The 72,089-nt window shown below is 42.2% G+C and overlaps 2 protein-coding genes across 8 annotated transcripts in view; one reads left to right on the forward strand and one right to left on the reverse strand.

Annotated features, from left to right (window-relative positions):
* The first annotated feature begins 13,500 nt into the window (after nt 1–13,500).
* On the forward strand, nt 13,501–29,976 carry KCNS2 (potassium voltage-gated channel modifier subfamily S member 2). The gene is made up of 2 exons (XM_025450919.3): nt 13,501–13,615; nt 14,218–29,976. The coding sequence occupies exon 2, from the start codon at nt 14,260–14,262 to the stop codon at nt 15,691–15,693; it is 1,434 nt and encodes a 477-aa protein (XP_025306704.1). The 5' UTR covers nt 13,501–13,615; nt 14,218–14,259; the 3' UTR covers nt 15,694–29,976.
* Nucleotides 29,977–38,205: 8,229 nt separating this feature from the next.
* The window catches only part of STK3 (serine/threonine kinase 3), a 375,334-nt gene continuing 341,450 nt past the window's right edge, over nt 38,206–72,089 (reverse strand). For all 7 annotated transcript variants that reach the window (XM_049093097.1, XM_035714551.2, XM_035714552.2 and 4 more), the window contains one exon: nt 38,206–39,576. In XM_049093097.1, coding sequence (XP_048949054.1) covers nt 39,418–39,576 — 159 coding nt within the window. In that variant the 3' untranslated portion in view covers nt 38,206–39,417. The remainder of the gene's footprint in view (nt 39,577–72,089) is intronic.

Below are 72,089 nucleotides of genomic sequence, written 5' to 3' on the forward strand. Positions count from 1 at the left end.
CTTGTACTGGCGGCCTGAAGTCCCTTCTGACTCATCTGCAGCTGTCTTCAAGTTCAGAACAGTGCCCCACACCTTCTCTGCCAAATGCCTTCTAGGCCAGGCTTGGTTATGGAGGGTAAGTCTGTGTCTCTCAAACCCCTTCATCAGTCCCTTCCTAAGCCAAAGAGGGCCACACATCCAGAAGGAAAGAACTGACCCAAGTCAGAGGCCCAGCAATCAGATTTTGTTGGGACAGAAGGCCTTTGAATCAGTCCCATTTTCTCTGCACTTGAGTTTCCTAAGTATTTCCACATTATTTCTAATCTGGGCTGTTAGAAAAGGGGAAAAATTAAAAACCACTGATCTGGAGAATAATGGAATATATCTTGGTGGTTATTGCTGGCTAAGAGGGCTTTGGAAGGTCTTAGAAGGCTGTCTCTGACTCAAGCTCTGTACAAGTCATAGCTAGGAGTGTGCACAGGCCAAGGAATGGCTGAAATGCTGAGGATCTGCCTCCTTCTTGTGAAAACACATGTGGAGACATGTGAGCCCTGTTCTCTCATCTCCACATTGCTCTACACATAATGAGTAGAGAAATAAGGATTACCTTTTGGATCGGGGATCCTCCAGGCATCTCTAGCATGTGGACCTCATTTACTATGTGGCCTTATTGCTCTTTACCCCTTTACTCGTCTATATTGTTCAGAAGCCTTACTTAATAAGTATTTGTCAAATAAATGAAGGAGAGATCAGAGATACGACACATTTAGGCTATCTCAAATGCTTTTCTTTCTTTCTTTTTCTTTCTTTCTTTCTTTCTTTCTTTCTTTCTTTCTTTCTTTCTTTCTTTCTTTCTCTTTCTTTCTTTCTAGAATTAGATGTACAGGTGTGAATGAGTGGATGCATAGACAAATAAATAAATAAGCAATCAAATTGTTGCTCATTCAATGATATGATTGATAAAAAAACACCTGTACCATTTATATTAACTTCTCTCTTTGCTGACAATGTATAATTTAAACAGTAATATTAAATGTGTCCATGATATGAATCCTACTGTGTTCTTTTCTACCATAATCTCACATCTTACCTTACTTTCAGTTCCTTCTCCATGGACACACACATATTCATGTGTTCACTAAGACAAAGCCATTTGCAAATGGTACAGGCAGTAGGAGGAAGAAAAAAGATGGGGAACAGATTTGACATGCTTCTCCTACAATGGAGAACATAATTTTCAGCAGTATAGTCTTTACGATGGCATTTCATTATTACAATGAATCACATACTAACAAAGTATCCATCACCACCTTCTCCGAAAGCTTGGCCAATTGGTTTTAATACTTAGATGAGGCTTATTTTCAATCAGCTTCATCCATTTTTCTGTGTCCTTTTAAGTGTAACCCACACAAATCTGAGTGCCCTCATGGCCCTATCTGGTCATTTACCGTCAAAAGAAATAAGCATTCAACTCTTAAATCTTTGAAAGGAATAATGTAGACTCGGACAGATTTTCTTTTTTTTTTTTTTTTTTTTTCGGACAGATTTTCTAAATGAGGTGGCACAAGGATTTTGCATGATTCTAGCAGCAATACTTATGAGAAGCAACCAACCAATGCTCTACTCTGTCTGAAAGCAGTGCAATAAAATCTTTAAATGTTTCCAGAGCCAACAAATCAACTGCATAACTCCCTTTCAGAAGTACACAGTCAAAATGTCATATGACCTTGTGACCAATGAATCCTCTCTCCACTTTCAACTTATCCTCTTGCTCACCCTAGATTCTCCCTTCTATTTCCTGACAGTTTGGAGACATGGGATTTAAGATGTTGGGCATGCTACCTTTGCAATATGCTTCCACCACTACTTATTGCATCATTGACATCTGAGACCACCCACCCCGCCTCATTCACCAGAGTCTCTGCCCCTTGGCAATCCCCACAGACCATACATCTTCAGTTACAATTTGAGATGTTTCTTGCCACAAATAAAACACACATGTCACTTAATCCAATGACCATGATAGCCTCAGGGTGACACTGTCTCACTCATGGTAAAGCCTGAGAAATGGCTTCTATGTGACCAACAATACCCTTCTGGGAGCAAATTCAGGGGTACTGTCTTCAACCTAAGTCCTGGGCTGGAATCTGGGTATTTCTTGAATAGGACTAGGGAAGCTGCTCTCCCATCCATCTTGCCTCTCAAGATGAGGCACACTGGTCTCCCAAATTATTCTGACTGTCCTGGTTTGCATTCCATTATCCCCTCTGGCTTCCAGAAAGTGCCATATTGCCTTTCTTTGTTCCTTCAGGTTCAATTAGGCATATTAACAGAAGGAATTCAGGAAGTCTCACCAAGTTTAAGATCAGATCTCGAATTGCTCAGCCACTTTTTGCTAAAAGTCGCTGATCTTTCTCCCACAAGGATTGATCCAAGTGCCTCTCATTATCCAAGCCAGCTTCTATGGCTCCCTTGGGGATGACTTGCTATAGCAGTTCCTCCTACTGCAGCATTGGAAAACATTTGTGCTGGTGGTAGAGTCCTAATTATGAACCCAGTATATCAATCCTGGCTTCTCTCCACTCTACCCTTTACTTGCGTGAGGGCAGTGAAGTGGCTGGCCACTAAGTCAGATGCCTGGTGGCTTGAGAGCTGCACACAATCTCTGTGGTACTTCATCTAACAAGGTCTTTGCCTTCAGGGCTTGCCATCCTTGAATCCAAGAACCACTAACACGTCTCAAAGTCCTTTTCTCTGGTTCCTTGCATAGAACTTCTTAAGTTTCTAGTACCAGTCAGCTTGTATAAATAATTCAAAGCCAACTTGATTGCAAGCCTCACAGTAGCAGCCGAGCTGCAGGGGAGCTGGCCCCAGCTGGAGCAGGGCAACTCTGAACTAGTCCAACTGTGTTTACCATTAACTTCCTCACTCCTTGCGTAAGAGTCTCTTATGTCTTACAACGGTTGGGTGTCTACGAGGATTAGATTAAATGCTAACATCCAGTTTGCAATCTCAAAAGAGAGTTCTTGAAGGCATCCTCCATTTAACCAACTAACAGGGCCTTGCATTTATTTAATTCTCTGTGGGGCGCAACCTCTTCTCTAAAATTGTGATTTTAATGTCAGAGTGGGTTCCACCGTGTGTCTCAGACTTTCCTGTGCTATCAGTATTTGTAACTGATTCATCTACACTTGCTTGTACTATAATTCCAACAATTTGGGGATCCCAGAAGGTATATCTGTGACTCAGGTCTATGATTATCATTTTAATCTAAAAAGCAGAAAACCATGCCTTATGGGCCACTCAGGCTTTCCAAGTGTAACCTGCACAGAGTTTGGTCCACTTATGGCTCTTTCTACACTCTTTCTACATGGAGTTACAATCTAAAAGCATACTCAAATCTGACTTTGAAAGAAGGAAGTCCTTTTGTGACATAAACTGGTCAGGTCCTCACAGGCCCAATTCCTCTGCCACCTGGTGGCACAGCTAGTTAACATTCCCCAGCCTCCCTTGTAATTGGGAGTGCACATGACTGTGTTCTGCCAATGAAATGCCACCCCTAGGTCCAAGCTTTAGGAACATTTCAGATCCATCTTCACACCCCCCTTCCCCCCACTGCTTTACCTTCACCTGGCTGAATGAAGGTAACCCTACAACATAGGAAGGTTGTGTTGACTATGGGAAGGAGGCCAATTCCCCGAATCACCACTTGGAGGAGAACTGCCCACCAATAGAATGAATATTTTGACATTTATGGATAAGAAGTAAACTTCTACTATATTTGAGACATAATACATATATATATTATACTGGTTGGCATTACCTTAACTTATACATTTTAACAGGGGTTTTCTTGGTGGGGCAGCATATCACACAGAAAAATCTTCTTAAATTCTTCCTTTTTTTTTTTTTAAAGATTTATTCATTTATTCATGAGACACACACACACACACACAGGCAGAGACATAGGCAGAGGGAGAAACAGGCTCTCTGCAGGGAGCCCAATGCAGAACTCGATCCCGGACTCCGGGATCACAACGTGAGCCGAAGGCAGGTGCCCAATCCCTGAGCCACCCAGGCATCCCTTAAAATTCTTCAGACATCTTCTCACCTCAGTATTTCCCAAGCACTCACTTACTGTCTTCTTTGGTAAGTCAATGTTTTCATTATGGACCTGCCCACACCCATAATTCTCTGAGAAATGAGTCTACTTCTCATTCTGACTACTTTTATTTTGAGGAGTTGCTTTCAACCTTACCCTGGAATTTCAGTAAACTTAGAAGCCTCCTTTTGACACGAAACTTTTGCTTAAATAAGCTAAATATGTTCACCAGCAATCTTATTCCAATCCAACAAAAGTAAACTTCAGCCTGTTCTGGACTAAACAAGACTGATGATTTTGAAGTTCCAAAATAATCTAACATAAATTAAAATAATGTGGTGCTATTGTACAATGATTATTAGAAAAACATTATTTGTTGTATTAATCAGGATAGAAGAGACTTCACTGTGGGAGACAACCAGCTCTCCTTAAAGCTCAGTGATATAGTCCAACTAAAATGTACCTCTTAAGCACACAAAGTCTGCTTCAGATTCAGGAGCATCCAGGGCAGCTGTGCTCCACTAGGTTGCTCAAGGATCCAGGCTGTTTTGATCTTGTGGGACCATCATTGCAATATGTACTCTCCTAGCAAGGGAAGAAATCGCTGCAGCCTCTCACACTGGCCATGAAATGCTCTGGCCCACATATGACATATTACCTCCAAACACAGCTCATTGGCCAGAACAAGTCACATGATTCCCTCATACTTGGAGAGGTTGGGGAAATGTCATCCTTCCTTATACCCAGTGTGGGTGTGGGTGAGCACTATGTACTAGAAGACTGTACCTTTGAAACTTTTGATCTTTGGTTTCTTAATATTTATGCTATGAATTTTGAAAAAGTCCAAATTTTTTCTCAGAAATAATTCTGTAATTTAAACCTTTTTTTTTCTTGCTAAGTCACTTGGATTCTTCAACGCCAGTTAGTTAGAAAGAGTGCAGTGTAAGGAAACTAGCTTCCGTTAATAAAAACAAGAGCAAAGAAAACTAGAATCCCAAGAAGACTGCATCTTTCCTCAGATGTGCTTAATGGGGCAGGCCTGGGAGGTCAGTCCCAGATAGGAAATGGGCAAAGGAGGAGGCATTTCTAGCATTGTGTTCCCCACCTATTCCCAATCACATTGCTTCCTACCATGATAAAAATATCCAGACCCTCTGTCATCTTAGCAAGATTTAATTAAAACTGCCCTAAATTAAGAAAAATCTAGTCATTGTTTGCATTCTTAGATGCCTATGTTTAGTTGAGTTGCACGTAAGCAGAGAAGTGAAAAATTAGCTTAATTTTTTGGCTGCAGGACAGAGTGTGAATTGGTTTTTTGTCACTCGTGGGGAACATCTTGTGTCTTCCCTCAGCTCGGTTTCTCTGATGGGATTGCTTCTTCCCACCCTCCTGAAGGCCTCTGAGGACAAGCTGCAGCTTGGCTATGACCTGAGAAAACCCCTAGAGCCCACAGACAGACCAGTTCAGGGTGATAAGGGTCAGAGAACTCCCTCTGAGAACAGCTGTGGCCCACCCAGGTTTCTGAGCAACTGAGAGCTGCTGTCAAGTGGGTCTAGAGTGGAAAGGGGGGTTTGCACATACAGCCATTTGTCACCTCCAGCGCAGAGCTGAATGCCGGGGAGGTGTTCAGAAACCTACTTCCTATCTTGAAAAAAATGAATTAGGGAAGCTTCCAGAATCCCTGAGTGGGAAGGAATGGCTGTTGAGAGGTCTTGAATACAGTGTGTAAGAACAAATCTCTACAGTCAGACTGTTTTTCTGTAAATCCCAGCTCTGTTGCTGCTTAGCTCTGTAACCTTGAACATGTTACTCAATATTTCTGTGTCTGTTCCCTCTCAGATAATCATAAAATGTACCCCCAGTGGGTTGTCTTAAGGATTAACCTAGTTCATGGACATGAAATCCTTAGGACAATGCCTGGCTTATAGCCGGTGCTCAGTAAATGTTAGCTTTTATTATTATTAAAAATTATTATTATTTTTTATTCCACTTGGCTTCCTGTGACAGCCTCCTAGACATTGTACTTCTAGAACACCTCTCTGTTCAAATACTAGAAAGCTTTTATTTTAAATCCAGGAAGCTGATCACTTTGATGGACCAATGTGAGAACAGTGTGTGATCTGCAGGTAGGGAGACCATTAAGAAGTGTGGGACCCCACAAGCCATCCAGGATTTGAGTCCAGCAGTAACGCTGTTTTGGGAACAGCCTAGAATGGAGATTCTTTCAGTAAACCAAAGCAAACTCAGGCCCTGGAGTAACCATAGTAACAGGAGCCCACAGAGGCATCCAGGGTGTGGGATGGGTAAGTGGGTGGATGGATGGATCAATCGATAGATGGGTAGTTGGGTGGGTGTCACTTTCACAGAAGGAAAGCCTGGTAGCAGCAGCTGTGGGCACCTCTGAGATGAGGGAAGTTTGGGGAGCAGGGAATGTTCCCAGGGTAGGTAGTTGGGCATGATAAAGGGCAAGCAGGCCAGGGCAGAAAGGAAATCTTTCCCTGAGAAATTTCTCCCAAGTTCCCAGCCTAGGGAAGGAGTGAGATCAAAGGAAGAGAAAGGGAGTGGGGCTTTTAGCCCCTGCAGCTTCCACATCTGGTTTCTTGCCTGCAGAGTTTGTGACCTACCTAGTATCCTTTATTACACACTTCTGCTTAGTTGTCTGCTGCTTCTAACCAAGAACCAAGACCCACATCTTTCTTCAAATGTAGGGTGTGGAAAAATTCCAGAAAAAAAGGGAAAAAAAGTCTTTTCTGAGGCAAAAACTATTTCTCAGTGCCAGCTCAGGACTCCTAGGGAGACACAGGATGTCTACCAGCTTCTAAACACTAATTGGCAACAGAGAATGTTGGTGCCCCCAATTTCTCTTCTTCGTGCAACCATCTCTGCTTCTCCAGTTTCATAGGGCCATGTGATTAAGTTCTAGCAAAGGAATACGGGCAGAAATGAAGTCTGCCCCTTCCAGACCTGGCCCTGAAAACACCTCATGCCATCCTCCACATTCTCTTTCTTCATTTGCCATCTTGATGCAAGGGATCCCAATGAAGGGTTCCAAAGCCCTGGAAGCTGGCAAAGCTCTAGGTAGAAGGAGCCTGGGTTCTGGAATCACAATGTGGAAGGCTGCTCCCAAATACCCAATTGGACTTCATAGTAGGAGAAATGATCCTTTTATCATATTAAGGATTTGGGAATTATTCCTTATAGCAATTAGGCTACCCTAATTAATTCTGCACCTTCTTGAGATGGTTAAAAGGTGAGATTTGGGAACCAAAGAGCCATGTTTGAGTTGAAACACCCCACTGACTGGGCACTAGTAAAATGAGGTTAATAAGAGTACCCAAGTGAGGGCAGGAGACAAGCAGAGAGCCTAGCCCGGAGTGGATCACATCATAAGCACTCAGTCATTGGTACTAGTCATGGTTAACATTTGAAGCACTTGCTATGTGCCAGCCCTTGCTACAGCTCTTTAATGCTTCTTTTATTCTCACAATAATCTTGTGATTAGGGTCTCTCATGGCCATGGACTCAGCCATTGGATTTCCTTCTGCTACTGCCCTCACTGTCAGCACACTCTGCCTCATTTTCTCCACCACCTTCATCTTCATCAGCCACCTGCTGGGTTGAAACACCAGCCACTCCCCGAACACAAGTGAGGGCCTCAAGGTGAATTGTCCTGATCCTGTGTCTCCATAAGCCCAGAGATTAGGGCCAGGGCAAGAAGTGGGGGCTTCAGTTCACCCAGGGAAGGGTCAGGAAAGGAGGGACAACAGAAATGACATGTCTGAAGCAGAAGAAGAGGAGCTCCTGGGTCTCTGGGGCTCAAATTCCACACTGTGGGCTTTCAGGAGGGCCTAGGGTAGAGGAGAGCCCACCAGAGCCCAAGGGGCAGGTGAAGATGAGACTGGAAGGGCCCCTATCTGGGTGCCATGTTGTCTTCAAAGTGATTTTCCTTGTGGGGACCTTAAGTCTAAATTTAAGTCAAGTTTATCTTAATTATTCCAGCCTCTTCCCAGGATATTCTGGGAAATCAGGTAAGGGCCCCCATGATGGGGAACCCAGGAGGGCTCCCAAGGAGAAGGCACTCAGAGCAGAGATGCAAGAGGCAAGACGTCCAGGCCCCAACAACTGTACCTGCAGCCATGGGACATCTGGGCATCTCTTTTTACTAAGGGACTCAGAGAGGAGACCTTCAGAAACTTCCCTCCCTTGTTGACTTCCAGGGGGCAAGGGTTAGGGAGCTGCAGGAAGAGAGGAGGGTGGCTTCTGGGGATATAAAGCCAAAGGGCTTAGGCAAAGACTCACATATAATATATTCAGTCCTGCAACCAGAAACAATGCAAAAGCAATATAAATACTTACCATTGCCTCTTGAGAAAATACTTAATGAGGAATTGCATTCGTAATGCAGCAAAACTTAAAACCCTTTGTTCCTCAATTTTTCTCTTAATCTCCCACATCAGTCTCAGTCCTCCTCTCCCCCATGCCCTTCTTACTGAAGCTCCACTTGAGGCTCAAGCCAACTGCCCAGCTCAGGACAGGCCCCCCTCCCGCTCCCCTCTTCTATTCAGTCGGCCTCTGCCTCTAGCTGGTGTCTGGCTTCTCCAGCGTTTTCCACTGTAAATCCACTCAGACAGGCCTGCTGGCTCCTGCATTCCCAGTCCTCATGACCGCAGTTAGCATAATAAAGGCTCAGGAATGGAGGTCCTTCCAAGGTGCAGAAGAAATCTTGACTATTTCCTACTCACAGATTATCTTTAAGTGATTCAGAGAGGCACACATATACCAGCATTTATGGTGCCCCACTCTGGGTAGGCACTAACTTTACAGTTGGGGTAGGTGTGGGTGTTTACAAAGCTGAGTAAGACACAGACCCTTGCCTTTGATGCTGACCCTTGAGCTGCACTTATGCACAGAGTTGTGCGCGCATGCCCCCAATGACATGCTGCTCAAGCTCTCAACCTTGGCTCCACATTGTGATTGCTTAAGGGGCTTTAAGAAAACATTGATTCCCTGGCCCTACACCAGGGATTCTGATTTAATTGGTCTGGGGTGAGACCCAAGGCATCTAGGGGCTATTTTAAAAGCTCCTGAGTGATTCTAATGTGCAGCCAGGGATGACACCCATTAGTCTAACCAATTACTTGGGAGAGCATCCCAGAGTCTGGGGTTCCCAAGCCATAGCCCCCCGCACAGCAACTTCTCCTTTGCCAACTGCCTTCTTGGTCCGTCAGAGGAAGAGGAGATGGGGCCAAGACTCAGGCTAGCACAGCACAACATTAACATAGGAGTTGGAGCCTCATTCATTCATCATTCAATCACATATTCAATAGCTATTTAATATAAGTTCCGTGTAAGAAACGATAGAAACTGACTGCAGGATCCAGCCCAGTTTAAATTGGGCATTTGGGCCTCTCTGAGGAGGTGACATTTAATGCAAGACAAGAGTGGCAAGAAACCTGCTGTGTCAAGCTGCCATGACAAGCAGAGAGAAATAGTAGGTACAAAGGCCCTGTGGATGGAGCAAAGGGGCATGTGGCTAGAGTATAATTGGTGGATACCAGACCAATGGGATACAATGAGCTGGGCAGGGGTGCACCATGAAGGGTCTTGTAATTAGGGTAAGGAAGTGGCTTTGTTTTCAGTTTGATAGAAAACCCCTGGAAGGTTTTCAGGAAGGAAAGACATGACCTGGTTCGTGTCTTTAAGAGACGCTGGCTGTGATGGGAAGGGTGGCTGGTAGGGAGCAGGATGGATGGACACGGGTGACTAGTCTGTTCCAGTGGGATGGCAGGCACCCCAGGGAGAGGATGAGCGCTCAGCTCCTCTGCAGTGGGGAATGTAGGTCAGGCAGCCCAGCTTCCTCAGCCAAGCTGCCAGAGCAGCCCCCTCGCCTGTCAGAGAAAAAAGCCGACTGAGATGTGTGGGCTCAACTGAGATCAGTGCTGACAGGGGATGCAGAGATAATAGTCACCCAGGTGCAAGGATCTGGGCCACTGTCTGGGGGTCCCTTTGTCCCCCTTCTCAGGGTGTCTCTCCCTCCACCCCTCCACCCCTCCAGGATCTCCCTGGCCTGCAGGCCAGCCCAGGGGCAGGCCTTGATATGTGCCTGGAGCAGGTGGCTATATTTTAAGATCAGGGCTCAGACCTCTAAATAAACCATAAACACAGCCAGCTTCCCTGGTACAGAAGGAGAGAGACGGTTCTATTTCTCTTCAGCACAGTGGCTGGGAAATAAACAAGTGGCTCTGCCTGTCACATATACTTAACCCTCTGCAAAGACATCTGTCAGACACACAGAGCTCCTGCCTTAGCCTTTCTAAGAAATAACTGAGATGCCCCAAACTTGGGCTTCTCTTTGCAGCCTTTAAGTGCATTTTTCCTTCAAGGTAGGGCGGGCATGGGGGCTTGCCCTTGACCCCAGGCAAAACTAACAAGGGGCAGGTGTGAAATCTAAGCTGCCCGGTAGCTGGGGGGGGGGGGCAGGTTGGCAGGGGTCTGTGGGCCATGGGAGTGGACAAGAGAGTGGTGGAGACGGAGGAAGTGAAGGGGAATGGAAAGGAGGAAGCGGGCGGGGTGTAGAGCCACAATGAGTGAAAGCCCAGGGGGCCTGGGAAGAGCACAGGTAGAGTGGTCACAGGTGTGGAAGGAACAAAGAGAAACAAAAGGCAGAGGGGGACTCCCTCTTCATGAGCCCATGGAGCGAGATCTCCCACGGCCATAAAAGAAGAAGGAATGAGCAAGAACAAAACCAGAAAGGAAGAGAAGGAGGCAAGCAGGTAAATAAAGCAGGGGAGGGGGATCCCTGGGTGGCGCAGCGGTTTGGCGCCTGCCTTTGGCCCAGGGCGCGATCCTGGAGACCCGGGATCGAATCCCACGTCGGGCTCCCGGTGCATGGAGCCTGTTTCTCCCTCTGCCTATGTCTCTGCCTCTCTCTCTCTCTCTGTGTGACTATCATAAGAAAAAAAAAATAATAATAAAGCAGGGGAGGGAGGAGAACCCCAGAGTTACCAAACCCAAGCATTTCCTCCCCGCGGCAGGAGGGGGGGCTCCTAATTGGGCAGAAGATGATGTTTACACTGAGCTAAACCAGGGGGAGTCAGTAGTGAGGCCAAGGGAATGGGAGTGGTTGGGAATGGTGGCTGTGCTGCAGAAACCGCAGACATGTGGTGGTGAAGCAGAAGGGGGCCTGTGAGCTTTAGGGTGGCCAGAAGCCAGCAGCACGCAATGAGGATGGGAGAAGAAGGTCAGAGGGAGCTGCAGGGCACAGAAGGCCAGCCCAGCAGGTGCTGCTGTGAAGGACACCTGCAGCAGGGAAATCTCCCAGTCGCTCCTGCCCCCAAGGTGTGGGAGGGGGTGGAAAAGAAACAAAGAGGCAGCGATCACGCATGTTCTAAAACACACACACACACACACACACAGACTCAGCAAGGGCTGGCACACTCTCAGCAGCTTTCCCATGGGGATAAAGGAGACCCAGAGGCCTCCAGACTGTAAACCAGCCAAGTGTGGAGGGAGCCACGGACTTCAAATGATAGATCCAACAGACCTGAATAGGGGATGAGGTGTGCAGACTCCAAAGGCCAACCTGGACAGAAACAGAGATGGAGACAAAGACAACAAATACCAGATTCTCTTTCTCTCTCTCTCTCTCTCTCTCCCTCTCTGTCACTCACACACACACACACACACACACACACACACCTCTAAAGGCATCAGACACAAGAGAAAGGAAGCTCATGTGGCCCTCATCACCCTATTCTCCCCTCCCATATCTGCCTGCCTCCCTGGAGTTCCCTGCACTTGCAGATCCTGCAGGGATATGGCTGTGGAGCCCTCTCAGCAGGCAACACATCTGCACCCCCCCACACACACACATATCCAGAGGCAAGTAGCTGGCACAGGGACAGTCCCCTATAAGTGAGGCCAGGCTTAGATTCAGGAACTCCCACAAAAGGCCAGATCAAAGGTCTTCCCCCACTCTCCAGGGAATCTCAAAGCATTGGCGCTTCACAAAGCACTTGTATAGGTGGGTCCTCAGTGCCAGGCCCCCAGAAAGAAAGGATGTTTCTGTGCTGGCTTCCCTGTGGGTCCACAGCCACACCACAAAGGTTTTCCCCAGTACTTCTGACTGAGACTTGTAGCCCACTAGCTCCCTGCCAAGCTCACATCATGCACCAGTCTTTGCAAATGGGGTCTACGAAAAGGGCTGAACGACCAAGGGGGGAGGGTTCCCAGAGCTGTAGGTCCATTTCTCAACTCAAGCTCAAGCCCAACAGGCAGTGACTTAAGGAACAATCTTTGGGGACCAAGAGCTCAGATTTGGGCCACAAGTCTCCTGGGGAATGGGGACACAGATACTGAGCTCATCTACACTGGCCCATACCTGGATGGTTCCCATGGTGTCTACAGGCACACACTTCTCATTGTGTTTTACACAGACCCTGTCAGTCCCACTGAATGCTACACTATACAGCACACAGTCACCCATTGTGATGCATACACTGACATGCCCTATATCTCCTGTTCTGACATACTGTACACACCTCCTCACCCTTCACAGTTTCCATTTTTATCAGCACTGCACATGCAGACATTGAAAAATCCTACAGCCCTCAGACTTACACACACACACAGCCCCCACCATCCTTTAAAGCCTGCACACCACACCGGCCTGTGCACTATACACAGGGCGTCCACACAGAATTCCCCGAAAGAACCCTTTGCTCCCCAGGAGGTGGATCCCGCCCCTGGCAAGCTAAAATGAGCTGACCTCAGGCTTCCCTGCCCCTTTCTTCCCTCCCGCTGCCTTTCCCCAACGCCCACCCCCAGCTTCAGGAAACTTTCCATCAGATCCCTAAAAGGGGAAACCCGGGCTTCCTCGAGCCCTGCCCCCCCAGGCTCACGCAAGCTGCCCCCCCTTCCCCGGCTGGGCTCTCACCGGCACCCAGAGGGGAAAGGTCACCGTAGGCGGTCCCCTGCCTGCGCCCTGGGAGTGAACAGCTGTCACCGAGACCTAGGGGAGGTGCCGGCCCCGTGTCGCCGCAGGAGCGCAAAGGGGTCGCGGGGACGCTCGGGTCGAGCGTCGAGAAGCCGAGGCGGCGGCGGCGGCGGCGTCTCCCGGGCCCGGGGCGGCCGAGCCTGGCGCTGGGGCGCGTGGAGCTGTCCGTTCAGCACCGGCGCGCGGCGCCCCAGCCCCACTCCCGCTCCGGCTCCCGCGGGCGCGTGCGGCGCGGGCCGCTGCCTCCCTCGGGGGCCGAGGGGCACGCAGAGCGGGAGGAGGGGGCTCTGCGAGCTGCGGGGCCGCGCAGCCACCTGTGAGCCTCCCGCGACCACGAGCGGCGGCGGCATCTCCGGCTGGACGCGGCAGGAGACGCTTGGCGGACCCCGCCCGCCGGCCCGCCGGGCGCACACACACAGGCGCACACCCGGGCGCACCCGCGCGCACACGCACAGCCGGCCGCGGCGGCCGCGGCGATGCCGACAAGCAGGTCGGGGAAGTTTCCCGCCGGCCTCGGCCGCGGGCCCCCGTGCTCGCAGGTAAGCGCCTCCAGAACGCGTGGGGTGAGCCCTGGCAGCCCGCTGGGTAAGGCGCGGCGCACGCGGCCCCGGGGCACCGCGCCAGGCGGGCGGGGAGGCCCGGGGCGGGGAGTGAGGGGCTTCCGTCTTGAGGGCCGGACGCAGGGGATGCCAGGCTGCCCGCCCCCAGCCTGGGCTGGCGGACCCAGGCAGCGAACCCCCCCCCCGCCCCGGGGCTGCGCGCCGCCACCCCGCTCGGCCCAGCCCGGCCGTGCGCATCCCAGGGACAGTCCCGCCGGTCTGCGGCGGGCGGGCGGGGGCGTCTCCTCGGCCCGCCCACGCGCAAGGTCGGCTGCCTGCCCCCCGGGGCTCTCAGAGTAAAGCGGCCCACGGGACCCCCGCGGCGAGGGTGCAGGCGCGGCCACGCTCCTGGAATTCTACCCCCTCCTCCCGAGCCTTTCCTGGGGAAGGGGCCAAACCGCACGGGCCTCCCCCGTCCCGGAGCCCGCAGGCCTCGGATGCCCGCCCGGGGAGGGCTGAGCCGGCCGGGGACGCGCGGCGGAGAGGAGGGTCCCGGTCCCCGAGCGCCCCGCGCTCACGAGGCGTGACTCCCCCGCCCGCAGGTGTAGCGCCGCCGCGCGGCACGGGCGCCGGGAGCCTCCAGCATGACCCGCCGGAGCCCGTGGGACGCGAACGAGGCCAACGTCGAAGACGGGGAGATCCGCGTCAACGTAGGGGGCTTCCGGAGGCGGCTGCGCTCGCACACGCTGCTGCGCTTCCCGGAGACGCGCCTGGGCCGCCTGCTGCTCTGCCGCTCGCGCGAGGCCATCCTGGAGCTCTGCGACGACTACGACGACGCGCAGCGCGAGTTCTACTTCGACCGCAACCCCGAGCTGTTCCCCTACGTGCTGCACTTCTACCACACCGGCAAGCTGCACGTCATGGCGGAGCTGTGCGTCTTCTCCTTCAGCCAGGAGATCGAGTACTGGGGCATAAACGAGTTCTTCATCGACTCCTGCTGCAGCTACAGCTACCACGGCCGCAAAGTGGAGCCGGAGCAGGAGAAGTGGGACGAGCAGAGCGACCAGGAGAGCACCACGTCCTCCTTCGATGAGATCCTGGCTTTCTACAGCGACGCCTCCAAGTTCGATGGGCAGCCGCTGGGCAACTTCCGCAGGCAGCTGTGGCTGGCGCTGGACAACCCCGGCTACTCGGTCTTGAGCAGGATCTTCAGTGTCTTGTCTATCCTGGTGGTGCTGGGGTCCATCATCACCATGTGCCTGAATAGCCTGCCGGACTTCCAGATACCTGACAGCCAGGGCAACCCTGGAGAGGACCCCAGGTTCGAAATTGTGGAGCATTTCGGCATTGCCTGGTTCACGTTTGAGCTGGTGGCCAGGTTTGCTGTGGCCCCTGACTTCCTCAAGTTTTTCAAGAACGCCCTAAACCTCATTGACCTCATGTCCATCGTCCCCTTTTACATCACTCTGGTAGTGAATCTGGTGGTGGAGAGTACACCGACCTTGGCCAACTTGGGCAGGGTGGCCCAGGTCCTGAGGCTGATGAGGATTTTTCGCATCTTGAAGCTGGCTAGACACTCCACTGGCCTCCGCTCCCTGGGGGCCACCCTGAAATACAGCTACAAAGAAGTAGGGCTGCTCTTGCTCTATCTCTCTGTGGGGATTTCTATCTTCTCCGTTGTGGCCTACACCATTGAAAAGGAGGAGAATGAGGGCCTCACCACCATCCCCGCCTGCTGGTGGTGGGCCACCGTCAGTATGACCACTGTGGGATATGGGGATGTGGTCCCAGGAACTACGGCAGGGAAGCTGACCGCCTCTGCCTGCATCCTGGCAGGTATCCTGGTGGTGGTGCTGCCCATCACCTTGATCTTCAATAAGTTCTCCCACTTTTATCGGCGCCAAAAGCAACTTGAGAGTGCCATGCGGAGCTGTGACTTCGGAGATGGAATGAAGGAGGTCCCTTCCATCAATTTAAGGGACTACTATGCCCATAAAGTTAAATCCCTCATGGCAAGCCTGACGAATATGAGCAGGAGCTCACCAAGTGAACTAAGTTTAAATGATTCCCCACATTAGCTGAGAGGACTTGTCATCTTCAAACCCACACTGCTGAGTTGCCTCCTGTGCCTCTGGCACAGTTCAGGCACCTTGTGGTTATGGTGTAAGAAGTACGCCCAACCCTAAAGGGGAGAGATGCATGGGATATGCACCCCAGGTTGCTTTTACAAGTATTTAGAATCATTTTTAGAGGGTGTTGTGTCAGACACCATGCCTTTGCACCCTTCAATGAAATGACACTCACTGGTCTTTGCTTTGTGGGCATAAAATGTTCACCTTTCTGCCAGAGGAGTACCACCCAGAATGCTAATTTTTCTGTTTATTGTGTGCTCTACTCTAGTGCTCGTGGCCCAGTACTGTCTGTGAGTTGTTTGTGCTCTTGTCTCTGAGGTTGTCATGTGAGTTTTGTACAAAATGCTCCCACAAGTCCATCCAGTGAAAACACATCTGTGGGTTCAGCAAGAACGTGATGGGATTTTTGCTCAGTCAGGTGAAAACAAAATCTCAGTCCTTTAGCCACCGCTTTCATTTAGTTTTGTTACCAAAACAAAGAATGTGAAGTTAAGCACACATGACCGATGCAAGTCCGTGTGTTGTTTTTACAAATAATCTGTAGCTCTGTGGCTTGCATGGGCACACGGGTCACCTTTAGGATGATGTACACTGATGTTCATCTTGTAAATGTCGCCTTTAGAGAATGTGACTCAGTTAGACATGTAGTGATGATTGAAGTTTTCTTTTTGTTTTGTTTTGTTTTGTTTGTTTTGTTTGTTTTCCAAGAAGAGAAGCACTAGGGACAGGGCTTCAGCTAAATAGGCCAAATCGTGGGATATCTGAAGACCTTTCAAAGTCAGGCCTTCATCTTTCCAAGAGTGGCCATAGAGACATTTATTTCTGGCTGAGGTTCCTGCTCTAGGCCATTTGATGAAAGTTTGCTGTGTCTTAGATATACGCATGTTTCTTGAAATATTTATTTTTTAAGATGTTTAGAAATAAGGTCTTCTTGTCTTTCTCAACTAAAAAGAGGTTTACTGTCGTATTAGCTCCCTGAGGCAAACACTATTAGATCGCTAGCGAGGGCCGTAGCTTGGGAACTTTGTTGCCTCCTCTGGAAGCTCATAAAATGAGAGCCCCTTTATATCAGAGCAGAATTTACCTAGATCCTTTTGCTTCTAGGATACAGTATGTTATATGTGATGCTCTAATTGCCCTGCAGTTCCTGGTATGACAGGGAAACCCGGCAGTGTGGAAGAGTGTACTCAAAATATAGACATGCATGAATGAATCAAGTCTGTGTGGCTAACCCAGGACAGAAATACTGTAGTGCTTACTTTCATTTCAATGACCTTTTGGGAGAAGGTGGGTAGAGGCCAGGAGCAAAGAAAGAGTTGTAAAATAAAATATCATTACTTCATAAAATGTCATAGATAACTGCAAACTTCTTGAAAAGCTTACTGCTACTTAAAAGACCTTTCAATTTTTAAACTTGTGTTGAAAGTTGAGAACGCTTTCCTTCTCCACAATGCCCTCTTGCCCCTTCTTCAGTCAAACTAGCACACAACATGGTGAAGGGAACCTAGGGCAACTTTGTAACATAATTCTCTAGGTAATCAGGTGGTTCTTCAGGCGGCTTCCATTACTGTTTGGTCTTTGGAAGGGCTACTGAATCCAGGGGTGTAAGTGAGGAGTTAGGCAGGCTTTCTATCTAAGGTTTGGGCCTTCTCTAAAGACGTCCATTTTTAATCTTAGCTGGTTGAAGAAGATACATACCTCAGGATTCTGTCAGAAGGCTTTGTTACTTATGGTTGCTGTAGCTTCTACAAAGTGGGCAGTTGGTTGGATGAATGCACTAGTCCCTCACACCCTTGAGTCTCCAATTCAAATCCTCCCATGAGACTGGAGCCTCACAGGGGGCATAGAGGTGGCCGCCTCCTCGTGCCCGGGGGTCTACCATCCACATCTCTTTGCCAGAAGCATCAGAAAAGGTGAGATGACTTGGGGGCGACTGGCTTCCCAGTCAGAAGAGCAGGTTTGTTTTTTAGAGTTTGCACATGGTGTACATGGACCACCAGATTTGGCTCATGTTTCCAGCACTAGATGGCAGAGAATTTACAAAATTACCCCAGCTGCATGGAGGGCAGGTGATGGTACAAATTTGTGAGCACTGTTCAGTTTGTCAAGGATCATAGTTCTCAGGGCACTGAGCATGGTGTCCATGGTCACTGACCATAAAGCCTGTGAAAAGCTGAAACAAGGAAGGAGGCAGAATAACTCAGTCACTCTCATGAGTATTTTTTCAACAGGCAGGTCTTACCACCAAAAAAGAGACCGCTAGTGGTTACTCTTGACAGATGCGAAAGCTAAAAAACTGGACTTTCCGTTTTAGTAATGACTTGCATTTATTTGGTGCCTTTCACTGGGGGAATCCCAAAGTGCTTTAGAGACTGTCTTTTTAACATCTCTTGTACATATTTATGCACTTGTATAAAATATTGCTGTGTCCATCCTGGACCTTTAGTCACTTCTGAGAGTGAGAATGTCTTAATAGCATCGACTTCTCCAAGCTGTGGTTTCACATTAGAGGGAGAGAGAACAACCCAGCTGACTTGAACCCTGGAGTTAATTCCCACAAAGGGTGGTGCCTGAATGTGGCGTAGGGAGAAATAACCTTCCTTTCCTTCAAAGTACCACCAAGGTATGGAGTTCACAAGTGCTCTCAGTTGGGCTCTAACATCTTAAGTAGCTGTTTCTTCTGGTCTCTGAAACTAAACAGGGAGGATCAGGTGAATTTTATGCTTTGTCTCTGGAGTTAAGAATACAATTATGAGGTGACATCATTGGCCACCAGGCTGTCAGATTGACCCATAAGCCTCCTTTAGGGGGACACAATAGAAGCTTCAGATCACTTATTTCCAGCTGTGGCTTAAGAGCAACTTCAACTTTCAGCATTTGAATGTTGTTATTTTCAATGCCATTGGGACAAATGTATGGACCAGGGTCTTCTGACAACATATATGATGAGCATTTCAAAAGTGCCAGTTGGAAGTGACACTGTGTCTCTATTGCATGGATAATGGTTATAGATTTGTATTTGCTGCCAAACACCCTCATTTCCTGGGTTTGTTCCTGAGGAGAGGTGTGTTGTAATGCCGAGCTGATTTGTAGTTCCTAAGGTACTAACTGGTATTTAACATTTGGATTTGTTATTTCTACTTCTCTTAGTACTCAAATAATTGAACTACCTACTAATTCTTGCCTCATTTCAAAGAAATGATTTGTTCTGCACTTTGGGAGAGCAGCAATCTGTACTGGCTCTGTGTTATCTACTTGAAGGCTTAACTGGTATTTCTTGTATGTTTTAACAGCATGACTTGTTACAGAGTTGTAATTTTCAAAATTGAAAACGCTGTATTTGCGATGTCAGTTTTAACACTCATTAACACACTACTGTGCAAGCATTGAGATGGGCCCTGCTGAACCATTATGTCTGGTGGCTGAACATTAGTCTCCGTGCCTCGACTCAGGAATGAGGAGGAACGCTGACACACTCAGGACCCCAGCCCTGAAGACTGGATAGAAAAAGATTATTTATGCTTCCTTAAGGCACTTCAATTACATATGGAGTGGTAAACACAACAAGGGTGTTCAGCACTGAAGACCAGAGTTCCTGGGAGAGGCTGGGCTTTTTGAGCATTTGTTGGGAAAGAAGAGCTATTATTTTTTTGTGGGCACATGGAGGTGACACTCTATTCACCAGGACCTAGAACCTCCGGCCTGCTTTGTGGAAGGGATGGTCATTTATTCTTGGAACCCTGGTGAAAACAGACAGCCTTAGGATTTTCCCCTTCCATACTGCCTTGCTTGGTAGCACTGAGGGGCCTGCCAGCACCACTCCCACCCCTATCAGCTGCATTGTCCCTGCTGCTGTAGCACCTCCCCGATGGTGACGTGGGTCCTGGATAAGCTAAGTGCCCTGTGGTGTGAATATTGGGGATGCAAAGAACCAGCCCTCAGCACCTACTTAACTTGGTGGGGCCAAGTTAAGGTATTAGACCATGAGCTATTGCAAAGGCCACACTATACTATAGGAAGGTCACTGAGTTCTACTCCCGGTTTTGCCTTCAATTCTATGATCTCACGTACATCATCTGGCCTTTCTGAGGCTCATATCCCACTGCTACAAAGTGAGATGGTTGGATTAGATCATCCCTAAAGCCCTGGCCAGTTCTCCATCTCAATGTAAAACCCAGAATTTCTGCAGGCCTCTCCACTCCATATTACAGCAGTGAGCAGGTCCTGATGTCCTTAAGCAGAGAAGAGGGACTGCTCACAAACCTATGTGCTTTCATTTCTCTCTTTAGTCCCCAGCCACGAGAGCCGAGAGTTTCAGGAACAACAATACCAGGGAAATCTTTGGACTGGTGTCCATGCCAGGTGAATAGAGTTTAACATAAAGAACAAGTGTCTCCTTTGGGCTTTAAACTATTTATATATCTAATCCAAATTCCTGCTATCAAAAAAAAAATCATTGGACACAGAGGAAAATCACATTGATCCCATTTGGCCTCAGGGCTCTTTGCCATTGTGTGGGTAGTGTGTGCGGGTGTTCTCTTCTGCAAGACCTGCAGAACGGTGTGCAGCAGGCCGTGTGAACCTGTCTCCGGTCTCCTGGGGGTTCAGGAAAGGTGCTGCCCTGGGAAGGCTCTTGAGGCCACCGGGGTCCTTACATCCCACCACAGGGAGCAGAGTGCATGTTTCCCCTCCGACAGGCGTAGAAATGAATGTTTGGGGATATTCTGGGGCCAGGATGCCTTGCATCTTAAAAGGAAAAACAAACACCTCCTCTTGAGGGAAGAACTTAAATACACGCTCACGTGGCTTATTATCTCCTCTTATTTATCTCCTTTTAACTAGCACTTCTACCTGTGGACCTTGTCTGGGTGTTACATCCAATTGATACAATAGGTCTTGAAAATCTGCAGTTTCCTTCCCTCGGTGACCTCATTTGTCAATCTGATCATCTTCCTGGCTGAATTCTCCAAAGCAAGTGATTGTGTCTGCAGGTGACAAGCTGATGCTTTTTAGAAGAACATGGAGACAAATGAGGCCTCAGAGATGTGGCTCAGGAGAAAGATCCTCAACAGAAGAAAGGGGACAGTCATGCCTAAGAGGTAGTGCAAGCTCCTACAGAAGGAAGAAGAGATAGAAAGAAGCCAGGAAGAAAGAGGGAAAACACACGAGGGTACAGAGAGAGTGAAGGAAGATAAGGCAGGCAAAACAGGAGAAAGAGCAGAGAATTCGGGAGGAGAGGAGAGGAGAGGAGAGGCTAAGTTTGAATGGGTTACTGTAGGCCTTCTCCTGAATTCATTGGACTTCCTGTCAGTGTGGCCTGCTCTCAGCCTACCAGTGGCTTCCTGGGAGGTGAGGGGGGCTGGCTGCACCCCCACCTCCACCCGGGGGGCACCTGGCACCTCCACCTAAGAGGTGCACGGTCTGGTAGAATGGAGACGTGGAAGCTCCCGAAAGCGTTTCGGATGAAAAGGGGCGTGAGGCCACGGGGAGCGGCGCAGTAAATGTTTCCTGCGGGCGTCTGAGCGGCCTCCAGACGCAGGGACCCCCAGCCCAGCCCAGGAGGCCCCGCGGGCCAGCGGGGGGCGGGGGGCACAGCGGCGAGCAGTGGAGCTGCATTCCTTGGTCACCGGGTGGGACATGGGGCGAATCAGTGCCCGGAGAGCGCGACTGTCCGCGGGGAGGCCCGGGAGACCCGGCTGAGGGCAGATGTGCAGGCGGGGGGCTGCGTGGGTGCCCCCGAGGTGGGCTCTGGGCCTCGGCCTGGGTCAGTGACTGCACATGGGTCAGCTGGGCGTCCGGCGTGATGGGTGGCGGGGTCGATGGTGGTGCCCCCAGGAGAGACGGGAGCCCTTGGATCTGTCCCTGAGGTTGAGCCCTGCGGCCTGAGTGCCCGGGGATGACCGGAAGGGATGGAGGTATGTGTGGGGGTGCCCAGGGGAGTCTGGCCCTGGACTCCCCAGCTGAGACGTGGAGTTGGAGGCCCTGGGTGGGACAGCCCGGGAAGGTCCAGGAGAAGAACAGAAGAAGGGAAGGTCCCTGCACCAGAAGGGGCGCTGGGGCAAGTGAGGCCCCCTGGCCACCCTGGCTCTCCTCTGCCTGCCGCCTGGAGCTGCAGGCCTGGTTCCCTCTTACCCCTGAGACCCTGCGGGGGGCTGATCTCTGCCACCAGCCTCAGCTGTCCTTCATCCATTTCCTTGTTTTATCTCTGCCATCGGTGCCTGTTCCTCCCACTCTCTCCAAACTGCTTTTTGAAAGCTCACCAGTGCTCTGCTGATAGTCAAAATCACTGGCCTTTCCTCAGTTCTCAGGCTCCTCCACCCGCGTTCTACCCCATGGGCCAACCTTCACCTTCTTTGCACTCTCTCCTCTGTTGCTTTTTGGACAGTGCACATTGCTGCTTCTCTCAAGGGCTCTGCTTCTCCTTCTCACATTCCCACCAGGGGCTTTGTCCTCCTTCTGACCCTCTTGACCATTCATTTCCCCTGAGGTTCTGTCCTTAGCAGCCCGCAGTGCACTTCAGCCAGGCAGCAGGCTTGACCAGTGTGCACACGCCTTGCATTTGTCCTTGCCTGACCCCACATCACTTCTGAGCTCCCAGCACATCGCCTATGCATTTGGGTATCACCATGTCTGAAACTGGACTTCTTAGGGTCACGCAAGCTTCTCTTCCTCCCACCTTCTCCCTCACTTCTGGCAATGGAGACACAGTGCTCTCAGCCAGCCAGGTTGGAATTTTAGTCATCCTTGGATCTTCTTCACTTACTTAGACATTTTCTCACCATAGCAATCATTTCTTGACACCTGACTAATTGCTGAGCACCATATTAGACGTAAGGGAAGGAAATGTTAAGGGTATTGCTTATAGCTCTTAAGAAGTATAGACTTTAGAGGTACTTTATTTGTGCATTGAAATCATCTGGGGAGCTTTCAACAAAGTAGATTTCTGGGCATCACTCCATCTACAAAATCAGACTCTTGAGGGTGGGTCCCCAGGAATTTGTAATCTTAAAATGCTCCTGTGTGATTTTGAGGCAAGTGGTGTTCAGACCCCTCCGGAGAAACATTGACTCAGGGAGTCCCCTGACAGTCCTCCCCCTCCCCCTCATGCCCGGGCCTAGTGGGCACCAGGTCTTATCACTCCTTTCTTCACTGCATTTTGCACATTGGTCTCTTCATATTCACTCTAAAGACTTCCACCCCACTTCATTGCTCCTTAGCTCATGCGTTGCTCATTTCCAACAGACTCATCTCCAGGCTCTCACCACCAAGCCATCCTTCCCTGCAACCCAGGCTCATCTTTCCCTTCCTGTATCTTAGACTTACTGGTGACTATTGAAGACATAAGCACCACTGACATGAAGAGTCACAGCTGAGGAAGTGAAAAATCTGCATGGACAAAGAAAAGTACTCCTCTAGGAAGGAGTTGCCTTTCAATGAAGCAATGAGGGGCAGGTGATGGGGACATAGAGATTTGCAAGATCGAACATGAGAGTTGGTGGTACAAAGGGCTTGAATGTTGGGTGACCGAACTCACTACCTGTCCAGCATGACCAAACCTGAGTCCTAGACTCACGGTCTCCCAAAGAGGCGTGTGAGTCTGTCCAGCACTGAGTCGTCCCTGGACACCCAGGGATTATGGCATGAGGTAGGCAGACTGGGGTAATATGCTAGAAACGGAATTGGGGTTCTCCAGGAGGTTTTTCCACTCAAAACTCTTTTCGTCTCTTACATCTCCAAACATTTAAAGAATTCTGAGCTATTTTCAGACCTACTATGAAAAGAACTGAGGTGTTATCAGTCAGACACCAATCTAATCATTTCCTAAGAGGCAAGCTGGCATGACTCACTTTCGATCTGTCAGCTTTGTATTGGTTTTTCTGGCAAACTTTGTGGGTCTGCCAGGGCTGGCTGTAGCAGGAGCCACTGAATTGTAACCCACTGTGTTCAGGGTCCATTCTTACGAGGGCCACCGTCACAGGGTTGTAGCCTGCATTTCTCTTTGTGGAATATGCGGGAGGAGCAGAGAGAAACTGCAACACACAGAACTTAGGATGTCCCTAGGCTTCCCCCGCTTGCTAAGAGAGAAGCCAGACAGCTTTCTTTATGCCTCTCTCAGATTTAAGATTTGAGTATTGCTTTCAGATGAGGTGCTGGTAGAGCTGAGGGGGCCTGGAGGTAATTGTGGGTTCCTTCTCATGGCAGGTGAAGTCACTGGCTTCCACTCTGCCCTTCCCTCTGCCATGGAACTGGGAAATCAATGATGGGAGGCGTTTAAATATATTACTATGTAATCTGCCAATTTTAAAACATGAGATCACTGATTATTCAGTAGTCTCATTTTTTTAAAAAAGCCCTCTCATGTTAAAAAAAAAACAAACTAAAAATTGCAGTCAAATCAAAATATCTTACTGGCCTTCGCATTTACCTGAACTCCCCTTCGCCCACCATGGGAATATGTATGTAAATGTGTGTCAAAGCTTCAGAACTAGCAGATGCTCGGAGTCTTGATGCTAAAGGACTCATTTGAGCTGGTATTTCAGGGATGAGCTGATGCCTGGAAACTGGAATGTGCAGATGTCACATATTCAGAGAGACTGGAGTGCTGGCCTCAGCAAATGATGCCAAGAGAGGAACTGAGAGGCTGAGTTAAATCAACCAACGGCCATCATCTAACTGGGTGCAAAGCCGTTTGCCAAGTGCTGTGCTGAGGGCGATGGCAACATCTTCCACATGTGCCCTCCGCCCCTAATATTTTCATATGGGCACCATCAGGTGAAAAGTCACCTTGGATGGCCTTTCAAGAGCAGCTTTGAAATGTCACAGAGGGATGTGCGCCTGCACATGTGCATGTATCCATGTGTGTCTGTGGGTCTCTGTGTGAATCTGTGTGTCTGTGTGTCTGTCTATGGGTGTGCTTGCGCCCCTGTGTGTTTGTGAGTGTGGAGGGTGAAAAGGAGGTGGGTGCAGCTGCTCTCCAGGACTCCCAGAGACATTATTTTCATAGGCTTTGCCTGCATTCCGCCCAATTTAAATTACATTTTTCTGCAGCTAGTGCCTCTGCTTTATGTTTTACAGCAGCCAGTATTTTTTCTTCTCAGCTCTTATTGCAATTTATCATTTTTGTTCATTGGGTGATGCCTGTCATCCCCAGTAACTGGAAGATCCCCGGAAAGTTTATCTCCAGTGCTCAGTATAGTACCCAGCACAGAGCAAATGCTGATAAACAAGAAGTAAACCAAGGGCTGAGGGGCCAGCCTAAAGTGTGGAGTTCAAGTCCTCTCATTGGGAGTGATGCTAGAGAAATCGCAGGTTGCTGGGCAGTAGATCTGACTTGCCACCTAACTGAAGTGGGGTCGGGAGGCCTCATAACGGGCTTTCATTGAGTGGACATCCTTAGCAAAGCCCCCCAGGCTGCAGACCTGTGACATGTGGCTCAGGCAGTGCTACCAGTAAGAGTGGATGCACATTTCTGAATGAGCTCCGGGACTGAAGAGGGGCTGCCAAGACATTCCCACTGGGTAATGACTAGTGCATAAGCCTGTGTGCAGGGATCAATGCATAAGCACCCCATTCCTCTGGGGCAGGTCCAGTAGAGATCATCCACATTGTCAGGCTTTGGAGTGGAGGGCACTGGATGTGCCAGCTGTTGGGATGGCAGGTATCATTTTGTACTGGTTGGAGGGGCAGTCTTAACATGAATGTTTCACGACTGATCCTCCAACAAAAACCAGAACTCTGAAACTGAGCCCTTTACTTAGATATTTCTTCTTTGTGGCTAGCTAAGCAAAATGCAGGGTGTGTACTGAGTGGGCTCTGCAGTTCACCAACTCGGACACTGACGGAGCTGGTGAGGCATGTGCTACTGTGAACGTGTCACATACACTGGCTGAAGTGTTGGGCATGACACAGCACCTTTGTGGCCTTCAGAAGACAGGGGACACCTGATCTGGGCCTTACTGTGAGGAGGGGTGTCAGAGAGAAGAGCAGGTGCCAGGTTCCTGGGGGCAGGACCTCGGAGGTACAGCTGTGGTGAGCATACAGCCTACTCTGTTGGATGGGGACAGACCCAAGAGGGCTGAGCAGACAGGTGGGAAGCTGCCCGAGGTCTATGTAGGAGTGAGTCTTGGTGGGGAACTGGGAGGAATTCAGATCAGCTGTGGGGAAGGCCATGGCCAGAGGCTCTGAGAGCCCCCAGCTAGACTGGCAGGCTTAAGGCAAATTTATTCCATATTTAGCTTTATTTATTTAAATTGTGCCCCAAATATACATATCAAAAAGTTACCATTTTAAGTGTGTAGTTCAGTGGTGTTGAGTACATTCACATTGTTCTGCAACCATCACCACCATCCGTATCTCCAGAACTTTTTCATCTTGCGACACTAAGACTCCCACCCCTTAAACAATAACTCTCCATTCCTCTCCTCTCCCCAGGCCCTGGCCCCTAGTGAGTTCTGTGTTTGTTTTGTTTGTTTATACATGCAGGTAGAGTGGAGAAGGGAGTTCCCACACAGTACAGTGGAAAAACACTTGCGCAGATCTGTGTTAATACTTGAGGTCAGACTTTTCCTAGCTATGGGGACTTGGTTAAGTAACCTCATCTTTTGAACATCTGTCTTCTCAGCTAAAATATAAGGATGAGGATGAGGATGTTAATAGATAACACTACGAAGGGCTATTTGGAGAGCTTGATATGTATTCCTGCATTTAATTGTCCCAACATCCTATAAAACAGGTTCTATAATTATTCTCACTTTGTAGATGAGAATACTAAAGCAGGGAGTGGTTAACTAAGCAGCCCAAGGCTGTGCAAAACCTCTACCTTATAGAATATATTGGTCATGGAAAGAAAGTGCCAGGCACAGAGTCAGAAATATCATTTATTGCTTCCTTTTCCAGGAGTCCTGACCAGGTACAGTGTCTGTAGTCTGTGTACACTTGTGTAACAAGAGCTTCTTTATGCCAGGAAATGCATTTTATAGTCATTGACTCATTTAAGTCTTCACTACAACACTGGCGGGTAGATCATTTTTAAATGTATTTAAAAATTTTGCATTTTGAAAAAGTACCCATGTGTGGTAGCTCAGTTGTTTTAAGTGTTTGACTCTTGATCTCAGCTCAGGTCTCAATCCCAGAGTTGAGCTGAGCATGGAGCCTACTTTCAAAAAAAATAGAATTTTATGGGAAGCACTCCAGATTTATATTTCCAACTACCTTCAGGATGCCTGCAGGGGATATCTCTTAGGCATATAAAATTCAACATGTCTAAAACTGAACTCATGATCCTATCCCTCAAATCCACTCCTACTGAACTGTATCACTGTTTTGGGGTAGCCCAAGTTGGGGTTCTCAGGGCCATCTCTGACTCCTCACTGTTCTTTAACTCTCCAAATCCATTTAGCTAACTTGTTCCACTGGTTCAACCTCCCAAATAGTTCTTGGATTTGCCCTCTCCTCCTCATCACCAGTCCCATCAGCATTCAAGCCCTCATCCTCTTTCCCTGGATTAGCACAGAAATCTCTTCCTTCCCAGTTCTCCCAGGCCCCCAAAACATACAACCTGTTCTGTTAGCCCTCCACTCAGCTCTGTGATTACAGGTATATTTCTAGTTGAGGCATGGGTCACGTTCCAATCATCTGAAATCTCTGGTATGTGTCTACAACTCATTTAGTTGCCTGAATGTTTGCTGAAGGAACTGTCAGCACCAATGACATTACCAGTAACACTAGATCAAACCACTAATGTGCTGGTTTGGGGGAAGTCGTGAGAATAAAGACAAAGCAAGATTTCCAGCTGAATGCCTGAATGTGTCATTGAACTGACTGAGGATTCTTATTAGCTGATCGCAGGTCTGTCATCAGTCCTTGGATTGTATATATTAATCACACATATAGAAAATTTATAAAATATGAAATAGAACTGGTAGCAAAATACATAGTATTGCTCTGACTTTACTGCAAGCAGGTACATTTTTATTTTCTTACCACATCATCTTACCATTCAACATTCAGTTGAATGTTTCATTTTATAAAGCACTTTTTAGTATTATGGTTGGTTCCTCATGATGTGGTAAGCCTGAGAGTGTTCTGAGAAACATAAATATCCTTTATTCTTCGTACAGTTTTTTGTACCATTGACAACAGAATTAGAGTAACAAAAATTACACTGTCTCAGAGCTGAATAAAAAAAGATTGTTCCTTTTCTCATATTTATGTGGCATATATGTGATACAGCAGTCTGTTTTGTATGAATCAAAGGGTCTGGAACTCCAGACATGTGACCATTTTTACTGTGTAATAACAATAAAGCAGTTCATGTCTCCCCTTTTAGAAACTGGGGAAAATTCACTGAGGCCTTATAATATAGTTGGATACAGGGAATACAGTAGTATTTGTCACATGAATTTTCACATTCAATAGAATAATTATTTTGCTCAGGGGCAAAGTAAATGCTTCCTTAGGCTCCAAAGTCTTGGGTACTGAGTAATCTTGGTTTGGGAGATGACACAGATACAGTGTTGTGAATGTCAGGCCTTTCTCAGGAAAGCCATTTGTTTACAGCTCATTTCTCTGTCTGTATCTTTGTTCATTTATCCATTTACCTTCCTACGCAGCCATCCAGCAAATACTGAATGTCATTGGAGATGCAGTGGTGAGCAAAGTAGACAGGATCCGTGTCCTCGGGACACCTGGGTGGCTGGCTCAGTGGTTGGGTGCCTGCCTTCGGCTCAGGTTGTGATCCCAGGGTTCAGGATCGAGTCCCTCATCAGGCTCCCTGTATGGAGCCTGCTTCTCCTTCTGCCTGTGTCTCTGCCTCTCTCTTTCTCAGTCTGTGTCTCTCATGAATAAATAAATAAATCTTAAAAAAAAAAAAAGGATCCATGTCCTCATGGAGAGAAATAAAGGTATTTAATATCTAAAAGTTGGATTTCTAAGATTTCTTAGCCATTTGCCTAGATACAAAATTTAATTGTATTTCTTTTACTTGTGGTTCATTCATTATTCCACAAGCATTTATTAAACATTGCTACGTCAGGGCCTAAGCTGGTGCTACAGAGATTATGAAAACATGGGCCCAGTGCTGGCTCTTAGGCAGCTTAGGTGGTGAGATGGAGGGATAAGTAGATATGATAATGATACTATATGGAAAGTGCAATGATGGGGATCTATGGGCGTTCAGAGGACACATCCCCGATGAACTTTTTTTTAAAGATTATTTATTTATTTACTTATTTATTCATGAGAGACACAAAGAGAGAGGCAGAGACATAGGCAGAGGGAGAAGCAGTCTCCCTGCGGGGAGCACGAAGGGGGACTCCATTCCAGGACCCCAAGATCACAGCCTGAGCCGAAGGCAGATGCTCAACCACTGAGTCACCCAGGCACCTCTAATGAACTTTATTCTGCAAGTGATGGGAATCCATTGCATTCTGGATTGATGGTGCCAGCAAATGGGATGGGGGGAGTGATCTGAGGGGCTAAACCTGGGTCAAAGACCTGTTAAAGGGATGCTGCAATCATCCAGGCAGGAGATGATGAATGCTGTGGGGCAGTGGGGAGAGGATGGAAATGAAGACACAGATTCAAGAACTATTTGGAAGTCTCAATTGGCAGAGGGATGGTGTGGGTTGAAAGACAATGAAAATTCAAGGAATCCCAGGTTTCTAGCATTGGTGTTTGGACGATAGATGGTAGTGCCAATTGGATAGAAAATACAGAGGAATAGTATTTGGTAATGCTGAACTTGAACGTACGTGTGTGACATCAGGAACGCCTGGGTCTGGAGTTTGAAGAGGCAGCCTTGGGCTGAAGGCAGGATTTCAGGAGCCTTTAGCATATGGGTATTTACTGAACAGGGTGTGATGCCACTGACAAATACTAGAAACACCATACAAGACAGACCTGCAAAAGTCATCCCTGTGTTTACTCTGAGAGTATTGGTAATGAATATTGATGCTTTCCAATGGGTGCTGTTAGAGAGATACTTCTTACCTAGGTACTAGGTACTAAGAATGGTTAGGTTTCTTCTGAGCAACTGAGTATGCTTTTATCTTTTTCCACACCCAAAGTTTAAAATTTTTTATTTCATTATTATAACATAGTTAAATATAATGTATTCATTTTTTAAAGTTTACAGTTTAGTGGTTTGTAATATATTCATAGAGCTATGCAATCATTACCATAATCAATTTTAGAACATTGCTGTAACCCCTAAAAGAAACCTTATACCCATTATTTCTTTCCTTTTTATTGTTGAACCATCTGCCCTGGCATGGATATACCACACTTTATAGTCCAACACTGTCCAATAGATTTACAATGAGAACCACAAATGTGAGCCCATAGCTGATGTAATGTTAAATTTTCTAGTAGTTGTATTTTTAAAAAGTAAAGAGGAGGGGCAGCCCGGGTGGCTCAGCGGTTTAGCGCCACCTTCAGCCCAGGGCCTGATACTGGTGTCCCGGGATCGAGTCCCACGTCGGGCTCCCTGCATGGAGCCTGCTTCTCCCTCTGCCTGTGTCTCTGCCTCTCTCTCTCTCCTCTCTGTGTATTCTCATGAATAAATAAATAAAGTCTTTAAAAAAAAAAAAAAAAAAAGTAAAGAGGAACAGGTAAAATTAATTATAATAGGATATATTAACCCAGTATATCTAAAATATTATCATTTCAATATGTAATAAACATTAAAAATCATGAATGAGGTATTCCACATTTTGTTTTATACTAAGTCTTTGAAATACAATGTGTATTTTATAGTCAGGACTCATCTCAATGTGGACTAGCTTCATTTCAAGCACTAGTGGTTACCACATTGAATAGCATAGATGGTGTAAGCTGTCTGGTTTCCTTCTTCACTTTTGCTTCTAGGAAGCATTGAACCAAATGCAATGTAAACATGTTTTCTCTTAATACGATTCATGGCTCCAGATTGCTGGTCTACTTTTGTTTTTTCTTCATTTTATCTTTTTAAATTTTTTATTTATGCTACCTTGTTATACTTTATGACCCCTCCTTTGTAAATTGCTTTAATTGAAGGTGGAAACTACTGAAGGTCTTGAGAAGAGAACCAATGACAAAAAGAAGATAGATGCTTCAGTTGAGGCAAACAGCTGGCGAACTGATTTGAGGAACTGAGTACAAGCCTGTTCCTTTAGATGCAGCTGCTAACCCCTCTACCCACCTTTCTCTGGTCCCTTTGGCCCAACAGTCAACCTCAGCAAGCCACCATAGATAAAACTTCTTCTGGATAATACCAAATAATAGAAATGGGTGTAGCTGAGTGTGACTGGTAGATAGAGGCACCAGGAAACAGGCCAGATATTACTTGGAATTAACTTATCTAGAAAATATTCAATGACTTAGTAAAACAAAAAATAAAAACCAAACAGACCACGTGATTCTGGACCTCCTAAATTGTAGGATAGAGAAAGCAAGCAAGACAGAGGATCCTTGATGCATTCCCATCACATGCTTTCATGTAATGAAATTTCTAAGCCACTGAAAGGCATACCATATGTTCTTTCTCATCTCTCTGCCTTCCCACATGTTCTGACCTCCCTATTGCTCCCCTCTCCCTCTCTTGCCTTCCCAAACTTTTAGGCCCAGTTCAAATATCCCTGAAGTGAAGGTTTCCTCAATTCCTGCTGCCACAGGGCTTTGTTGGCACCCTTCTTATTGTACTCACTACACTCATGTACCTGTGCCCTGCACCAGGCAATACACACCAGCTCTTGCCTAGGAACATGTTGCCTTCATTTTTGTGTTTCCACATTTAGCTTGTGTTGGTGTGGTGCTCAAAGGGTGTTTGTGAGTAAAGAAAACGCAAGTAGCTAGAGCTCACTAGCTGCTGGGCTGTGTGCTTTACGTGTTTCTCACCCACTTTTCACCACCCTGAAGTTGTTCCTTGATAAAGAGGGTGGGACTTAGGCAAGGTCAAATAACTCACCCAAGGTCATGTAGCACGCTAGTGGCAGAGTTTCAAAGATACCTACCTTTGAGGAGTACCAGTCTGTAAAAGAGAGAAGTTTTGTGTCTTTTTGTAACGGTCTCACATACTGAAGCACTGAGTTTTCTTCACATTAGACAGAGCAGGGATAGGCCTTTTCTACCAGAAGAAGCTATTTCTTCCTTTCAGGCAAGTTTGAAATGGTTACTATAGACAAATATTGTATATATTTGTTTGTTTGTTGAAGATTTTATTTATTCATGAGACACACACACACACACACACACACACACACACACACAGAGAGCGGCAGAGACACAGGCAGAGGGAGAAGCAGGCTCCATGCAGGGAGCCTGACGTGGGACTCGATCCCGGATCTCCAGGATCAGGCCCTGGGCTGAAGGCAGTGCTAAACCGCTGAGCCACTGGGGCTGCCCATATTGTACATATTTGTATACATTATATATGTTTGCTGTCATTGCTTTGAATACATGTCAGGGGACTGGGCAAGACAACAAGAGTCATTGAACTAAAAAAACTAGCAATCCATTCAACTTGTGTGAAATTTTTGCATTAAGGACTTTAAAAACATCGTGTTTGGGCTTCTGTGACTGCCTGCCACACTCAAGATTCTGAATCACACCCCAAATCACTACTTCGCATTAAAGCAATTAATTTACTCTATAAATTGAAAATCCTCGCTGAAACGTGTTAAGGGCCAGATTCATTAGTCTATTAATATCAGGTATCATTTCCAAGGTCTGCATTCTAAGCATTTAAGCTGATTTATAGTCATCTGCTGGTATGCTTTAAAAAAAACAACAGAAACCTTCTATATATTTCATGAAAGTCAACAGAAAATGAATTCATGAATTTGCACGTGGATTCATTAATAATGGAATGGTTCTACATTGTCAGATTTCTCAGTGTATCTTGTTTTTAACATCAGAGACTTTAGTTCCAACTGCTATTACGTCTTCTCATTTGAATATTTTTGCTCAGAATATTTTCTTTTTAAATAGGAAGGAAAGCTGTCGTGGAGTAAATAGAGAAGCTGAAGAAGTGCACAGCTGCAGGACCACCCCCTCCCACACACTCTGTACACACTGGAACATTAGGAAGAGAATATTGAAAAACTGAGAGCTTTAGTATCAGGTGTTATTTAGCTTCCACTCAACTAATTTTCCCCTTGGAAAATTCTATACGAATGTTAAAGACAACTAGTTGCTTGGTTTAAACGTGGACAGGCACTGAATTTTCTTCTAGAAAAACTTAAGAATGTGTTAGCTTTGAGTGCTTTCTCATAAAATAGAATAATAGACTTGTTTCCCTATTGAGGAAATGTGGGATATGACACTTTGTAATTTTTGGTTACAGCTGTCATTTTTAACAGGTGAAATCTATTTCCCTTTGCTCTTTCTCTTTTTTTTTGTTCATATTCTTCTCTTTTCTTTTTGAATATGAAGTAGCTTATGAATAGAAGAATAAAAATGGAAAAGTACTGAGAGGTAGGTAAGTTTCTTTAGAAATTCTGATCTGTGGGCTGACCCAGGGCTGGAAGGAATGGTGCTTGCCTGGTCATCCTAAAGCAGTTTTTGTGTAAATGTGACTTGTACAGGTTGCTGAGGGCAGGACGTGCAGGGGCCAAGGGCATTATGGTGTTGTCTAGCTTGTCTCCTTCCCAAAGAGGAAGGACAGGGATTCAGTCTCCAGGAATCTCAAACCCTAGGGATCCTTTGCTTTCCCCAGGTGGTAATACCCATATGTGGAGGATTCCAGCAGAGTTCTAGGTGCAGGACCTCAAAAACAACCCAGTACCATATTAGACACCCATAAGACTACTATGAGAAGATATAAAAATTATGGGAACCAGATCCTTCTACATATGGTGGAAGGATGAAAACCTCCATAGATTTTTTTTAAAGATCCCATCCATTTATTCATGAGAGACACACAGAGAGAGGCAGAGACATAGGCAGAGGGAGAAGCTGGCTCCCTGTAGGGAGCCCGAGGGGCGACTTGATCCCTGGACCAGGATCACTCCCTGAGCCAAAGGCAGATAGATACTCAACCGCTGAGCCACCCAGGCAGCTCTTCTTTTTCTTCTTAAAAATCTTTTCAGTTTTTATAAATATAGGATAGTGGAAATGGAAGTATGCAGATCATAGAATCCCATAAGGCTATTAACTGTCAATTTGATTTTGAGCTTCCTGGGACCAAAGCATGTTGGGAAACCATCAGTTGCATGACTCCTATTTGGAAGGACCAAGAATGCTAAAACTTTTGTGAAACAAAACATTAAGGGCATAAATCTAAAATTTCCAGATGGGTCTTCATAAATGTGGCCATAGATGTTGCCCTTAACAATATCTCTAAAATAGAAAAAGTCTTAAAGGGGCAAGGGAAATGTTTAGCTTATGACTTACTTTGTTTTAGGTAGAAATGAAGTATTTTTAACAATTGAATATTATTCTCTTCAGTGCAAATCACTACCTGAGAGTAGGCCAGGCCCATAAAGGAACACACGTCCAGGCTCTAGGAGACTCTAATGCACTTCAGAAGTCACAATAAATTTTCTTCATTCTTGTAAAAGGAACACACTAAACCAGAAAGGATTAAAAGTATTTTTAAAGCTAATGTCTATGTGCCATATGCCAAGAACTTTGTTAAATATTTTACGTGTACTAGAACATTTGATCTTCACAACTGCTGTGTTATTACAGATGAAGACATTGAAACACGGATTAGTTGCATGGTTATTCCTGCTCAGGACAACAAAAGTATAAAGGAAGAGTTGGGGTTTGAACCCAGGTAATTGAGTTTCTGAGGCTATGTACCTTCCACTATGCTGATTAATGTTTCTCCAAAGGACTCATGCATTATCCAAGCCAGACTAGAATATGTCTCAGTTTATAAGAAACATAGATTTTCAAGGCACAAGAACTCCAAATATAATAATGAGGGAAAACAAATCTTTGTACAACTCATCTTGGAAACTTAATGCACTCTGCTTTTTTTCACCCTACAGATAAAAAGGATGCCATTTCAGAAAATATAGGTCCCATGAAATGGAGAAACATCAGCTAACAATGGTCTTCTAAGTTTTAAGTGAAAAGATCAGCAAGCAGGCTTAGCAACCCCATCCAACGTTCTAAAGTCAGACCTCCTGACCATATTAGGCAATATGGTCCAGTGGAAAAAGCAAAGGTTTTGGAGACAGATGCTGGCATTGACTAGCTTTGTGACCTCATTTAATCTCTCCTATCCTTTCTTTCTGAGAAAAAGACCGCATCTTATTATGAAGGTTTGAGATAATGTATCAAAAGTGGCTTAGTAGATGCTCAAAAAGTAATTGATACTAGTATTATTGTTGTTACCATGATTACCTGGATATAATGAGAAAGATTAGCCTTTATGGCTAATGATGACAATTTTGTTGTTTGAGCTAATAGTATTCAATGAAACTTTATTTACTACTAATTTCATCTAACATCCCGGAAGGCATGTAGGGAAACAAGACAATAAACACCAAGTCTCTGCTCCCAGAAACATTATAATCCAATAATAAATCACATAATTATAATAGAGTTTGAAAGAAGTCTGGTTTGGTGGAAGAATGGGTTCAAATAAAGCAATAACATAAGATGAGTTGGGGCATGATGCAGGTCTTGACTGCCAGGAGGCGGAGTTCATTCGTAACTTGGTAGGCAAAGTTCTGCAGGTAGAGGAACGACCCCTAAAATCAGAATTATAAGAGCTTAATCAAGTGAAAAAAAAAATGTTTGGCATGGAGTCTGGCTACTGATAAGATCCAGTGTGAGAAGACTTGAAGTTGGTTTTCCAAGATTGGTGGAAGAATCCAGCCAGTCATTTGCTTTCTCTCTTGGGGTCTTTCCACACCTCAGGGAAATGTTTGGTTGAGGTTCAAGTATTTTGTGTGGACATGGAACAGGGAGAAGCTGACTGACTCCCTGAAGGATAAGCCACCATTCAGTGGCACCAGACTACCCGACTAAGATATATATCCTTGAGACCACAGCTCATCAAATTGCTCAAAAAGCAAAGAAAAATAGTTCTCTCTTTAGATCCCCAATTCTTGGGCTTTGTTGGGACCAAAAAAAGTATCTCATACTCCAATAGCATTTTGATGAAACACCTAATGCCTATGCCTGATAATAATTTAGTGGTGCAATGTAACTCCAATTATTTTTATTTTTTTTAAATATTTATTTATTTATTTATTTATTTATTATTTGTGATAGAGAGAGAGAAAGAGAGAGAGAGAGAGAGGCAGAGACACAGGAGGAGGGAGAAGCAGGCTCCATGCTGGGCCAATTATTTTTTTAAAAAATGATGTTCTATTTAGAGTGTTATATCATTAGTATTTTCAGGATTTGTTTTAATAATTAATCTTTAACATACAGGATAGGAAACAAAGATAGCACTCCTATTTGAATGCTAATGTGTCAGTAATTTGAAAAGATTTCCTGTGACTAAGTTAAAAACATCTTATTAATGTATTATATAATTTTTGCTAGAGAAGCTAGATATCCTTCAGTGAGTAGAGTGATTTTTAAACCTTGGAGATGTGATTCCGTAAATAAGCAGAGGAAAGAAATACAAAAGCATGTAATGTATGTAAGATGTTCAGCACAGTGTCTGACAAATAATAAGTGTCCCACATAGTAGACGTTATTTTGAAATCCATTTAAATAAAAACATTTTCTTCTCCAAATTATATTGGCTAAATTAGCTCATATTTTTAACATTAAAGTATTTCTGCTAAAATAAGCTAAGTGTATTGTAAGTCTGTAGAAATGAGTCATCTAAATCTAAGAAAAAACCTTCTCATCTACAGACTACATACAATGATGCTGGCTTTTCAGCAAGACAAAATCCTCACTCATTAGCTACAATTACATTTACAATTCTGCATTTATGAAAGGACGGGGGTGTGCAGAAAGTACACTTACCTATTTTTGGAATGTTCTCAGAAGCCAAGGTTAAGATAATAAGAGGCTTCTTCTTAAACTCATTAAAATAACTAGAAAACTCTTTCCTTAGCATCATGACTAATCAAGGCTTACCTAGACTCGAAGGATTCTTTCATGGCTTTTGGTTCTTCAAAACTTGCCATGAGTTCTTTTTTTTTTTATTGGTAGGGGGCAGAGACAGAAAAGAGTGGAAGAGTTTTGCAACAGATTATCCTAAAATATTCCGGAGTTTCCTGAGGCTCTAAAATAAAAATATGCTCACTGTTCTTAATTCTCTTAAATATACATGTGTTTGTGTATAAAGAATAAAAATAACAAGAGTTTAAAATGTATTTATATACAAATTACAATGTGATTGGAACAGTCAATGTTTACTATTAAAAGGAGGATTCTGGGATCCCTGGGTGGCGCAGTGGTTTAGCGCCTGCCTTTGGCCCAGGGCGCGATCCTGGAGACCCGGGATCGAATCCCACGTCAGGCTCCCGGTGCATGGAGCCTGCTTCTCCCTCTGCCTGTGTCTCTGCCTCTCTCTCTCTCTCTCTGTGACTATCATAAATAAATAAAAATTAAAAAAAATTAAAAAAAAATAAATAAAAGGAGGATTCTTGTTGAGACTGAATTAGTAAGAATGGTTAACAGGCCTCATTGAATTATTTTGCATAAATTCTCTAATTTAGCAAACTGGAGAGAAATCATCTTGATAGGTTTCTTGACATTTCATGTAGGTGGTTTTACTTGGGTGATATCAAGTCAGTCATTGGATTTCATCAAATTAGGCAAGGTATTAGACAGGTTACCGAAAAGACGAACACTTTACAAAGGGGAAGTAAAGGGTAGAGTGCTTGAGTTGACTGACTCAGTATGCTGACCCAAGTAGACTCCACAAGGATGTAGCACAAGCATATGCTGTACAGTCTTCATTGTTAATGACCTTTAGAGACTTTTCAATACTCACCACTACACTTTAGTAATCTTATAATTCATATCCAGCCACACAATTTACTATTCATAAGAACTCAGCAGGGCAGGGATATATATTACTCCAAGGCATGGCCTGGGGTGCAACTGCCATTTTAAGATAGAACTAAAGCTTCCAGAGATGCTCTACCCCCTGTGGCAGTCATTAACGAACCCACTGGCATCTCCCTTCTCTCCCCTCCGGGCACACAGGTGAGGTTGTCTTTCCTCACTCCCTTGAAATTAGGGAGTTAGTGGCCACGTGACTAGTTCTGAATACTGGTTGTGGCCACCCTGACATGTGTCACAATGTCAGCACTCCTCCCCTTGCTGTCGTGACCACCAGTGTTGCAGATGGTGGAGGTCCTGGGGGTGAGTGACAGAAGCAGGGTGTCTTGCCAATGTGGGATGGGCATGGAGCACCAGTGAGGAATCCACACTGAGCCCCTGAGGCTCCCAGTTGTTATGGCTACATCAGCCAGGCTGTCCTCACGAACAGACCTTCCGTGCCAGGAAAAGAGAGAATCCAGGTGGTGAGTTCTTAAAAGACATAGAGATGATATGTGCTGGGTGGCACAGTAAAATTTATTTTTCTTTATGATTTACACATAGTAATTAAACACACAAAAGAACAAACACTGTCAAGATGGCCATATGTAGCTTAGGAACTGACTGGTCCCAGTTCAATCATACAAATGTTCATTCAGCTTAAAAATGAGTTTCTTTTTAACATTTTTTTTTTTTTATAGTCCCCAAGGCTTGCACAGTTCAGTACAAATGTTTTTGTTATTTTGTTATTGTCAGGCACATGATGTTTATCAATTCCCAGGAAATGAATGAAATCAACAAAAACGTCCTGTGACGATTGAGCACAAATTTTACAGAAATAGATTTGATGACAGTTTGATAGTTCAGCTAACAGATCAATAAATGAAACATGAAACAATATTAACAAATTACATTTGTCTTAAGGATTTATTTCTTCTAAAATATTTACCATACTTCTTTGTGCAAGGGTTCCACTGACTTCTTTGGTTTTAAACATTATAGCCCTGTGTGTCCTAAATATATATAGTTCTATTTGTACCAAACATCGAGAATAAAAACATTAAACAAAATTTCAGAAGGTAAAAATGGAATTATTGCTTCAGTATAAAAAAGTGTCTGGGCCCATCTGGGTACTATTGCTATTATTGCTTTGCTTCTATTGGAAAACTATCCTGGAAATCAAGGAATGTATCCCATCACTACCTGCTGAAAGTATAATTTGGTTGTATATTATCATCTATTAATACGTCCCTCCCTTCACCAAAGCTATCCTAATCTTGTCCTTAAAAACAAAACAAAGTGAAACAGCATAAATAAATAAGCTTACCTGGGGATACAATAAATAAGCTACTAGAAATAAGAATAAAGAAGATTGTAACACAAAGCTCTTCAGTGCTGTACAATTAAACAATAGCTTCAGATTTTCAAGGTCTCTAAACACAGTGTTGGTTGTAGAACAGTTTTAGCGCTGATGAGCACCTGACAGATCTAGAGAGGAAGACATTTCTGTTGTTTTCACTATTTAAAGAATGAAAACCTAGAGGCTACAGTTGTAATTTCTGCCTTTTGGGAATTTACTAGGTATGTACCATCAACGGTTCTGGACTGCTGCCTAGTTGTAGAGCACAAATCTTAGGGATTTAGAAAAAAGACAGTAAGAATATTCCTTCAATTCTTAGTGGTTTCTTGGTCTCCAGAATAGTTAAACAAACAGAAAAAAAATGAGACTCAAAAGTTTTGCTGCCTTCTTTTCTTCGCATCCATCGCATCCAGAATGGGTTGTCTTTTTGCAGTGTATCTTTGACGAAGCTCTTCTATTTCTCGTTCCATCATGGGGTCCAGCGCTTTTAACCGCATCTGCAGTTCTTCTAAACTGAGATTTTTTAACTAGAAACAGAAAAAAAAAAAAAAGAAGATATTAACACAAAATTATCTACAATAGGATAAAATCTAATGGGCTTTAGCATGAATATTTCAGCAGTCTTTACATCATCTTTGAAATGTAGTTCAACAATTAAAATGGGAATACCTTCTCTGAAGAACCAAGATACCACACCTTGTAAGAACCTTAAGTAATCTTGCAACAAAAGCAATAAAAAACTCTGCTTTTAGGAAAGAGCAGAGAGAAAAATAAGCTGATGAAAAGTATTTGTTTTTTTTAAAAAAAAAGGCAGAAAGACAAATCCACCAGTGCCAACACACAGACATTCAGGATATGTTCCGAATATATCTACTCCAATCTCTCCTATCCTTTCCAGCTCTGGAGCACCGCCATAATTGTGAGTATTTGCAGAGATCACCCAAGAATGTGACAAGATTGAATACAGGTTAAATTAAGCATTCTATCTTGCATTTCACCAAGTGTTTAAATTTTAACTACCTGGTTAATCAGAAAATTAAATTATCTAGAATACTTTTGTCCCAAACATTTTGATATAATAAGGTTTTTAATTTATGAATCAAAATCCTGAGCCTGATGTAAACAAAGATGTGTAAATTCTGACATAAGCTTGGCTAATTTGAAGATATAGTGCCTATCAATTTTTCACTATGTATATTCTAGTTTGACAACAATGGTAAGATTTGACTAAATGGTATAGTTTGACCATAATGATTTAGTTAAATTATACTGCCTTCTGGAGGCAAGACCAGCACATCCTTTACTGGTTTTCTGTGTAACAGCAGGAAAGAAGCCTCATATATATGCAGGATGAGATCCATTCCACATAATGGGATTGGTGGCATCCTGAACTTTAGTGTAATTATTTGTATGTCACAACAGCAAGATATGGATTATCTCTTGAGAAACATATTTTAAGATATCCTGAAATATATAACCTAACACTTGGGTTTTTATCTTATTAACCTTAAAAAAACCCCTAAATCTCTTGTCTCCTTCAGAAACAATGGTGGCAGGTAGGTGGTTTTAAAAGGTCTGTTAGACGATAGTGATTTACAGAATGCTACTACATACTCAGCATCTTGGTAGGTATACTCTAAGGAAAGCAAAGAAGCACTAAACTACTTCCTTGCCTTAAGAAACTTACAAATTAGTCAGAAGGGTAAAGATCAGGAACTAGAAACACTTAGGACCTGACACAAGACCTTACTGGATGCGGGACAGATTACAGCGAGAGGTTCTCAGGCCCACAAATAAGCTTCGCAGGTGCAAAATTCTGCACGTTCATGCATACATTTTCCTGGGGAGAGTATCTATTATTGTGTGTGTGTGTGTTTTTTTTTAAACAGATTCCCAACAAAAAAGAGAAGCCTCATTATAAATTCAATGGAGAGCAGATTCCCTTTAGGGAGCAGGGACTGTGTTGGTCCTTGAAAAGGGCGGTGTCTCAGAGCAATGAGCAAGGCCCAAGGAGGAAGCCTCGCCATTGTGAAGAAGGACTAACGTCACTGCAGAACTGGGGGCTGGTGGGGTCCCAAGCCAGGCAAAGCAGGGTTTGGACTTCAGGGAGTCACGATCTGCTCTAGAGCAGAAGATTCTATGAGAGTAATTCAGACTTGGTTTTAATATGCTAAAAAATTTTGTTTTACTAAGAGAACTGTTTTTGTTATTTTATGAGTCAAGTCACTAAATGCTCTCATTACTTTATAGTCAACATGTCAATTTTAACAAAAAAAAGTTATTTTTCAGCTTGATCCTCCATTTTACTCACCTTATCTGTCCCTGAGTTACTCTTGGTTCTAAAAATCAAATTTATTCACAACTGAAAAAGATTTGTTGCCACTGAGGATACTGATAAGAATGAGTCACAGGCTCTGAAGGAAATTCAAAAGAGGATTTCCAAAAATATAGGCATGACAGTGTTACGGGAAAATGTAAATGGGCTCCCAGGATGAGAACTCTGAAGGTGAGCACCACTTGCCTTGGTATATGAAAAGTTCTGGCATATATACAAAATATGCCCTATTCTGGTATACATATAAAATATGCCTTATCATGAAAAGAAGCTAGCTTACTGTATCATACCATCATATGCATTTATATACAATGCATTGTATTGCATATTATATTCCTTCTTCATTAATTTTTAATCCAAATATTAATCATGCATCTGTTAGATGGTCAAGGATGTTCAAGTCTCTGGGGGGATAAAGAATAAGCCAACAGGGGATCTCAGGACTTTCTAAACTGTATGTACAGGTGATGGTGAGATGAAGGGCCAATACAGACCACACACAGCTATATTTTCCCAGGAAAGACACACTTGGGTGCTATCTACATAAGATCCAATTTCACTTTGTCTCTTTTTCAGCCCATGTTAATCTTCCCATCTCTGAATTTCTATATAACATTAATAATTTAAACAATATAATTTTTAATTATATTTATAATTATAATTATATTTAATTATATTATTATATTATATATATATTATATTTATATATATATTATTATATTTATAATTATATTTAATTATAAACAATATAATTTGTTTAATAATTTAAACAATATAATTTAGTATTTGATTCTAGTCATTTATTATTTCATAATTCATTTTTATGCATGAGTTTCATGTCTCCATGCTAGACATTCCAAAAATTATTTAAACTTTAGAGACTGTACACACACGTAGAAACTATAAAACTGTACTGCTACATATCATGGCATAAAGATAGGTAAGCAGAAAAAAAGACTCAAAGGAATGGGTTACTCAGTAATTAGGAGAAAGAACATCAAACAAAGCAAACAGTTTTGCATTAAGATATTCCTGTAGATATCTTATGCTACCTAACTGGGGCAAATTATCAAGTTTATAAATATTATATTATAGTAGTGGACTGAATTCAGAGATAGAAGGCAAGTTTTACTCCTGTAATCAACTGTAATATTTTCAATATGTAAAATTTGTGACAAACAGATCTGTGATGTTGGAGAACCATTAGTAGTATTGTTAGTGAATTAGGTGTTCCATATAAGTAAGTTCATGAAGTATCTAAATCTTAGTTTTTTAAGTGGTAAAAACTTTGCTTTAACCATTTTGAAGAGAAAATCTTTATAAATACTTTTTTTTTTTTAAAGATTTATCTATTTATTCATTCAGAGAGAGCGAAGAGAGAGGCAGAGACACAGGCAGAGGGAGAAGCTGGCTCCAGGCAGGGAGCCCGATGCGGGACTCGATCCCGGGTCTCCAGGATCACACCCCGGGCTGCAGGCGGCGCTAAACCGCTGCGCCACGGGGGCTGCCCTCTTTATAAATACTTTACAGAATATGTTGCCTTCTAAAGCGGAGAGTACAGGACCTAAAGCAACTTTCCCTTGATGATGAATCACCATCATTAATTTCTATTACTAATCTGTGCTGTATGTTAATTTTCTCTCCCCTTTTTGGCTTATTTATCTTCATTTGAAAGAAAGTTGCCAGCTCCTTTTCATGGCCTTCATTAGACATATATCATTCTCTCTTTACTTCAAGCTTATTTATCTGTTGGGAACCAGAAAAGCAATTAATCCTCTAAGGCATTACACTAAATAAGAATAATATATTAAAGAAAGCCTGAGACTGTTTTAGGAAAGAAAGAGCATGGTTTTAGTGCTGAACTTTGTTAACACCTGTTTCTAGTGTTTTTCTTATAATCTGATTTCAGATTTGTGGCTCTAGAAGGTCAAGGTTACAGGAAATCAGACACCTATGTATGAAACATAAATAGTTGTATTTTCAGGTATGCTGTCAGAGAAATCCTGAGTACTCATTAATTAAAATATTTATTGATATTTTCTATGGACCAAGCACTGTGTGTACAGAGATGAATAAAATACTCTACCTCCACAAAAAACTTAAAATCTAGCTGGGAAGACGTCTATACATAGCTAATTCTCTGAAGGATGGGGACACTGAGAAGATAGGAAACAAGAGGGGAAAATGGAAGGAGCATGAGAAGAAACATGTAAGGTGCACAAATGCCTGGCATCCTTGGAGATGGCAGATGGCCACTGGGATGTGGGGCAGACTCATGGGAGGACAGGAGTCAGGAGAGGAAACAGGGAGGAGAGCTAATGGCCGTAAGCATGCTGCTACAAACTTTCCGTAGCCAAGAAAGAAATGCTAGATAATTCTGAATATGATTGGTGACAGAATCACGTATGAGATAGAAAAATATATCCAACAGCAGGTATAGAAAATGGATAGGCAGGGATCCCTGGGTGGCGCAGCGGTTTGGCGCCTGCCTTTGGCCCAGGGCATGATCCCGGAGACCCCGGATCGAATCCCACGTTGGGCTCCCGGTGCATGGAGCCTGCTTCTCCCTCTGCCTCTGTCTCTGCCTCCCTCTCTCTCTCTGTGTAACTATCATAAATTAAAAAAAAAAAAGAAAATGGATAGGCATGGGGGGGAAGATGGAGGTATAGGAAGGCCTGTGATAGGTCTCTAGACTGCAACAGAGAGGATGAGGCTTGGACTAGGAGAAAGGAAGTGGAGATTGAGAAGGGAGGGAGCTGGGAGACTGGGAAGCAGAACTGGTAAGGCTTTCTTTGTGGAGTGATTATGAAAGATCAGGAAGAGGGAAGGGCTAGGGTAACTCTGCCTTCAAGCTAGGGTGATGGGATTGTCACCATTAATAAGGTAGGGGAGTAAATAAAATTGAGTTTTAGTCTCGTTGAGTTTGGCAGATGAACAAAGCACTGAGGTGGAGATGTTAGATATGGAGTATAATTTGGAGGTTTGGAGCTCAGGGAGAGATGAAAGCTACAGATGTAAGGAATCATCAGCATTGAGGCTATAATGGAAGCCCTTGATGACGACAGGATTATCCAGAATGAAGTTTTCTCCTTCATCTTACAATTTGACTATGGTGTCCAACAACAGAAAATCATCCCCAAACTTCAGCATTTGTGATCAGAGGCTCTTCTCATTTTGTTAATAGAAGGAAAATACCAGTAGATTCTAAATAACTAGATTATGGTGTCACCTAGACAAAAATAAATAAATAAATAAATAAATAAATAAATAAATAAATAAATAAATAAAAGTGAAGTTAACTGATAGAACTTTTTACTTTTTATATAGAGTGGGTATGATTTATAGACATGAACTTCTGGCTGGGTTTTGACTTATGATTAAGCCCTAATAACATATATTTAGCACTCTGTATTTCTGTAGCTACTGAACCTCCCACAGGCATGAAAATGTTTTGGGGAGGAAAATGCGACAGAAGCAGCTTTCCAATCTCTTGGAGAGCAGTACTGCTTGATGGCTTAGTAGTAAATAGGGTCACAAACCAGATAAAATTTTATGGACACTCATAATGATAAAAATGATCCTATAATATTAAACAATCACTATCACCCTTTTAGAATACTAATCCAAAGTAAAACAATTTTGGGAGCTAATGAGGATAATATTAGAAGGAAAAGTTGAACTTCCTGAATTATCAATATTATTGTGACAAAAGTTTCATTCACCAAAATTAGGTTTCTTGAAAATCTTCACAAAAAACGAAGGGAAATCACTTTAGAATTGTTATGTTTGTGGGTCAACAGAGTTTGTGGTAAATTAACTTGAATTTATATTTTTTTAAATATAGCAAAGAAATGTTACTTATGAACCATCTTTCTACAATACAAGGAATTCAAAGCAGCTGTAACTACCATAGCCATCTGTCAGATGACTAAGTTCAAAATAAATTCAGAGTAAACCAGAGTTGGAGTATCACATCTTGGTCTACATTTTTCAGTTTAAAGTTCCGTAAGTGAAGTCAGTAAAGAGAATTTCAAGATATGCATACATTGTGGTTTTTAGTGAACAAATGTACAAAAATGAGTAATTCATCCAGAAATGGCCTTTATATGTTCTAGGCTAATTCTATTTAATGAAACTTGGTTTTGAATTTAATGATAACACAGAACTTGCACAACTAACCATGAGTCTTAAATTTTCAGGTCTTAACATTCTGAAAGAATACTGTAGTTTGACAATCATTATAAACATTATAGAACTTGATTAAGTGACTAAATGAGCTGACATGCAGTAAGAGAAAGGGCCTGAAAGCAAAGACAGAACTTCTTCAAATACACAGAGAAATGGAGAAGAGTTTTCAGAACAATATGGTTTTATTACCTCAGGCAATGTTTTTCTATTCACAAGAAGTTTTGCTTTTCTTGGACATTTGAAACGACAAATATCAGGGGGCAAGACATATTAAGGGCACAGTATAAAATCAATTTCTATAAAAAGAGTTTAAACTGAGGTCAGGTAAATTGAATCATACGGACCTCTGAGAAACACACTGGAATCTGGGACTATTAAACACCACTGCAACATATGAACAAAGCATTGTTTAACATGAGTATAAACTATAAGGTTGGGTTATGAGTTAAACCTTGCAGAATCTTACTGCAAAAGTAAACCTCAGAGATGACCTACTTTAGCTTCCTTGTTTTTGGTGAGAAAATGGGAGCCAGGTTGTTCAAAGTTACAGACCTGGATGATGATAGAGATAGGACCTGACCTCGATGGAGATCAATGTATTTTTTTTTTCATTATACCAAGTTTGATATTTTTTAAAATTTGTTTTTATTGATGTTCAATTTGCAACATATACTATAACACCTAGTGCTAATCCCATCACGTGCCCTCCTCAGTGCCCATCACCTAATCACCCCATCCCCCACCTACTTCCCCTTCTGCAACACTTTGTTCATTTCCCAGAGTTAGTAGTCTCTCATAGTTTGTCTCCCTTTCTGATTTTTCCCACTCAGTTCCCCTCCTGTCCCTTATAATCCCTTTCACTATTTCTTATATACCAAGTTTGATGTTTTGTTTTTGTTTTTGTTTTTTAAGTTTGATGTTTTTAATCTAGCACTGTCAGAGTGTTCCAAGTGTTTGAGTCATCACGAATGGGGGTGGGGGTGTGTGTGCTGCTAAGAAATTTCTAGGGTCTTCAACCTGAGCTGAAAGGGAAAATGGTTTGTAAGTGTTCAGCTGTGAAGTCCACAGTGAAGAGAAAACCTTGCAGATGACATTTTTTTTGTTTTTTTTTTTTGTTTTGATGACATTTTTATAGAGCAGTTTTTTTTAGAATGAAATAAACTGCAGAAATTTAGCAAAAGGTAGAATTACCATCGTCTTTAAGTTTCAGGATAGTTGGTAGACTAGGATTTCCCAGCTCTTGTTTAAAACAAGTCAGACTCTAAATAAAAATCCCAACTTCTAAACAATAATTTAATGATGAGTAGTTTATAGGTTGTTTATAAGTTAAATGAAAAAGTCAAAACTACTTTTCAATAGAAGTCAACATTTGTCTGAAAATTGGTACAGTTTGGTACATAAGTGACAGCTTGAATGTGCAGACCGTTTTGTTAATAATCGTCCTGGATTATCACATTTCATCTGGGAGTAAGAAGATTACAGGTAAATATCCAAAAAAATTATATTTAACAGTATCCCTTAAAAAAGGAAACAAAAAAAAAAAAAGGAAACAAAATCCAAATAAAAGATGTGCAAATTACTAACTAGCTCTTGCATAAAACAGCAACATAACCCAATGACATGAGAAGATAGAAAATGAGATTAAGTCTTATAAACTGATAATTTTGATAGTTTAAACTTTTAGTCATTAGGATGATTTCTAAACACTATGAGAAGCATTGAAAAACTGCTAGTTACTGGTCAGGAAGAGTAGTCACTAACATTAGAACTTTCTGCAAGTTTATATATCCAATCTAATATAAAGACCTAGGATATCACATTCAAGTGATAAGACTGAATTACTTTCCAAAATAATATCGTCTTAGGAGCTCTTGGAGGAAAACACTTAGATTTTTTTTTATATTATTTTGTTTTGTCAAAAATAGTCCTAATTACATGAGAGTTTTAAAAAACTCTCAAAAAGTAGCAGAAACAAGATTATAAAGTTTTTAAATGCATAAATGTGGTAACATTCAAGACTTAATGGGTCTACAAGTTGCTGGTATAATCAGTCTGTCAAAATAAACAAGACACCATCATAATGAAGCAGTCTTATATATTAATGTTAACACATTTAGTCAAATAGTCAATCAAGAAAATCCTGTACAAGGTTTGCTGTGTTTACTGGGAAAACAAACTCTTCCTAGCAACTGTTTAAATAAACTTCACAGATGCTACACACCTTATTAGTGGCTTGTGATTAAAAAAATATGGATTGTTAATACTGTATCCTGACTCATCTATTTTCCCATCTGCTAGCAATTCTAACAATATGAACTATCAACAGAATGGCTAACAACAATAATTTTCTATGGCAATTTTGATGCTGAATTGCCTATAGCACTTTTTTAAGATTTACCAGTGCATGCCTCAGACTGTTTTGAGTTGTTTATGGCCTAGAGCAACATACTCCTTTCCCCCCTAATATTTCATTTTAGCTCAAATTTTTACTGTGTTGAACAGAATCTGGTTTGGTTTTACAAATGCCACACTTATTTGGTTAACAATGAAAGTAGGAAATACACCAAAGAAAGTACTAGCAAAAAATCAGTCAAGGCCACTGATTAGTTTAGATATATTTAAACAGGTAAGGGACCTTCTTCCAAAGAACTGAACAACAGGGACAATGGGTACGACACTTAAAAACACTTAAAATATCAAAAAGTAAGGCATTTCCTGATTTAATTTCTGCTCCAAGAAGAACAGAATAAAATAAAAGAGCTCTCAAATCAATCCAAATACTATAAAGCCTGCTAAAGAAAAGCATACATATACATTTAAAATACACATTTACAAAAATAATGAAGATTGTGACAATTTCAGACAATTGACATACTAGAGAATAAAACTGGAATTCTTCACTATAAATCCCTTGTAAAACATGCCCTTAAAAGCTGCATTAATATTAATCTACTGGCAGAGCCTTCTCCCCAAAATAGGTGCTATTTACCTACCTGGAGGGAGGATTATATGTAATGTTTGAGCTGAGTGGCCCCCATCTTCTGCTGATTGACTGAATGACTATTAATATTTTGGGACTCTAACTAGAAAATGCCATGAAGCATCTGTTTAATCTCAGAGCATCTAGAGTAAATTTAAGACATTTAGATTTTATTTGCATTCCCAAAGAAAAGGGGGAAAACCATTTCTTGTGGGTATCAGTAGAGAAGAGAGAAGTACCAACTACTGATCATTTACAAAAAGTGAGACACTGTCCTAGGTCCTGGGCATTAAGTCATTTAATCCTAGCAATTACCTTATGGGGTAGATATTACCAACCCTATTTTATAGGTCAGGACACCCAGAAAGACCAAGTGATCCACCTGAAGTCACACAGCTGGGAATGTTCATGTTCACTCACAGACTACATCAAACCCCCTAATATAATTTGGGATTGAAGCCTACTAAGAGCTGTTTCTTAGGTCTCCCAAGAACCACAAGCACTTCAAAATCCAGATATCATATGAAACAGTTTCTAACAGATTATTTATAAATTAAAAATAGGGAAACACTTTTATTAAAAATACTGCCTTTCCTGTCAGAATATTTTATGTCATTAATGTATTTTAGCTATAATTGGCCTTACAAAATAAATGCATGTAGGTTTAAGCATTTAATTCAATCAGCTCTCTAGCAAAATAAACACATTTCTACATAGTGATGTGGGATAAATGCCATAATTTTTTCAATAACAGATACGCCATGACAAAATCAACAAGATGTGTCCCCTTGACACAGAAGCAGGACTTTGCTTATGCCCTACTCAGACTGCCCCATCATTGCTTTGGTGTTGTGTTCAGCTTCGATCTAGCAATGAGCTATGAGCTGATGAGCACTACTACAGTTATCCTGACCTGGAGAGATCTGAGCCATCCATACGGAAAAACAAATGATGAAATTTTAGTTGCATTCCTCAATAGCAGTTGAACACCCATTCCTTATATGCTTTTCAGTTTCTAGTAGTAGTTTTGCCTGCTAAAAATATCAGGAAAAAGTTAATTCATGCATAGCTCTGCTATATTGTAAGCAGCTCTAAAATTCTAGGCTCAACACAACAAAATCTGAGCATATCAAAACCAAACTACTAATTAAATCTTTCTAGATCTGTTAAGGGGCAGATGACCCTTCTCTCAGTGATTCTGATAAATACTTGGAATATTTTAAGACATTGATTAAGCTATAAATGAGATTAACAAATGAAGTGATTATATATATTGTTTCTTTAAAAATTAACTATACGACTAGTTCTGGAAGAAAATAAATTTTTAGAAAACAGTTCTTAAAATATATCTGTAATCAGCTTATTGGGCAAATTTTTATGTAACTATAATATAAACTTAAAAGAGTTTCATTTTTCTCCAATCATACTCTTTTAGCTGTGCTATGCTAGATTTCCCTGACACATCTCTTAAGGAATCTTGGGCAGATCTCACTGATTTCTGGTCACTTTTAGTTTTATGCCCCGATAAATTATAAACTCCCTCCCTTCCTTCTATTAGCTTGCACAGAGAAACCAAGAGGTTGTAGTGGGAAGAGACGCTGTCTGCATCTAGAACCTTCTCTCCATCTCTTTTCAAGGTCTAGCTCCTCCAGTGCTAGGAGTTGGGAAGGAAACCAGGATCCTGTGATAGACATGTTACTTCTCAGTGCAAGGAGCTTTCAGTCTCTGGTTTGGTTGATTACTGGTGGTCTGTGCAGAAGGGGTGTGTGCAGGTTTCCTGATATGGTGGCTGGTATTACTCTGGTGCTCTCATCTCTTGGAGGTGGGCAGGTCTCTGGATGGGGTATTGTCTCCTCTGACCTGAAAGCCCCCTTGACAGTATTATGATGTCTGATCTCTGTTTTTAGAGTCAGAGAGACCACAGAGGTTGTTCTCTAGATTCTCCAGGGCCCCCAGAGACCCAAGGGGAGAGGCCCCCCTGATCTCTTCTTTCTAAGCACAGTCCCCCATAGCCTATAGTTATCCTGAAGGCCTTGGCTCTACCTGCTAAAGTCTCCTACCTACAGAACTCTTTGGGAGAGAAATAGACATCATCCCCCCCCCCCCCCCAAATATCTTTTCTTTATGTCTATGTTAACATATCCCCCAGACTCCCAGGAACTTATTCACAAGCTCTGCTCTAGTAGCAAATCAGTGGGTCTGTAGGTTCAATCAGCTTAGCAAGCAGCTGGCTGGGAGAGTAGATGCCAGTCTCTCTTTCCTGTAGACACCACCAATTTCTAATAACAGGCTCAATAGCCAATAACAGAAATTGGTGTACCAGCAGACTGGCATCTACTATCCCAGCCAGTTGCTTGCTAAGACATCCCCCCACATCCAACTCTAATCTAAGCAAGAAGAGTGGTATTTTCTTCTTCCATGAGACCACCAGATTATGAATTCCATAAGGATAGGAACTTTTGCAATAGCCAAATCCCCAGTGCCTAGAATACTACCTGCAACAGGTACCTAATAAATATTTACTAAATGAATGAAAGATGGTGGGACTCTTGTAAATTCTGGAGAGAGGTGTCTGCTTTCAGTTATTCTCTCCTCAGAATATGGGGGGCATACTGCCGTCTTCAGCTATGTGCCCCCGTGCTAATGTGTGGCAACAGCAAAAGTCCCTTTGAACATTGTAGCACATAGCTGTTAACTCTTAAAAAAAAAGTGTGTGTGTGTGTGTGTGTGTGTGTGTGTAGGGGAGACAACTTAAGTAAAGAAAAATCGGTATTATCCAGCATATTTCATTTATTTCTGCTACAGGATAGTCTCATGCTCCATTACATGTTTATTTCACAAGTCTGATAGATTTTATTTTTATAAAGATTTTATTTATTTATTCATAGAGACACAGAGAGAGGCAGAGACACAGGCAGAGGGAGAAGCAGGCTCCATGCAGAGAGCCTGATACAGGACTTGATCCAGGGTCTCCAGGATCACGCCCTGGGCTGCAGGCGGCGCTAAACTGCTGCGCCACTGGGGCTGCCCTGATAGTAGATTTTGATTTTAATTCATTCTTTTCTAGAAAAATGGCTTCTGTCAAAAAATTCTTCAAAATGATAATAAATATCATAGCTTACTCTTTTGGCTAACATGCACTGAATGAAGGATAGATTTCTTACTAATATCACCCAGTGCAACCATTTATACAATTTTCTACTGCAGCAATGTCACACTACTTAGTCTGACAATTTAAATTGTAACCAGTTTCATGCCATAAAGTAGCAAAATTTACTTTGCCAAATCTATAAAAAGAGTTTTAAAATAAAATAGAGCTCAGCTGAAAACCAGAAATCATGAAACTCAGATTGCGATAATTTTTTTTTCTTTTTGGACATTTTTAATTTTTATTAATTGGAGTTCAATTTGCCAACATAAAGCATAACACCCAGTGCTCATCCCGCCAAGTGCCCCCCCCAGTGCCCATCACCCCATCACCCCAACCCCCGCCCACCTCCCTTTCCAGTACCCCTTGTTCATTTTCCAGAGTTAGGTGTCTCTTATGTTTTGTCACCCTCACTGATATTTTCATTCATTTTCTCTCCATTCCCCTTTATTGCCTTTCCCTAATTTTCATATTCCCCAAATGAATGAGACCATATAATGTTTGTCCTTCTCCGATTGACTTATTTCACTCAGCATAATACCCTCCAGTTCCATCCACGTCGAAGCAAATGGAGGGTATTTGTCGTTTCTAATGGCTGAGTAACATCCCATTGTATACATAAACCACATCTTTTATTTATTTATTTATTTATTATTTTTTATTGGTGTTCAATTTACCAACATACAGAATAACCCCCAGTGCCCGTCACCCACTCACTCCCACCCCCCGCCCTCCTCCCCTTCTACCACCCCTAGTTCGTTTCCCAGAGTTAGCAGTCTTTACGTTCTGTCTCCCTTTCTGATATTTCCCACACATTTCTTCTCCCTTCCCTTATATTCCTTTTCACTATTATTTATATTCCCCAAATGAATGAGAACATATACTGTTTGTCCTTCTCCGACTGACTTACTTCACTCAGCATAATACCCTCCAGTTCCATCCACGTTGAAGCAAATGGTGGGTATTTGTCATTTCTAATGGCTGAGTAATATTCCATTGTATACATAGACCACATCTTCTTTATCCATTCATCTTTCGTTGGACACCGAGGCTCCTTCCCCAGTTTGGCTATCGTGGCCATTGCTGCTAGAAACATCGGGGTGCAGGTGTCCCGGCGTTTCATTGCATTTGTATCTTTGGGGTAAATCCCCAACAGTGCAATTGCTGGGTCGTAGGGCAGGTCTATTTTTAACTGTTTGAGGAACCTCCACACAGTTTTCCAGAGTGGCTGCACCAGTTCACATTCCCACCAACAGTGTAAGAGGGTTCCCTATTCTCCGCATCCTCTCCAACATTTGTTGTTTTCTGCCTTGTTAATTTGCCCCATTCTCACTGGTGTGAGGTGGTATCTCATTGTGGTTTTGATTTGTATTTCCCTGATGGCAAGTGATGCAGAGCATTTTCTCATGTGCTTGTTGGCCATGTGTAGGTCTTCTTTGGTGAAATTTCTGTTCATGTCTTTTGCCCATTTCATGATTGGATTGTTTGTTTCTTTGCTGTTGAGTTTAAGAAGTTCTTGATAGATCTTGGATACTAGCCCTTTTATCTGATAGGTCATTTGCAAATATCTTATCCCATTCTGTAGGTTGTCTTTTAGTTTTGTTGATGGTTCCTTTGCTGTGCAGAAGCTTTCTTATCTTGAAGAAGTCCCAATAATTCATTTTTGCTTTTGTTTCCCTTGTCTTCGTGGATGTATCTTGCAGGAAGTTGCTGTGGTCAAGTTCAAAAAGGGTGTTGCCTGTGTTCTCCTCTAGGATTTTGATGGATTCTTGTCTCACATTTAGATCTTTCATCGATTTTGAATGTATGTTTGTGTACGGTGAAAGAGAGTGGTCTAGTTTCATTCTTCTGCATGTGGATGCCCAATTTTCCCAGCACATTTATTGAAGAGACTGTCTTTTTTCCAGTGGATAGTCTTTCCTGCTTTATCGAATATTAGTTGACCATAAAGTTGAGGGTCCACTTCTGGGTTCTCTATTCTGTTCCATTGATCTATGTGTCTGTTTTTGTGCCAGTACCACACTGTCTTGATGACCACAGCTTGTAGTACAACCTGAAATCTGGCATTGTGATGCCCCCACTATGGTTTTCTTTTTTAATATTCCCCTGGCTGTTCGGGGTCTTTCTGATTCCACACAAATCTTAAGATGATTTGTTCCAACTCTCTGAAGAGAGTCCATGGTATTTTGATAGGGATTACATTAAATGTGTAAATTGCCCTGGGTAACATTGACGTTTTCACAATATTAATTCTGCCAATCCATGAGCATGGAATATTTTTCCATCTCTTTGGGTCTTTCTCAATTTCTTCCAAAAGTGTTCTGTAGTTTTTAGGGTATAGATCCTTTACCTCTTTGGTTAGGTTTATTCCCAGGTATCTTATGCTTTTGGGTGCAACTGTAAATGGGATTGACTCCTTAATTTCTCTTTCTTCAGTCTCGTTGTTAGTGTAGAGAAATGCCACTGATTTCTGGGCATTGATTTTGTATCCTGTCACACCCCCGAATTGCTGTATGAGTTCTAGCAATTTTGGGGTGGAGTCTTTTGGGTTTTCTAAGTACAGTATCATGTCATCTGCGAAGAGGGAGAGTTTGACTTCTTCTTTGCCAATTTGAATGCCTCTTATTTCTTTTTGTTGCCTGATTGCTGAGGGCTAGGACTTCTAGCAGTGGTGAATAGCAGTGGTGAGAGTGGACATCCCTGTCATGTTCCTGATCCTAGGGGAAAGGCTCCCAGTGTTTCCCCATAGAGAATGATATTTGCTGTGGGCTTTTCGTAGATGGCTTTTAAGATGCTGAGGAATGTTCCCTCTATCCCTACACTCTAAAGAGTCTTGATCAGGAATGGATGCTGTATTTTGTCAAATGCTTTCTCTGCATCTATTGAGAGGATCATATGGTTCTTGGTTTTTCTCTTGCTGATATGATGAATCACGTTGATTGTTTTATGAGTGTTGAACCTGCCTTGCATCCTGGGGATACATTCCACTTAGTCATGGTGAATAATCTTCTTAATGTACTGTTGGATCCTAGTGGCTAGTATCTTGTTGAGAATTTTTGCATCCATGTTCATCAGGGATATTGGTCTATAATTCTCCTTTTTGGTGGGGTCTTTGTCTGGTTTTGGAATTAAGGTGATGCGGCCTCATAGAACGAGTTTGGGAGTACTCCATCTCTTTCTATCTCTCCGAACAGCTTTAGTAGAATAGGTATTATTTCTTCTTTAAACATTTGATAGAATTCCCCTGGGAAGCCATCTGGCCCTGGACTTTTGTGTCTTGGGAGGTTTCTGATGACTGCTTCAATTTCCTCCCTGGTTATCGGCCTATTCAGGTTTTCTATTTCTTCTTGTTCCAGTTTTGGTAGATTGTTGTTTTCCAGAAATGCGTCCATTTCTTCTAGGTTGCCTAATTTATTGGCATATAGCTGCTCATATTATGTTTTTAAAATTGTTTGTATTTCCTTGGTGTTGGTGGTGATCTCTCCTTTCTCATTTATGATTTTATTAATTTGAGTCTTTTCTCTCTTCTTTTTAATAAGGCTGGCTAATGGCTTATCTATCTTATTAATTCTTTCAAAGAACCATCTCCTGGTTTTGTTGATCTGTTCCACAGTTCTTCTGGTCTCTATTTCATTGAGTTCTGCTCGAATCTTTATTAATTCTCTTCTTCCACTGGGTGTAGGATCTATTTGCTGTTCTTTCTCCAGCTCCTTTATGTGCAAGGTTAGCTTGTGTATTTGAGTTCTTTCCAGTTTTTGGATGGATGTTTGTATTGCGATGTATTTCCCCTCAGGACTGCTTTTTCTGTATCCCAAAGATTTTGAATGGTTGTATCTTCATTATCATTAGTTTCCATGAATCTTTTAAATTCTTCTCTAATTTCCTGGTTGACCCTTTCATCTTTTAGCAGGATGGTCTTTAACCTCCATGTGTTTGAAATCCTTCCAAATTTCTTCTTGTGATTGAGTTCTAGTTTCAAAGCATTATGGTCTGAAAATATGCAGGGGACAATCCCAATCTTTTGGTATTGGTTAAGACCTGATTTGTGACCCAGTATGTGGTCTATTCTGGAGAAAGTTCCATGTGCACTTGAGAAGAATGTGTATTCAGTTGCGTTTGGATGTACAGTTCTGTAAATATCTGTGAAATCCATCTGGTCCAGTGTATCATTTAAAACTTTTGTTTCTTTGGAGATGTGCTTAGAAGATCTATCCATTGCAGAAAGCACCATGTTCAAGTCTCCCAGTGTAAGTGTATTATTATCTAAGTATGTCTTAATTTTGGTTATTAATTGATATACTTGGCAGCTCCCACATTAGGGGCATAAATATTCATGATTGTTAGATCCTCTTGTTGGATAGATCCTTTAAGTATGATATAGTGTCCCTCTTCATCTCTTACTACAGTCTTTGGAATAAACTTTAATTTATCTGATATGAGGATGGCTACCCCTGCTTTCTTTTGAGGACTGTTTGAATGGTAAATGGTTCTCCAACCTTTTATTTTCAGGCTGGAAGTGTTCTTAGGTCTAAAATGAGTCTCTTGTAGACAGAAAATAGATGGGTCTTGCTTTTTTATTCAGTCTGAAACCCTGTACCTTTTGGTGGGATCATTAAGCCCATTCATGTTCAGAGTTACTATTGAAAGATACTTCGGGTCATCATAATACCTATTCAGTCCCTGTTTTTGTGTATGGTTTCCTTGGACTTCCTCTTTCTTTTACAGAGTCCCCCTCAATATTTCTTGCAGAGCTGGTTTGGTGGTCACATATTCTTTCAGTCTCTGCCTATCTTGGAAGCTCTTTATCTCTCCTTCTATTTTGAATAAGAGCCTTGCGGGATAGAGTATTCTTGGCTGCATATTCTCTGAATATATCTTTCCAGCCCTTTCTGGCCTGCCAGGTCTCTGTGGAGAGGTCTGCTGTGAACCTAATACTTCTCCCCATAAAGGTTAGGGATTTCTTGTCTCTTGCTGCTTTAAGGATCTTCTCTTTATCTTTGGAATTTGCAAGTTTCACTCTGAAATGTTGGGATGTTGAATGGTTTTTATTGATTTTAGGGGGGTGGGAATCTCTCTATCTCCTGGATCTGAATGCCTGTTTCCCTCCCCAAGTTAGGGAAGTTCTCAGCTATGATTTATTCAAACACTTTCTGGTCCTCTGTCCCTTTCGGCACCCTCTGGAACCCCAATTAAACGTAGATTTTTCATTCTGAGGCTGTCATTTATTTCCCTTAACCTTTCCTCATGATTTTTTAATTGTTTTTCTCTTTTTTCCTCTGCTTCCTTCCTTGCCATCAACTTGTCTTCTATGTTACTCACTCATCCTTCTACCTCAGTAACCCTCGTCGTTAGGACCTCCAGGTTGGATTGCATCTCAATTGATTTTTAATTTCGGCCTTATTAGATCTAAATTCTGCAATCATGAAGTCTCTTGAATCCTTTATGCTTTTTTCCAGAGCCACCAGTAGCTTTATAATTGTGCTTCTGTATTGGCTTTCTGACATCAAATTGTAATCCAAATTCTGTTAACTCTGTGGGAGAGAGGACTGTTTCTGATTCTTTCTTTTGTGGTGAGTTCTTCCTTCTAGTCATTTTGTGCAGTGCAGAGTGGTTAAAAACAAGTTGTACTGGAAAAAGGAAGGAAAAAGAGAGAGAAAAAAAGGGAGGAAAACAAACAAACAAAAAACAAAAAAACAAGGAGGGTATCCTCTGATTCTATATACTGTAAATCCCTCCACTTCCCCTGGAGCGTTCCAGCGCTGCTCAGTGCAGAACTTGCTCTTCCCCTGTCCTTCCACCTGGTCTTCTGGAGTAGGGGCCTGCTGTGCTGACTCTCAGGTGTGTACCTGGGGGAGGTGCCCCGCCCCCTGCAGGTGCACGGCTCAGTGGGAGCTGTTTATCCTGTGAGGCCTCTGCTCCCTGGCAGTCCCGCTCCATCCCAGGCACAAGGTGACACCAGGAGAAACAACAACAGTGGCGGAGGCCAGCTCTCCAGTCCTAGAGTCAGTTCCCGCAGTAACTACCGTAGTCTCCCAGTCCGCAGGGACCTGGATGCTCTGGGGGAGGGGGGTGCTGATCTGCACAGCTCATGGCCCCAGGCGGCAGAAGCATCCTCAGTGTCTTGTGTCCTCCCGGCCTCCGCCTGTTCCAAGGGGAGCGCTGGATCCTGGTCTGTGTCCCCTGGTGCCCTGGGCTCCAGGGCCCGCGCTGCTGCCCCAGCTGCTCTTGGGGCTGCGCAGCCCCCTCTGCTCGGAACTGCTGCCTGAACAGCTGCGATAATTTTTTAAATAGTGAAGCAATACCTACAAATAAGCAGGATTCCTAATACTTTAGTTTTGAGGCATCTACATCTATAGGTCTTTTAAAATACTTCAGAATAAGAATCAGGTCTGATAGCTATTTACAAAACAACAGGAACTCAAAATATAGCAAAATGTTTTTTAAAAACTTAGCAAAAGTAAATTTTGATAAAATTATTCATCCTTGCTTGCCACCTGAGCCTTAGAAAATAAAACTGACCAAAAGGGTAACATTTTAACATAATTATTTATTTTAGATAGGCATGATTTGTGGCTGAAATAGTATTTTAAATTTCCCAGATATTAACAGATAAATCTACAAATTCAATTAAAACCCCATGAAGATATTCAGGGATTTAAAACAATAAAGGGTTAGCACCTGGATGGTGTCTCAGTCAGTTAAGTGTCTAACTCTTGATTTTGGCTCAGATGATAGTCTCAGGGTCATGAGATTGAGCCTTCCATCTGACTCTGTGCTGAGTGGGGAGCCTGCTTAAGATTCTCCTTCTGCCCACTCCCTCCTTCTCTAAAAAACTAAACTAAACTAACTAAACTAAACTAAAAATAAAAAAGCATAGGAGGGCTCTTAGAAAATGTTAACAAAAAATCCTTGCCTACTTTAATAAGTCTTATGCAAATTTACAAGCAAAACCACTAAATGAATAAAACTGAAGTTGACAGCTTCTGCCCTTGTCCTTTCATTAACAATTGTTTTAAATATATTAATAAATGTTATCAATCTAAAAGAAAATAGAAAATGAGACAAAGTAAACATAGAACTGGCAAATTATTAACTTAAGTATGTCTTATGAGGGAGGCATCAACTTTCAAATGTAAATGTTTCAAACTTTCTCAGTTAGGAAGAGGACAATAGCCTTTATGGGGTATGTCATCATCTTAGACTGACAACTAATATGCATAAATCACTTAAAATTAAGATGACAAAGTCATATGCCAGTACCATTTGCAAACTAAATAGCTTAAGAGTAAAAACTTATTGCAAACTAAAATTTTTATGCTTAGAGACTACAGTAAAATGAATTTCTCATGAAAACTTTTTTTTTTTTTTTTTTTGGTCTGAGAAAGGCACCAAATTAGATTTTTAAAAATTGTTTTTGGTTATCAACTAATTTAATAGGGAACATGGCATCAAACTGGTATTTGTAATTCCACCTTGTAAAATGAGTGCATTCCTAAATGTTCTCAGAACTTTCCAGCACTGACTTGGAACAAGCTATCACCTCTCAGAGGCAGCAAGACTTTTGGCGAGATCTTCCCTTGAGCCAAACACCTGCTTGCTGAGTGCACTCACCACTAATGTGGACATGAAAGCAGAGGCAGAGATTTCACAGAGACTGGCTGATCTCACTTTGCATCTCCTGGGGAGCCAGGAGATTGTGGTCACTAGTGGAAACTTGGGGATCAGAATGTGAGCTCTGGCTTGAATAATATACATTTACATGAGGTAGTTCTGCTAGTAAATCTTAGCATTTTATTTTTCAGGATGAAATTTCAGCTCAGCCTTAAAAAGTCCAATTTTATTTTATTTTATTTTTTTTTTTAGAAGTCCAATTTTAATAAGGATGAAAGGAAAAATACATCTTTAATTACTGATCAAATAAAAGATATACTATTGGTTTACCTCCTGTGGAAAAGTAACAAAAAAAGTATATGGCTATTAAATTCAATGTGCTCTTGAGGAACTTGTTGTTAGCAAGTGACTGGCTATTCAAAGAGTAATAATCCACAGGATATTTTTTCTAAAATTATTTTTTAAAAATATTTTATTTATTTATTTGAGAGAGCATGAGAGGGAGGAGGGGCAGAGGGAGAGGGAAAAGCAGACTTCCCACTGAGGGGGGAAGCTTGACTTGGGGCTCTATGCCAGAACCCCAGGATCATAACCTGAGCCAAAGTCAGACGCTTAACCAACTGAGCCACTCAGGCCCCTGAAATTATTTTGTGTTAACATACAATATCAGGTAACTCCCAATCCTTAATAAATGACCTAACAGACTTAATGATGAGTACCTGGTACCAAGAGATGCCAGAATTCTCTGAAGCATCCCCCCCCCCCCCCGCAAAGCATTCTTATACAACAATATTGTGAGTAAAATTTCCTTTGCCTTATTAGATTCAGAGTGGAGGTATAATACCGGAAAAAATGAAGTAATTTTGAAAAACACTGCATGCAAAGAAATTACCTTCCCACTGACTTGCAGTAAGCACTGCAATCTGGTCCACACAAACTGTCCATTTCCAGCTTCCCATGACATCCAGCCTATTTTTAGTTAGGAACAACCTTGTAAATGAACCTCTTTCTGCTATAGTTCTTTTAACCAAAGTGCATGATCTTGTAATTGTCAGGCAGGCCCACCCCAGTCTTGTGGTCAACACCAGGCACATCTCTTCTACTCACCAGCAGGATGAAACAGGCACTGGCCCCTTCTCAGAGATATGCTCCAAAGCCTCCTCTCATCCTACTCACTCTAGAGTTTTCTAAGTAGACCATACTCACTCTCTCAGCTCACCTGCCAGTCAGAATAGCTGAATGTACTACTGGACAATGCTGTCCAAGAGAGAGGATACTTTCTGTAAAATACTGAGGCAGTTGTAGATGTTATTAGCTATCTCCTAGTTTTCTTAAGTTTTTCAATCACCAGAAATTTTGTTTTTTATTGGCTTTTAATGAGTGTCATCCTGAATTATACCAATTAACGATAAAGAAGGCAGATTTCCTATTGGTAGTTTTGCTAGGTCAACAGCAGAGGAAGTTTCCCCATTCCCTGTCAAATTTCTGCTCTGAGTATAAAAGAGAAGGCAGTATTTATTGATTTTTTAAGTAGTGGGTCTTTAACTTTGCAGGGTGACCAAGTATTGAATAAGTGGTAACTATTTTGTAAAATCTCTTAAATCCCACGAGAAATTAACGTCTAGAACACTGGAGAGCAGCAAAAATGAAAGCAATAGGATGGAATACAATTAAATTCTCCTAAACCCACTGAATTGTAACCAAAGGGATTTCCAAATGAGCAAACCTTTCCTGAAAGTGGCAGGGGTGACATGAAAGCTTGGCTGGCTCAGAGTTAACAGTTTGACAAAGGAGGGGAATAGGTTTCCAGCTCAATTCCTGGTCCTGTGAAGGAAGATGGGCCACTCTCGGATCAATGGTGATTGGAACTGAGAAAACATGACACCACTGAGTTCCACAGATGTGATTAGTGGCAGCTCCTGAACCACTCTCACAAGGGCACCATCTCAGCCTCTGAAGGGCTATGTCGCTGGCTATCCGGTACCCTCTAGTGGCCAAATTCGGCACCACAAGATTTTTGCCTTTTTAGAATATATATATATTCTAAATTCTTGTAATTGTCAGGCAGGCCAACCCCAGTTTTGTGGTCACCACCAGGCACATCTCTTCTACTCACCCAGCAGGATGAAACAGGCACTGGCCTGTTTTTTCAAGAAGAGACCGTTTCTTAGAGATTTTTAAATTAGCTAGAGAATAGCATAGAGACTTGCCAGTCAATGATGCTTAAACGATAAATGAAATCCCTATGCCAGCTGTGTTCATTTCCTAGAACATTTCTTCAAGTATGCTTCAGGGTCGAAGGGGGAGCTTCTAATTGGCCAGGAGAGCTTGTGATCTAATATTTTTCAGACGATAATATATTTTGAGATATTTTACAACTTACAACCCATATTTGTAGATATATCAGATGGACCTCATAATAATTCTGTGAAATGGGACAGTCTGGAAATGGGCATTATTCTTACTTTATAGGTAAGATTAATGAGGTTTAGAATGACTAAGTGACATCCTTAAGTAACATAATTTTTTCAAAATTCCAGATGTCTCAAATGATTGAATGTACAAGGAGTTAGGCTAAGTCTATAATCTTTATCTTCTGTTACATGCAAAACAAAAATGAGAATTTCCATGAGAAACCAAAAGATATTTTACTAATGCCAGAATATTTGGTTTCACATTATTTCTACTTTATTTCTATAATTAATAATTCAATAGTAATTACAAAAAAATAGTAATTACTATTGCTGAACAAGAAGAAGGAAATGAAAATCGGAAAGTAAAAAGCTATGGATCATAAAATCCCTACTAAGTTGGGAGCAAAATGGCCCCCAAATTATGAAGGTAAGATTAATAATCATACACAGCCCTTTATAAAGTGTCTTCAAAAATTTGTTACTTTTTTTATACCCCTGAGATATCATTCAGAGGCATAATAGCTTTTACATGGCAGATAAAGAACATTTCGAAAGTACTATAAAAGCAAGCTATTATTTTTGCTTAAAAGAAAATGACTTGTGACTCGCACTACAAGACAAAGTCCCAAATTCTTTCTGAATATAAAGTGTTGTATTTGAGAAACATGACCGCCCACCCATCTTCCATACGTTCTGTTTTAAGGGAAGACGTGTACCTCCCTCTGATCCAAGACCAGGCTGTCCTGGGGTAGTCTTAGAAACTAACTATATGGTTCTTTTCTTGTGTGCGCCATCAAACTCTTCAAGCATCAAAATTGAAATACTTTCCAAACATACCCTGTTTTCAGCAAAGCACACCACCCATCTACAGTTGCCACAATTTTCTTCTCTTTTCTCCTCTTGAAATTCAAACTTCTCAAAGGTGTGGAGAAAAGTGTCTACTTTCTAAACTGGTAATCACACTTGAACTCTCCCTACACTGGCTTCTGGCTCTGTCATGCTCTCCAACCTGCTCCTTGGGTCACTAAAGTCAAATGATTCTTTTTATAGTTTTTATTTTAAGTCCCACCCCCAAAAGTTCCACTTTACCCTGTTGTCCACCCCCTCCCTCATTTCCTTCAGGTCCTAGCACTTAGTAGGTGCCCAAGAAAGGCTTGTTAAATAAGCTAGTAGACACAACTAAGCATAAACATATCCCTATCAGTCAAAGCTCTTCCAACCTTGTAAAATATCTTTTCAAGGTCTGTAGTTCATCTTGATTCTGTTTAATTTTTGAGGTGGAATTTTGCCTTGGCTAGATACTGAAAAGCTTGAGTTCTTAAGAATCAGTGTACAATTCTTCTAAAGAGCTGGCAATCACAGACAAAAGAGTAGATATTACTATTTTAGGAATATCTCTTAATAGTAGGTATTAACAAGGGATGACTCATCATCACCCAGTCCGTGAATCATCAATAATACATTAATAATAAGAGCCATTTTACACTTCAAAAACTACTATGGAAGATTCCGTTTATCAATTTATCAGTGTTTATTATCACTAGGGCACATTTACAGAAATTCAGAACATTCAATCATTAAAAATGCTACTGTGATGAAATTTCCTGAAATCAGAGTTCATCTGTATATCCATAATCAATGAACTAAAATGTCTTAATCAATGTATTAGCATAACTCTCAAATAAGGAACCTCAATTCAAACTGTTGACATCTTAATCTTAATGTTGGGTAGAAGCCAGAGGCTAGTGGACTCCCAGGTTCATGTGTCTGAAAGACTTCTGCTTACGATGGGACTATAAGCTTGGTTAGACACATCAAGAACAGTGGCCAGAAGAGGGGGCACAAGGTAGAATTCATGTGCACAATAAATAATGGGGGGAACGACTGGCCTATCTTTGCTTATCTCCAAAGCCTTCATTACTCAAGCACAATGAAAACAGTTTTAGAGTTGACTGCAATAGTTTTTTTAGTAGATTGTTCTGAAGGCTGCTATGTTTTGGAAAGTTAAAAAAAAATCACAGTATCAGAAACATTAATCCATTATAAGATTAAATACTATTCACTGAAGAAAACATTCCATGTAGTATTATAAAAATTAGGTCTGAGCAGAAAAAAGTGTGTATTTGAAATATTTTAAAATAAAAATAAACAGATCTCTTCAGGTTGTTTAAAGCATCATCTGACAGCTATACTACAATAATACTAAGCATCAAGCTTAAAGAAATGAAACAAAACACTGCCACCATGCTCCTGTAGGCTAAAGCTCTGAGAATCTTGTAAATAGCAGATTTAACAATAATAATCCCCTCCCCCAAACTCTGAACTGCTCCCCTAAAATTTCTTGTTCTATGTGCCAATGACCTTTCTTAGTTTACCCCCAAGTGGCATCATATAAATGGCTGATTGAACTGTTATTTAATCATGACAGGTAATCATGACATATTGGTCATGACATAGTCATGACATTTGGTCATGATTAAATATGGCAGACAGAGGAGCATGATGTTCTAGTTTATTTTAAAGTGAACTAATATAAAAAATAGCAAAAGGGAATAAGGGGAAAGGAGAAAAAATGAGTGGGAAATATCAGAAAGAACATAGACTCCTAACTCTGGGAAACGAACTAGGGGTGGTAGAAAGGGAGATGGGCGGCGGGTGGGGGTGACTGGGTGATGGGCACTGAGGGGGGCACTTGATGGGACGAGCACTGGGTGTTATTCTATATGTTGGCAAATTGAACACCAATAAAAAATAAATATATAAAAATAAAAATAAAAAAAAATAAAGTGAACTATCTAGCACTGCACTATCTACACCTTAGATACATTTCAAGGCATATTGGGCAAAGAAAACATCAAAATCGGACATGTGACATTTAATCCAATGTACTTAATATAGTTAAAAGTTTTCATTAAAACTACTGGGAGAGAAAAGTTTCATGTTCCATGTGTATGCAACATCATAATGTCCTCTGTTTTTTCAAGGTAATTTGCCAAAACCAAAGGTATGGAGGGAAGGTGAGAATCATGCAGTGATTTTCTTGCAGATGTGAAGACTTGGGAGCACCTCTAGTGCAGTGCCCAGAGCTTTACTGTCCCACAAACTCTAACATAGGCAAACTTGGGATCATACTGGTTAGGTGATGAAAAGTCCAAGGTAATTATCAGGACTACTCAGAATTGCAAAGGGCACTGACATGAGGTCGTAGGAATAGAGTTATACTTTATATTTATCATTAGTCTTAAATGGCTATGGGTAAATGTTCGGGTGTGTGAGCCTCTTGTAACTAGGATATCCATTCCAATAGAAAAGGGGGAAAAATTGATTCCAGGTGGGAAAAATGTTGCCCCTCTCTCTTTTTTTGAAGTTGAGAACTGACAATCATGTTATTGGCAAATGAAAAAGGCAAATGCAGGAACAGATTTTAGAGTTGCAATAAGACAAATCTTACAAAAAAATCAACGTGGTATTTTTAATGACATAAAGGATAGATACTGAGCAAGTGATAATTATTCATAATGATTTCATTTCAAAAATAACCACAGCCAAAATTATTTTTATAGTCAACCCCCAAATTTCCTAAGTTCCCTAAGATTCATAAATTATATCATTGTTGATTTCTTCAACGTAGCACCAAATACACATTCATTAAAAGACATGTCTTAACTCAGTGCCATAGCAGTCAAGGTACCTCTGCCATGGCCATGACTGAGGACTGATGGTTCCTATCCTCCTCTTCTCTACAAATCCCACACATGGGTTCCTTCTCAAGAGTCCATTAGCATTTCATTCAGTTACTGCCCATCCTACTAGATGTTCTTTTCCAGAAAGGGCCACCACTGAAGCTTTGACAGCTGGACAGGCCCAGGACAGCTATAATTCTGGGGTATAAAGTTCCACTACTGGCCTAGCACAGTATTAAGACTAGGAGGAATGGCCCTAACAAAGGAAGGCAAGGGACAGGGAAAGGAAAGGACACAGAAAGAAAGCTCTAGGAGTCTGTTCCAGGGTTTTTCAACCGTGGCTGTATTGATATATTAGGTTGGACAGCTCTTTGTTATGGAGGGCTGTCCTGTGCACTGTAAATGGCTTGGCAGCAACCCTGGCTTCTACTAATTAGATGCCACTAGCATTTCCCCCAGCTGTAAGAACCAAAAATATCTCCAAACATCACGAAATGGGTCTGGAGTGAGAGGTTTTGGAGGCCTGGTTGAAAACCAGTGGACTTCTCTGAGTGTCTTGGACAGAGAGAGGTGTAGGAAAAAAATTCAAGAGAGGGACCTGATTTCAGACCTGTTAGCTATGTGTAGAAGAAGTTAATGCCTCTTAGAATATGCTTCTCTCCCTCTGAACAATACTCAATGTAATAGAAATTTTAGAGTGAGCATAAGGATAAGGGCACTAGAGGTCAGAGAAGTGAGAGAAATCTGTAAGGAAGAATTCTAACCTCAAATAATCTGCCCCTCACTGACTGGGTGATCCCCACGTGTATCTTCGTAAGAGTACTCAAACTTTTTTTTTTTTTTTTTTAATGATAGTCACACACAGAGAGAGAGAGAGAGGCAGAGACACAGGCAGAGGGAGAAGCAGGCTCCATGCCGGGAGCCCGACGTGGGATTCGATCCCGGGTCTCCAGGATCGCGCCCTGGTCCAAAGGCAGGCGCTAAACCGCTGCGCCACCCAGGGATCCCCAAACTTTTTTTCTTAAAGATCTAGCTTATAAAGCCCATCAAGAAGTAGACTGAGATGGCAGGGGGTGGGGTGGGGAGAGGGCAGAGAAAGGAAGAGGAGCTAAGAAGCGGAGGGCTTACCATAGCTCAACCATGCTTAAGGCAAATCAAGTTTGCCTTCTCAGCAGAGAGTAAAGACCTAAAACATAGAAGAGGGTCATAGTGAAGCTTCTTAGCTGACTTTTCCAGGCCTGATACCTGGGCTTCTCACTGAGGAAGCTGGCAGAACCAAGAAAGACTCTTCCATTCCCCAGTGTTTCCAAAGGGACTCCAGATGAGTAAAACCAACCTGAGGAGAGCAAAATGACATTTTATTTTCTGCCTAATCATTTATTAAGTTATGTGGTTTGAAGAAAATTATCTGAGTTCTTTTTACTTTCTGAGCCCCTCAAATAAAATGTAAATACTAGACCTCACTTCACAGGGTGGTTCTGGAGATTACATAAAACCACATGGCAAAGGCCAAACACAAAGGTGGGCATGGCATGGCTGGCTCCTTTCTCTCCTGTCTCTCCTCCTTTCTAAACTCTTTTCCTTTCAGCTCATGCACATAGCCTGACACCCCCACCGGCCTGCACTAACAGAGCTTCCCTCCATCCACTCTTACATACTCTACTTCCTAGCTTCTGTTAGCACCTTGTTCTGAGATCTTCCTCTCTGCACATTCCTGATGAGGTGGCAGGGGTACCTGTTGCTAATACATCAAAGTTCTTTCATCTCCGGAGACAAGAGTGCACATCAGGGTGGCAGTGAGGAGGACACAGAAACAAGGATGCCAGTTGTGAGAGTGACAAACTTCACCTTTGTGACTATTTGACCCTTGGCCGCTCTGACTGATTCTACCCAGGTAAAGATATAAAGGAATTTTTGTCTGTGTGTTAGTACAGGCACATAGGTTAGTAGGCAGGTAAAGGGTCAAAAAGCATGTAAGAATTCAGCTTTTGGTACATTAGAGTAAGCTCCTAATAGACTCTTTCACAGATAACAGCCTTCAACTGTGGACAAAATATAAAAAGCAACTACTCTAGGCTCTGAAGGGTCAGCAGAAACACTTGTCCCTTCCACCACAAAACATTCACAATGTCTGGGATATAATGAAAAATTACTTGACATTTCAAGAATCAGGAAAATGTGATCCACTCTCAAAGGAGAAGACAATCAACATAGACCTACCTTGATATGATCCACAGAGAGAAATTGACGGACTTCAAAGCAGCTATAATTAAAGTCAGGAAGGGAAAATATGCTTTTGATGAACGAAAAAATGGGAAATCTCAGCAGAGAAAGAGGAAACATAACAAAAATACCAAATGGAAATTTTAGAACTGAAAAACTGAATATCTAAAATAAGAGTTTACTGGATATGCTTAATGGCAGAATGGAGATGACAAAAGATCTGCTGGAAAAAGATTAATAGAAATTATCCAATCTGAACAGAGAGAAATGAATGAAAAAGAAAAAAGAGTTTCAGGGACTTTGGGGATAATATCAAATGATTTAACAGGTACACCAGACTCCCAGAAGATAGAGAGTCAGGGAACGGGCAAAAGAAAAAAAAATCTAAAGAAATAATAACTGAAGGAGTCCCTGGGTGGCTCATTCAGTTAAGTGTCTGACTCTTGATTTTGGCTTAGGTCATGATCTCAGGGCCATGGGATCCAGCGTTGCACTGGGCTCCTCACTCAATGGGAAGTCTCCTTGAGATTCTTTCCCTCTGCCCCTTCCCCTACTCTGTCTCTCTTTTAAATAAATAAATAAATAATAAATAAATAATAAATAAATAAATAAATAAATAAGTTAGTTAGTTAGTTAATCTATCTTTTTAAGAAAAGAAATAATAACTGAATACATTCCCAGTTTTAGTAACATGTAAATTTACAGATTTAATAAGCTCACAAACTGTCAAGAGGATTAAAAGCATTGATCACAAATACTTATTCCTAAATTTGCTGAAAAACAAAAATAAAGAAAAAAGATCTTGAAAGTAGAGAAAAATGACAAGTATATGTGATATATTAATCCCTTGTATATAACAATTTATATCATCATAGACTTCTCTTTAAAAAATATGGAGACCAGAGGACAAGTGGAACATTTTAAATGTTCAGGGGGAAAATATACTTCACTTTAAATATAAAGGCATAGATAGGTTAAAGTAAATGGACATAAAAAGAAAGCATGCAGACAGGAAACACAAGAAGACTGGAGCGACTATACCAATATTCGGAAAAAAAACTGTATCACCTGCCTTGCTGATACAATATAGTTTTTTTTTTTTTGTAAAGAAAAGGAACATTCACCAAGAGCAAACAAAAAGCCTCTTCAAATGTACTATGGCATTGAATTCAAACCATATCAGAAAATCTAGATGCAGTGTCTCTCTATAACAATCTTGACATCCTAATTACTGCAGAGGCCACCCAGACAAACTCAACTTTAGTATGCTTTACACTACTATCTCCCCACCTCCACAGTGAAATTCAACAGAGTCAGAAATTCTCTATTTGGGGGAAATATTCAGGCTATGCTCTTGCATCACAACTGGCTGGGGAAAATACACACACACATATATACATACACACATATAAAGCAAATATGGAAAAGTGCTAGTATTTGTTGATTCTAGGTGATTAGTGTGTAATCACTGTACTATTTTTCAGCTTTAAAAAGTTCCACAATGAAAAAATGTTGAAGGAAAATAAGCTGGAAGAACTTTATTTCAAATACCTTCCCCTGTCTTTCCTCCATATGTGTGTGTGTGTGTGTGTGTGTGTGTGTGTGTATTTTATTAAAGAAAGGGATGGGTCAGTGCGGGGGGGTGGGTGCGGACGGGGGGAAGACTTTTAAGCAGGCTCCGTGTCAAGTACAGAGTCTGACCAGGGCTCCATCTCACAACCCTCGGGTCATGACCTGAGCGCAAATCAAGAGGCAGACACTTAACTGACTGAACCACTCAGGAGCCTCTTAATATATTCTTGCTGGGGAGAGAGGAATGGTAGGGTACTGGCCATATACTCTGAAGAAAAAAAGCCCTCACATGATTTTGATATACATCAACTGCTGCTAGAAAATCCACATGGATAAACACTGCCAGAATTTATGTTAAAACTTTTTGTCTGAAGGTTATAAAGTCTAGGAGTCTTACACAAAGTTCTTACACAAAGTTCTTAAACATCCAAGACAGCTCTCATGCATTCATTAAACAAATACTCCTTGAAATCTACTATGTGACCAATGTATTAGTGAATAAACTAGCAGAAGTCCTAGTCCCTGGTCCAGTGAAGAAGAGACAATAAGCAAACATATGTAAGACGTTGAGTAGTGATAAGTACTAATGAAGAAAGAAAACAAAGTGGGGTAAGGGAACAAATGACTGACTGTAAAGTGACTAAATGAAGTGAGGATATCTGTGAGAAGAGCATTCCTGGCAGCATCAGCCAAAGCACAGGCCTCAGGGAAGGAGTAGACTTGACTCTACTTAAAGATCAATAGGGAGGGCAGCCCCGGTGGCGCAGCGGTTTAGCGCCGCCTGCAGCCTGGGGTGTGATTCTGGAGACCTGGGATCAAGTCCCACATCGGGCTTCCTGCACAGAGCCTGCTTCTCCCTCTGCCTGGGTCTCTGCCTCTCTCATTCGCTCTCTCTGAATGAATAAATAAATCTTTAAAAAAAAAAAAAAGATCAACAGGGAAACCAGCACAGTCAAAGCAAAGTGAGCAAAGAGTGGTAGGAAATGAAGCCAGAGAGATGGCTGGGTGCTAGGACATGAATGGAACCAAGAGATCATAGTAAAAACCTCGGATTTTACTTTGTAATGGAAAGGTTCTGATATATTTTAAGCAAAAAAGTGACATAACTTGATGTACATTTAAAATGAATCAATCTGGCTCCAGAAAGAAGAACAAAATATGGGAGTTAGGAATAGCAATAGAAAAATCAGGATATCAACTGGCTGTTGCCAAATATAACCACTATGAGTGGAAAATACATAAAGAACTTTTTACTACTCCCCTCCTTCAAAGGCAGGAAAATAAATAAGAGATGGGAGTAAATATTATATACTTATCAATTACTAAGGCTCAAGTACCTGTCTCTGTTGGTTTGAGTAAGGAAGGGAACTTCAACTGGAAGAATTATTCGTGTGAATACACTTGACATTTTTTAAATAATGGAATGAAGTTTTGAAAATCAGGTTTCCCTTGTATTTGTCAGCTAGTCCTCCCATACTAAAAAAAAAAAAGTCATTGAAGTGCAATATTTATTCAACTGAAACTGGTTTCACAAATTTCTCATACTTTCCTCGAGCTAGCATCAAAGATTAACTTAAAAGGTCATGAAGGAATTCAAATTCAAGGTTTTTGAATTCCTGCCTGCCCCATCTCAACACTTAAAAGTAAATGCAAACATATATCCTCAGGTTGCTTCATCTATAGCATTCAGCTTCCCAAGGAGCTCTAAAAGACAACACCCTGCAGGTGGATTTGACATGCAAATCTTGCAGACAAAAAAATACAGCATTCCTCCAAACAGTTATGTATTCTTAAAACATTATTTCTCCCTGAATAGAAATAAATCAGAGAGTTCTGAGTCCTAATAGCAATTAAGGTCAAATCTTAATGTTCTCAAAATAATTTTATATTGCTCTTTTAAAATGTTCTTCAGTTAAATTTTAAATAAGAATGACATATGAGAGACAGCTCAGATGTTTTTATAAATACTGTGAGAAAATTATATAAAGATCAAAATGAAATATATAATAAAATATAACAATTTGTAAATGAGGGCAAGGATTGGCAATGCCTAGAATGGGTAGGTCTCTGCATCTCCTTATGAGATGGTCCTCAGGAGTTGTTAAGTCTCAACATTTGCTCAGCAGTGATTCAAGGACCAACACTCAAATAGCACCTCCTTTGATACTCTGTGCATGACCTCTAGCTGCTTAGTGCCTAACTCTGCACACATGTCAAACAAAGACGAATAATTGCTAGCTACCTCTCAGCAATTTGAGAAAATTTAACGAGACAAGGGAACCAGACCTCCATGGTGAGTCAATTATTCCTTGGGTGGAAGTTACGTTATTTGTGAGGTGCTGTAACCCTAAGGATAAGACACTGTTGTACAAGTTTTACAAATAGCTATTCTTGATTCCCTGCAGTGTTTACATTAAAGCTTTCAGAATAATGCACTCACCAAGTAACAAATGGTCCCATGTTTCATAAAAAAAAGTTTGAGTTTGATGGAATGAAATCATCAAACAGATTTTATAATGTTGTTTTTCTCCTGACTATTAATAAAAGAGAGTACACCATTTGGGACAAATGGGTTTAAAGGAACAGACAGATAAGGAGGAATGGAAGGTTTCTAACTGAATCCAGACCTATTAAAACAGCCTGGTACTATGAACTATATATTTCATTGAGCCAAGACCAGAGTCCACTAATTCCAGCTTGCCCCAGGCAAGGTCAGGGTATTGCTCTAGAAAGAAAAGACATGGATCTGGTAGCAAAATATGCTTCAACTCTTAAAAGAAATATGGCCCAATATTAATAGACAGTTGATTAATAGAATACATATAAATGAAGGCAGTAACAAATACTTAAATTTGGATTAGTCACAGGCTCTTTAAATAGTTCACA

The sequence above is a fragment of the Canis lupus genome, chromosome 13, assembly GCF_003254725.2.
Source record: "Canis lupus dingo isolate Sandy chromosome 13, ASM325472v2, whole genome shotgun sequence".
Classification (NCBI taxonomy): Eukaryota; Metazoa; Chordata; class Mammalia; order Carnivora; family Canidae; genus Canis; species Canis lupus.

Bases quoted from the DNA above. Each gene is read 5' to 3' on its own strand.
- KCNS2 (XM_025450919.3), top strand. From the start codon at position 14,260: ATGACCCGCCGGAGCCCGTGGGACGCGAACGAGGCCAACGTCGAAGAC.